General features: G+C 47.3%; 1 protein-coding gene across 1 annotated transcript; it reads right to left on the bottom strand.

Annotated features, from left to right (window-relative positions):
* Positions 1-7,478: 7,478 nt before the first annotated feature.
* LOC142313107 (uncharacterized) lies at positions 7,479-35,169 on the bottom strand. The gene is made up of 3 exons (XM_075352091.1): positions 35,160-35,169; positions 32,279-33,686; positions 7,479-8,199 (listed from the first exon to the last, which is right to left on the bottom strand). Exons 1-3 carry the CDS (start codon positions 35,167-35,169, stop codon positions 7,479-7,481), a joined length of 2,139 nt encoding a protein of 712 aa, XP_075208206.1.
* Between the last annotated feature and the right edge of the window lie 36,920 nt (positions 35,170-72,089).

Raw genomic sequence — 72,089 nt, forward strand, 5'->3', positions numbered from 1 at the left:
CAAAACTATGAATTAAAACATGTGGAATGAAATACTTACAAAAGTGTAAAACAACTGAAAATATGTCTTATATCTTAGGTTCTTCAAAGTAGCCACTTTTTCCTTTGATTACTACTTTGCACACTCTTGGCATTCTCTTGATGAGCTTCAAGAGGTAATCACCGGAAATGGTCTTCCAACAGTCTTGAAGAAGTTCCCAGAGATGCTTAGCACTTGTTGGCCCTTTTCCCTTCACTCTGCGGTCCAGCTCACCCCAAACCATCTCGATTGGATTCAGGTCTGGTGACTGTGGAGACCAGGTCATCTGGAATAGCACCCCATCACTCTCCTTCTTAGTCAAATAGCCCTTACACAGCCTGGAGGTGTGTTTGAGGTCATTGTCCTGTTGAAAAATAAATTATGGTCCAACTAAACGCAAACCGGATGGAATAGCACGCCGCTGCAAGATGCTGTGGTAGGCATGCTGGTTCAGTATGCCTTCAATTTTGAATAAATCACCAACAGTGTCAGCAGCAAAGCGCCCCCACACCATCACACCTCCTCCTCCATGCTTCACGGTGGGAACCAGGCATGTAGAGTCCATCCATTCACCTTTTCTATAAACACATGGTGGTTGGATCCAAAGATCTCAAATTTGGACTCATCAGACCAAAGCACAGATTTCCACTGGTCTAATGTCCATTCCTTGTGTTCTTTAGCCCAAACAAGTCTCCTCTGCTTGTTGTCTGTCCTTAGCAGTGGTTTCCCAGCAGCTATTTTACCATGAAGGCCTGCTGCACAAAGTCTCCTCTTAACAGTTGTTCTAGAGATGAGAAGGTGTGTCCAAATTTTTGGTCTCTACTGTATGTGTTGCTCTAATAATCTATTAATTTATCTAGGAGGCCGCATGGCACAATGAAATGTAAAATATAGAGTAGGACCCCCCTATTGAGATTTGCCGTGATGTGGCAGGGGTGGCTCAAAAAATGGATCAACTATTTGCTAAAAATCTAATTTTGTATTATAGTGCAGTTGGAATAAATCTGTGAATTTACACTTTTATTTGATGCATACCACTCTCAGATCGTGCTGGCTCCCTTTTCTCATTATGGAGAGAGAACTGAAGGTGCTGCATATGTCTTCAGAATGTGAGTACACTCCTAGGAACGTAACTGATCTGCAATATGCTGCAACTGAGGAATTAAAGGGTAAGTCGGACACTACAATGAAAATGTCTGACAAGGGTGGAGTAGTGATAGTGATGGATTCTTCTGCATACAGGTCACAAATAATTGACCTTCTGAATGATACCAGTACATATGTAAAATTAAATAACAATCCCTCTTTGAAATTTTTTAAAGACACAAATAAAATCATTGAAGGGATATCTTGGGGAGCGCTCACTAAAGATCAGGGTGATTACTTGCATGTGGATCATCCTGTTCTTCCTATTACGCATGCCCTCCCAAAGATGCACAAATCCACCCCCCATGAGACCCATTATTTCTGGGATTGGCTCCATTACGGGGTGACTGGGAGAGCGGCTTCATTCATTACTTCAGCCTCTAGTCCAGCGCACACCAGGTTTTCTGAAGGATTCTACTGATGTTTTGGAGCAACTTTTACATTTTTCATGGTCTCTTGGTTGAGCTGTGACGTTACCTCACTATTTCTATCCCACACAATATTGCTCTAGATGCATTGACATTTCATTTAAAGAAATATTCTAGCTTTTCTGAATATGACTTTTTTTTCTCATGACTCACATTTTTTTTCCTTTTGATAATTATTTTTTTTTCTGCAATGTAAGGATGTGTCCATGGTGCCAAATACTCCCCTTCCCTTGAAAATCTTGAAAGAATGTTAAATTTCATTTTTTTCACAGAATAATCCCTTTATTGTCCTTTTGTTCTGGTATGCCTGATTCATAGACGACATGCTCATCATTTCTGCCATACCAGAGTTTATGTCTTAGATCAATTCAAATCAATTTAATCTCTTTTTTTCAGCATAATTCAACATCAATTTCTTTTTGGGATTTGCAGAGTGGAAAAAAATCCTAGAAAGGAAGAGAGAGGTGGCGCTTTTCCCATTGCAGTATTTAGTGATCATAAGGAGTGCTTGAATGGTAATGCACTCACCTTGGGGTAAAATGGATCGTGGATGTAATCCGGGGAACCCGTCTATCCAACGGTCGCATCTGGTCGGCCCATTGAATTGGAGTCCTTCACTGGGCTCCGAGCAGAAAACAAAAAGACAAAAGGAGAAGGGCGGTCCACACACAATCCGATGTATAGGTACGAAATGACCAGATCCACTTATACTGATCTTTTCTTTATTAAAATTTTTTTTAACAAAGACAAGATTAGTATAAGTGGATCTGGTCATTTTGTGTCTATACGTCTAAGCCACCGGATTGTGCGCGGATCACCCTTCTCCTCTTGTCTTTTTACTTTTTTTGGATTTACATTTGCATGATAAAATGTCCACCTCTACCTTTTGTAAACCCCTTTCTGGTAACAGTGTATTGCGTGCGGCTAGCAGTCAGCAAGGTGGTGACATTAGACTTAAATTATTAACACGAGAGGCGTACTGGAAATTTTATTTAGATACTGCCTCACCGCATGGTCTGAATACCGTTCATATATGTTCCCTTATTGGTTTTTGATTATATGCATTCATATATTTAGATGTTCTGTGTTTCAGCTTGTATTTGAATATTTGGTTATTGATTTTTTGATGTGCTCAGTCATTTAAAACTCTTTTTTCCCTTTATTTTTTTTCTCCTTTCTGCTCCCTCTTTTTCTTCATTTTTCAAGTGTATTGTTTTTAGCTTGAACAAAGTCGTATTGTAGCGTTTGAAACACGTTTCTTTCATCATGATTTTAATATCCAATTCTGAATAAACTTGAAATTTTATAATTACGTTTATAATTGGAATTACATTTGGTTCAATGGACAGTCCTTGCTTCAATTGAGTCAGTGGGTGAGCAGATAATCCCTTCCCTTTTCCTATTCATGTGCTAAATATTTTAAGGCTAGTGAACAACCCTCTACGCTAACTTAGGTTGGTGACAAAGCGGTGACCACATGGGCAACATCTATAACAATTTCAGGGTATAAAGGAATGGCCTCATGCACAGTCAGTCTAGATGAACAGTTGAACTCTTCTACTTTGAGAGCAAGTGAAAAAGTGAAAAATTTTGCTGATGTATGGTCAGTTTGCTGTGGGAGTCAAATCTTTTTCCCTGAGGCAACGCTTTGCTGCTCCATGTCATCCAAATACTTTTCAAAATTAAACTCCTCATCTGATGAGGCTGAAGATACCGCAGAGGTAGCACTGGCAGGATCCAAGTCCTCTTGCTTTAATGCACACACACTGATTACAAGCAAACAGCTCACAGGTGAGGATGTTACCTTTATTAGCCATTCAATCCCATTTGTGTCAACATCTGTGCATGTTATCAGGCCAAAATCACCAGGGTGTGTGAACTTTTCATTAGGGTGATTTGCATGTTTTTGATTGTCATTATGATTTAAAAAGAGAAAACACAGTAGATGACAATAAATGGCTTCATACAACCACTATCCATGAGTGGAAAAAAAGTTTTTGTGTTATCATTCATATTCTCTGAAAAAAGGCCAAGAAAGCAAAAAAATCTGCAGAGGTATGTAAACTTTTGAGCACAACTGTATACAGACATTATGAGACATTAGAGAGTAACACAACACATACCAAGAGAAGTGAGGTTCCTGCTCGCAAGCTTTACAGTCTATGAGGAAGGAGGGAAGGCACAAAAGGTAAAAGGTAAAAAGTGCTTGTATTGTACGTTCCAGCCATCAATATAATAAATAGGGGATTCACATTTTGCTACATGAACTAGTCACCAGCCAGTATGGGAACAATTGCATGTACAGAGGGCTATTAAGTGCATATAGGGTGTGAACAGATGATAAAACAAACAGAGAAAAGGTATGAGACGGGGGCTTTGTCCCTGGAGCTTTTCTACTTGGTGTAATGAGACTCACTGATCTTATTCATATAAAAAGCGTCTGAGTAACATAGAAACTGCCTAAATATGAGGAGCTTGTCTGATCGATAAGTCATTGTATAAAGAGCTATAGAGACAGCGCTATTCTTCTGTTTAACATATGTGATGTTGCTGTAGCCCTAATATTTCTGTACATGGTCTATGTGTCTGAAATTTGTAGCCGCTTGCTTTTTTATATTTTTCTAGCCCCTTGGGGCCATGTAATGTCATTTTACCTTTTGCAATATGCCGCTTTTTGAATATTATGAGCAAGTTTGTAATAAAGCCTGGAAAGATTTTACTCCGAGTGCATTGGAGCTGGATTTTGTTTTTCCTTTTTCTGACACCATACCAATAGCAGCCGCTGGCCAATCAGTGCCCCCCCCCCTCCCGACGTTGGCATATGGCAACTGCCATTGGTTTAGCTGTAGAGAGATTCTCTGCCTTGCGCGGGCCATTCATGCAACTGAAGAAAAGCTCAGATGGGGGGCCCTGCACATCCACCATTGTCAAGATGTCTAGGAAGCAAGAAAGAGGACACTGAGGGAATGACATACAGGTGAGAAGGATTTTTTTTTGTGTATGTGAAGGACAGCATAATAAGGGACATTAGTAGAGGATGAGACATTGCTACAAGGGGTGAGCATATTCTACAAGGGGACAAGGATGGATACATTACTACAAGGGGACAAGGATGGGCACACTACTACAAGTGAACAAAGATGGGCATATTACCACAAAAGGACAAGGGTGGGCACATTACTTCAAGGGAAGAAAGATAGAAACGATACTACAAGAAGAGTACCAGGATGGGCACATTACTACAGGAGGACAAGAATGGGCACGTTACTACAAGAAGATGACAAGGATGGGTGCATTAATAGAATCATAGAATCATAGAATATTAGAGTTGGAATGGACCTCCTGGGTCATCTAGTCTAACCCCCTGCTCAAAGCAGGATTCACTAAATCATCCCAGACAGATGTCCGTCCAACCTCTTTTTAAAGACATCCATTGAAGGAGAACTCACAACCTCTTGTGGCAGACTGTTCCACTCGTTGATCACCCTCACTGTCAAAACGTTTTTTCTAATATCTAATCTGTGTCTCCTCCCCATCAGTTTCATCTCATTGCTTCTTGTCTTTCCTTGAAAATGAGAATAAAACTGATCCCTCTAAAGTGTGACAGCCTTTAAGATATTTGAAGACAGCTATTAAGTCTCCTCTCAGTCTTCTCTTTTGCAAGCTAAACAATCCTAAATCCTGTAACCGTTCCTCATAGGACATGGTTTGCAGACCAGTCACCATTCTGGTCACTCTTCTCTGAACTTGCTCCAGTTTGTTGATGTCTTTTTTAAAATGTGGTGCCCAGAACTGGACACAATATTCCAGATGAGGTCTGACCAAAGAGGAGTAAAGGGGGATAATTACTTCACGTGATCTAGACTGTATGCTTCTGTTAATACATCCTAGAATGGTGTTTGCCTTTTTTGCTGCTACGTTACACTGTTGACTCATGTTCAGTCTGTGATCTATTAGTATACCTAAGTCTTTTTTCACACATGCTTTTGGATAGCTCTATTCCTCCCATGCTGAATATGCTCTTTTCATTATTCTTGCCAAGATGTATGACTTTGCATTTCTCCCTGTTAAAAACCATTCTATTAGTTGCTGCCCATTGTTCCAGCTTGTTTAGATCTTGTTGAATCCTCTCTCTCTTCTCTAGTATTAGCTATTCCTCCTAGCTTTGTGTCATCAGCAAATTTAATCAGTTTACCCTTAATACCTTTATCTAAATCATTGATAAAGATGTTGAACAACACGGGGCCCAGGACAGATCCCTGTGGTACCCCACTTGAGACAGTCTTCCAACTGGATGTGCAGCCATTTATGACCACACTTTGACTCCGATCGCTAAGCCAGTTACGAATCCAACTAACATTTGCATTACTACAAGGTGACGTGGATGGGCACAATAATACAAGGAGACAAGGATGTGCACATTACTACAAGGGGATGAGAATAGACACATTGCTACATGGGACAGGGATTGGCACATTGCTACAGGGGACAAGTATGGACACATTACTCACGATGAAGACAAGGATGGTAACATTACTACAGGAGACATGGATGGTCACAGGAGGGGGTGTGGGAGGACCTAGCGTCACCTGTTACAGGTGCTCAGGGGGAAAAAAACAGAGAAAAAGGAGATATCCCCGGCACACTGTTATGTTTCCCAAATGAAGTCCAAGAAAGAGTCTTGATATATATTCCAATTTTTATTTTTCAGAAGAAGGGAATAATAGTACAATTTGCAGAGAGTCCGCCTAAAAACGTTTCGGCCTAACCTCGGCCTTCATCTGATCGGACAGACTGACTAAATACGTGGTAGATCCCTGGGGAAGAATGCTGGTATAAGCGAGGATATCTAGTTATAAGGATAGATGAGGATAGTCAGTAATATAAATTTATCATAGTTATCATGATTCTGTATATGAGAAAGGGCTACCGCCTCTGCTTATGTGCACGTTTTCGTGTCCGTCAAGGTAAGGCAGGATAACAATATGGATTGCAAAAAAGAGCAATATGGAACCAGGTCTGTATGTAGTATAGCTGAATCAAACTAGTGCATTTGGCACATTAGTCAGCACTTAGCATGTAACTAAATACCGTTGCAGGAAAATGCAGAAAAATGAATCTAAAGTAGACCAGGTGTGTTGTGCAATGGGCGTTTCCTTTGCTAACTCTCTGCTTATTTAAATCCTGGTCTGATAAGCAGGCTTTGCCGGATGTCAGTTCTTTGTATCACCAGCCTGCTTCATTCTGCTCCACACCACATCTACCCCAGATAAGTGCTTGCTATTTATTTATTGTTTGGTTCTTTTGCTCTTATCTGGGTTTGTCTTTTGCTGTTGTTGTTTTCAGTTTATTTGCATGGAGGGATTTTCCCCCTCAGTTGCTTGGCTGGGGAACTCCTTGCAGTTCTGTTTGGAGTATAGCTCCTTTAAGTCCATGTGTTTGTGGCTTGTTGAATTTGTTATGATTCTTGTTTTCTGTTCATTGGTATGACAAGAGCACCTGGTATAGGACGGAGTTCAGATCATGCGATCTGAGGGCCTTTTTGTACTATCAGGAATTTGGAATTTTGTAGGGTTTTTCTCTGGTCACCATCAGCCCCTTTCCTGTCCTTTCCTATGTTAGTCAGTGGGGGCCTCACCTTTTGCTAATCCTGTCATCTATCTGTGTATTGTGTTTTTCCTATATCACCGCAGTCTTTGAATGTGGGGGGGGCTTGCTATTCTTGTCTATTTTCTGAGGCAGGGAGTTATTCATCTTTCCTACCTTTAGGATAGCTAGTTCTCCGGCTGGGTTCGCGGTGCACAGGATGTTAGTTCACCCCTCGGCTACTTCTAGTTGTGATGGTTAGTAAGAGGATGGCGGCCAGATTAGTTGCCAATGCTCTTGTCACCTTTTACCAATGATTTGTGGTGATCTTCCATAGTTCCGGATCATAACAACAAGGTATGATTTTTGGTTAAAATGTTTACCACATTCTGAACATGAAAACGGTTTCTCCCCTGTGTGAATTATTTGGTGTCTAACAAGACTTGATTTATCTGCAAAACATCTCACACATTCTGAACATGAAAAAGGTTTCATCCCTGAGTGAATTCTCTGGTGTATAACAAGATCTGATTTTTGATTAAAATGTTTCCCACATTCTGAACATGCATATGTCTTCTCCCCCGTGTGAATTCTCTGGTGTATAACAAGATTTGATTTTTGGTTAAAATGTTTCCCACATTCTGAACATGAATATGGCTTTTCACCCGTGTGAGTTCTTTGATGTGAAATAAAATGCGATTTCTGTGCAAAACATTTCCCACATTCTGAACATGAAAAAGGCTTTTCTCCCGTGTGAGTTCTTTGGTGTGTAACAAATTCCGATTTATGTGCGAAACATTTCCCACATTCTGAACACGAAAAAGGCTTCTCCCCTGTGTGAGTTCTCTTGTGTCTAACAAGATTTGATTTCTGGTTGAAATGTTTCCCACATTCTGAACATGAAAAAGGCTTCTCCCCTGTGTGTATTCTTTGATGTGTAACAAGAAATAATTTACGCGTAAAACATTTCCCACATTCTGAGCATGAAAATGGCTTCTCCCCTGTGTGAGTTCTCTGGTAACTAACACACTGAAGAAAATCTTTTCTCCCTTGTTTGAATATTTTGATGGATTTTTTCATATTCTGAAGTTGAAAATGGCTTCTTTTCTGTAAGAATACTTCTAATGACTTTTATTCTTCTTAATAGCCTGTGATGAATCAGAAGGTAGGACCTGTTTAATTGAATCAGATGATAGATCTTTGCTGTAAGGAGATGATAGTATATCTGAAATAGAGTCACTCACTTCAATTATATCTTGTGTGATAGATATCAAGGTCATCTGATGTAAAAATTGAAGATGTCAGTTGTCCATCTGATTTAATAGTACAGTCATCTGCCAAGAATAAAAATTATTTTAATATCAACACATTTAAGGATATAATTAATAAAATAGCTAAAGAAATGGCAAGTTATGCAGCAAATTTTAATCATTTACTAAAACAAAGACTGTACACAATCTAATAGTAGACGTCGGAACAGGAACTAGTAGAACATAGAGTTCAACCTCTTTGTTCACTTGGCCTCCTGTATATTGGAATAATAAGCCACCAAATAATATTTTAGAAGCCAAAATTATACAAAAAAAATCGATTACTTCAGTGAAAAAAATGGAGGGACGATGGTTGTACCTGACAACTCTTGATTATAAAGAGATATAGTTTCATAATCCAATTCAACAAAATCCCAAAGCCAAAAGTCCTCGATGCTTCTCAGCGTTGCAGTGGCCCACACATTATCAGTATCTACATGTTTAGCATTGCCACAGGGAAGAACCCACATAAATATTTACAGTGTGAGTCTCGTGGAGCACAAGCTGGGCACTATGTGTTGGACAGTAAAATGGCAGATTTACAATTTTCACTCTACAACATCCACTCCATGCTAATTTCCAGAGACTGCCAGTGGGGTCAAGGTAGTCATTTAGACTAAAGCAGAAAACGGTAAATGCTATTTACTGACTATATGTTGCGGTATCGTTTGTTTTAAGAGCCTCCAAATACAATATTTGATCACTTCTAATTGTTGTAAATTTTTAACAAATTTCTGAATTTTTTTTTTAAATAAACGGAAAACATTACAATGGTCATTTTTCTGGAGTGGAATTTAAACACTTTTTCTTTTTATCTAACTGTGTAGTAAGGATTTCTAAGGCTGCTTTCACACATCCGGCTTGAGCTCTGCGGCTCAATCCGGCTGTGCAAGCTATGCAACGGATGCGGTGAAAACACCGCATCCTTTGCATACGTTTTTCCTTTGCGGCCAGTCCGGTTTTTGCCGCTTGCGGCATGCTACTGAGCATGCGCAGTGGCAAAAACCGCATGCGGCGGCCGGATGCGGTTATTGCCGCATCGCGCCGCATCCGGCCGCCATAGGCATGCATTGAAAAATGCGCCGCATCGGCCGAATGCGGCGCGATGCGTTTTTTTTTTGCCGCACGAATAAACGTGCCAGGCAACGTTCCATCCGGCCACCGCATCGGCTAAATCTGCCGCATGCGGCAAAAACCGGACGGAACGCAAGGCCATGCGGCACAAATTAAAGTCTATGCAGGAAAATCGCAACCGGCAGCAAAAAAAAACGGTTGCGATTTTCCTGCAAAGTGCCAGATTGTGCCGCATAGCAAAAACCGGAGGTGTGAAAGCAGCCTAAATCAGAGATGATTAATATAAATATACCGGGGGCCGAAGCCTTGCACCTTAGTTCTACATTTCCCTTTAAATGGCGGAATGACCACATCAAATATTTAGAGATCACTAAATACTGTAAATTTTTTATCTCTTCTTTGTGATATTGAGAACGATTTATTGAACTGGTCCGAGCTCTTGGTTTCATCGTTCAGTAGGGTTAATGTGCTGAAGATAGACATTTTACCAAGGATCCATTACCTCTTCCAGACAATCCCCTTCAACCTACCCAGATGTTCCTAAAACTTAAATCTTTTTCTTCCAAGTTCATTTGGGAACCTTGAGGTCCAGGCTATCACACTGTCATGGATATGACACAGTAACCAGAAGAAGGGTCACCTCAACTAGCTATCATAGTAGGGGCTGTAAACTAATAATGGAGAAGCTCCGCTAGAACCAATAGGGTTGGTGTTCAGAAAAAAACACTAATATAGTAGAAAAAAAATTTCTGGGACACATAAAAATTCACACAGGATATTATGATATACTAGAAATAGGCCCAATGCTATCGTATCGGGAGTGCGGTGAAATGAACTTCTGTCTATGCTTAGTGGTGCTGACAGGAGCACTGGACGTGTGTCACTGTTTGCGCTTTCCAACATATCTGTTGTATGTCATTTTTCTGCATTTGTGTATTGTATGTGTTGCGTCATTTGACCTCTTTCACCCCTGTGCACTGTCTCTTCATTGTTGTGTGCTGTATATTGGTATCTGGTGTTGTGTTTCTTGAGCTGTGTTCACTATGTGGTGTCTCCCCGTGTGCTGTGTGTGTGTTTACACTATATGGTCTCTTCAAAGCTGTCGTGACTATAATTGGAGTCTCTCTCTCTCTCTCTCAGTGCCGCCCGCCATGTCTCTCTCAGTGCCGCCCTCCATGTCTCTCTCAGTGCCGCCCTCCATGTCTCTCTCAGTGCCACCCTCCATGTGTCTCTCAGTGCCGCCCTCCATGTGTCTCCTAGTGCCATCCGCCATGTGTCTCTCAGTGCCGCCCGCCATGTCTCTCAGTGCCGCCCGCCATGTCTCTCTCAGTGCCACCCTCCATGTCTCTCTCAGTGCCACCCGCCATGTCTCTCTCAGTGCTGCCAGTGTTACTAATCGGCGCCGCCATAGCCGCAAGCAGCCTGCTGTGGTTCCTGCGACGCTCAGGCGCCGGTCGTCGTTTTTGGCCGTGCCTCGGGTCATTCAGCTGGCTGCTTTCTCCTCCACGTGTAAGTGTGGTGAGACAGCTAGTGCGCATGCGTGTGACGATTTACCCCAGTCAGAGCCTAAAGCGGGCTTTACACGCTACGACATCGCTAATGCGGAGTCGTTGGGGTCACGGAATTCGTGACGCACATCCGGCCGCATTAGCGATGCCGTTGCGTGTGACATCGATAAGCGATTTTGCATCGTTGCAAAAACATGCAAAAACGCTAATCGGCGACACGGGGGTCCATTCTCAAATCTCGTTACTGCAGCAGTAACGAGGTTGTTCCTCGTTCCTGCGGCAGCACACATCGCTGCGTGTGACGCCGCAGGAACGAGGAAGCTCCCCTTACCTGCCTCCCGGCCGCTATGCGGAAGGAAGGAGGTGGGCGGGATGTTACGTCCCGCTCATCTCCGCCCCTCCGCTGCCATTGGGCGGCGGTTCAGTGACGTTTCAGTGACGTCGCTGTGACGCCGCACGGACCGCCCCCTTAGAAAGGAGGCGGTTCGCCAGTCACAGCGACGTCGCCGGACAGGTAAGTATGTGTGACGGCTGTGGGCGATGTTGTGCGGCACGGCCAGCGATATGCCCGTGTCGCGCAACAGATGGGGGCGGGTACCCACACTAGCGATATCGGGACCGATATCGCAGTGTGTAAAGTAGCCTTAAGTCCAGTGTTTCGCCTAGTGAGCATGCTCAGCCTGATTGTGTCATTTCTGAGACTAAGTCCTCAGTGCAGGCTACTGAGCATGTTCCAACAATTAATGCGAAAAGCCTCTTTGCACAGGTACTTGGACTTCGTGCCGTGTATAAGTCCTGTGTTGTGCCTACTGAGCATGCGCAGGCACATAGTGCATCAGAGGCTAGGTCCGGTAAGGACCTCACTGGGCATGTCCGTGAGGTGGGAGGCCCTGATAGGGCAGAGGGCATCAGGTGTCCTGATGATGTGGCCACTCCGGACTGGACTGTGGAGGCCTGCCCCTATGACCTGGCACCTCACCGTTGGTCGTCAGACGATGACTGGTGAGGTGTTTGGGGCGTGGCTGCTATGAGGTCATCAATGACGCGGCAGTTCTGGTGACATCGCTGATGACATAGCACTCTGCTATTGGACCTTGGAGGTGTCATTGTGGTCCACCCTGGGTTTGAGGCGTACCCAGGTTATAAAAGGGGCTGGAGACAACATGGAGGGGCGCAGTCTTCTCATATGCTTGTTCTGAGTGCACCGTCATGTATAGAATTCATGGCGGCATAAGCCTTTGTTGGGAAGAGGTAGGTAGGGTTAGGCGAACGGTACCTGTCATGCCAAGATTCGTAGCTCAGCACATCAGGGTCAGGCGCCGTATGTCCCTCCTGCTGTTCCAGTTTTGCTGTAGCAGCCAAGTGGCGTTAACTGGGCTGCGGCTGCTGCATCACCTGTCCGGTTGTGGCCCATACGAACACGGACAGCGTACATGCTGCGCCATCTGTTTGGTTGTGCCCCCTACGTGCACGGACAGATTACCCCTGTGGAGTTAACAGGGAGTTCCTGGGTTGGGTGTGTGAACCCTGTTATCCTCCTTGGCTTCCCAGTCAACGCTACTGGTGTGACCACCTGGCCTGATGTGTCCTTCACACACGTGGCCAGTGGAGTTGTGACCAGAAACGCTAATCGGAGGATCGCTCGGCCTGACGTCTTACACACGTGGCCGACAGGGCGCTGTCGCAGCGGTCTTCTCGGTCAACGCTACCTGGGTATATTCTTCAGAAACATATTAAATAAGGAGAAAAATAAGAACAAAACAAAAAAATGGAGGGTGAAATGTTAAATATTTTTTTAAGTTATTAGATATAAATAGTATCAAACAATTGGATGCTAAAACCAGATATAAGGACAATGGGAGCAAAAAATTGCGTAATAGACTGCACAAGGGAGACAGAGCTAGAGGGTAAGGGCCCCCCTCCCAGAACAGCACGACCTCCTGTAGATATAAATGGTAGAAAAAGGGGGGGGAAGCTGGTACAGGTGTTCCTGGCTAACTATATAAGCAATTCAATATAGTGTAAAGTCAAATAGCATCTTTTAGGCTAATGTGAGACACCATATATAAAACATGACAATAAGAGGGGAACCTGGTGAATGGTACATTATAAACCAACAGAAGTTCCAATAGTTACCTATGATGGTCTCACTGTGAGACACTGCCCCTGGAAAAAGCGCCTTTTTGCGAAACGATCGTTGGGGGACCCCCCTTCCACTCACTGCGACCATATACCATCATAGGTAACTATTGGAACTTCTGCTGGTTTATAATGTACCATCCCTAAGACCTTTCTTTATTCTCCTGGCTTTATACTTTCACCACATGATTAATATTTAGTGGCTTTTTGACCTGGCTGGTATACTTTTTTATGGGAATTGGACATTTAATTATATTACAGATATACACTCATCTTTGTGTTTGTCTATCCCATCTATATACTCTTAACCTCAATCCACCAGGTTCCCCTCTTATTGTCATGTTTTATATATGGTGTCTCACATTAGCCTAAAAGATGCTATTTGACTTTACACTATATTGAATTGCTTATATAGTTAGCCAGGAACACCTGTACCAGCTTTTCCCTCCCCTTTTTCTACCATTTATATCTACAGGAGGTCGTGCTGTTCTGGGAGGGGGGCCCTTACCCTCTAGCCCTGTCTCCCTTGTGCAGTCTATTACGGAATTTTTTGCTCCCATTGTCCTTATATCTGGTTTTAGCATCCAATTGTTTGTTACTATTTATATCTAATAAATTAATAAAATATTTAACATTTCACCCTCCATTTTTTGGTTTTGTTTTTCTTTTTCAACTGGTCACCATCCGGCCTGATGTGTTCCCTGCACACGTGGTCGGTATAGCGCCAGCTCCACGAAAACGCTAACTGGGTTGTCATCCGGTCTGACGTGTCTTTACACAAGTGACCGGTTTCCTGGGTTATCTGAAAGCCATCCAGCTCTATATTCTCCGCCTAACCTTCGGGTTGCCAGCAGCTCCTTTGTCATCTGGAGCACGGTGGGCCCCGACTGGCGATTGGGATATTTACCCCCTTGTCCTGATCTGCCGGTCCCCCCGTAACAGCCAGACATGTCTCTCTCAGTGCCGCCCGCCATGTCTCTCTCAGTGCCGCCCACCATGTCTCTCTCAGTGCCGCCCACCATGTCTCTCTCAGTGCCGCCCGCTATGTCTCTCTCAGTGCCGCCCGCGATGTCTTGACAGGTGAGTATCAAGCAGTGTGTACGTGTGTGTGTCTGTGTGAAGACATATGTGTGTGTCTGTGTTCAGTGTATACATTCATGTGCGTCATGTGTGTGTATGTGCTCAGTTCAGCAGCACGGTGGCTGAGTGGTTAGCACTACAGCCTTGCAGCGCTGGGGTCCTGGGTTCAAATCTCACCAAGGACACCATCTGCAAGGAGTTTGTATGTTCTCCCTGTGTGCGTGGGTTTCCTCCGGGTACTCCAGTTTCCTCCCACACTACAAAGACATACAGATAGGGACTCTAGATTGTGAGCCCCAATGGGGACAGTGTTGCCAATGTTTGTAAAGTGCTATTGAATTAATAGCGCTATATAAATGAATAAAATTATTAATTATTATTATTATCCATGTGTGTCTGTGTGTATACATATGTGTGTAGTGAGGACGTGGAGCATCGTGGGGACAGCATCAGGGAGATCGTCAGGGCCACCATGTCTCATTGCTCGCCCCAACATCTCTGAAGCCATAGCGTTGTCAGGCAAGCGCAGACACCTCCTTTCTCCTCCATCAGATCACAAATGTGTGATCGAGGCGCGGCTGGTACTACACATGCATGGGAAGAGCGGTGACGTCAGTGCCACGGTGCATGCTGGAATAGGGTTACAGAAACTGGCGATTATGTCTGTAGATAATATATGTTTATTCTGCAAAAAAAGTCAAACTCCCTTTTGCCACCATTTCGGCTCAGTGGTGAGCCTTTGTCAAGGTAAATTAATCCTTAGGTAGACAAATGAATTAATATTTTGCAGAGATAGGGCATAAAAAATAAATTATGTACCCAGGGAATAAGAAGAAGCAAGGAGAGCCAGTGAGACCAGTAAAGGTAAGTGCAAGGATCAGTGTCCGGTGTATAGCCTGTCAAATAGCAAACTGTCCCTTATTTCAGATGTATGCATGCCAGCTGGTGGAAAGGTCTGGACTGCCAGCGTGGCCCTAACTCCTGAGTAGCCCTGGTCCAACACCTCCAGGGGGGGCCAAAACAGGAGTAAACAATCCAACAAATACCAACAGAACAGACAGGGAATAACCAAGACTTAAACTCACTGCAAGCACACACAGGGAAAACGATAATACGTGCTCAGAGAGCAATAAAGTACAGGGAGAAAAAAAACAAAACAAGGATATTTCCACAGCACACCAAATAGCATATGACAGTTCATATTACCATGAAAAACCTCTTAAAAAACAATTTTATTAAATATTCATTAAAATACTCCCAATCTAAAAACTTTGGGGTCATACCCAGTAGTTCAACACTAGACAAAAAGTCGTGATTGTGAATAGTGTATAAGGTCGTAAAAATAGGGCAGTAGGCCAAGGGCGTGCGCCCCCCGTTCGTGATTTTTAGGGGGTATCGCAATATGGGATGGAGGGACCTAGTATTCCCTAATGTTTATCCCAACCTGGCAACGGAGGTGAATACACCTTAAAGTTTTTGGGTGCCCCCGTTGCTCGGTGGCTAGCCCTAAATGCCCCTGTCACTATTCCTGGCCTATAACCACCACCAGTGCATTGTGTTGGGGTGATTAAGTGGTCATGCGTCAAAAGTCCTAAGTCAAGACCTTATATAAATCAAACACAGATATTGTACATCACAAGTATTCCAGTTATATAGTTTCAAACACTATCCGCCCTCAATCATTAATTCAGCTAGTACATCATATTGTTGAGGGAGATATCAAAGGAATTTCTGGGGAGATGAAAAAAGGTCTTGACAGAAGGTATGATAAGCCCAACTGTCCTAGTACTTATCTTGCCAGGACTGTTATTACTCCCATTGCTCCCGACGCGTTTCTCCCCAATATAGCGGGGTTCATCAGGGGAGATGTGAATTGCAAGTTGTCACTATCCAAATTAGGCCATCAATCTCATGCTTCCATATGTCCTTCCTATAATTAGGTCGTTTTCAGTTACCCTCTGGGGGTCCGGCTGCTGTCCTGGATTACCCCGTCACGTGCTGATTGTAATGGTGAAGATCTCCTCCCAGATCAACAATACATCATAAGGGAGGGTCTGAAAACAGTGAGTGCTTGGAATAGCAGCGTTTCACGATGGCACTGACTACTTAATACTCAACAATATGATGTACTAGCTGAATTAATGATTGAGGGCGGATCGTGTTTGAAACTATATAACTGGAATACTGGTGATGTACAATATCTGTGTTTGATTTATATAAGGTCTTGACATAGGACTTTTGACGCATGACCACTTAATCACCCCAACACAATGCACTGGTGGTGGTTATAGGCCAGGAATAGTGACAGGGGTATTTAGGGCTAGCCACTGAGGAATGGGGGCACCCAAAAACTTTAAGGTGTATTCACCTCCGTTGCCAGGTAGGGATAAACATTAGGGAATACTAGGTCCCTCCATCCCATATTGCGATACCCCCTAAAAATCACGAACGGGGGGCGCACGCCCTTGGCCTACTGCCCTATTTTTAGGACCTTATACACTATTCACAATCATGACTTTTTGTCTAGTGTTGAACTACTGGGTATGACCCCAAAGTTTTTAGATTGGGAGTATTTTAATGAATATTTAATAAAATTGTTTTTTTAGAGGTTTTTCATGGTTATATGGTAGTATATCCTCTATTCTAGATACAAATTATATGGTTTTGACATACGACAGTTCACCAAGAGCAGGACCACCACGCACAAGACCGATAACGCTGGAGCAAAGCTAGAGCTATCTTCGGCATGTGAGGCTATGTTCCACCACTTATTATATGGCGGAGGAGGCTGTGATAGGACCTCAGAAACCTGTGACCCCAGCAGCAATTCATCAGTCAGCAGGAATTAACTCCTGCTAAACTGAAGACCAGAGTGCACTAAACAGACGACGCCTGACTCTGGCTGAGCAAATGTGAATAGGGTGTGGAGTCACCATGACACCTAGTGAGTGAGGGGCAGAACACCGCATAACACATACTCAGTATTGGCACGCTCTAGGGCACAAGGAGGGGAGGGGCAGGTGTGCCAGTTTTTGGTATACAATAAAGCTTCCATGCTTAATTGTATTTTAAATATATTCATAAATCCTTCCAACAAAATATAGACTGAGCTGAAAGAATCTATGAATCCTATCACATTGGGATGAGATCTTTACCCTTAGGGCAGAGTCACACTAGCATATGGCGTCCGATGCGAGAGCACTGAATGCGATATGCAAATGATCCTCGGCTCCTGCTCTGCTACGAACGAGAGCTGAGTGTCATGCAACTGTGATCTGATCCTGTGATCGGATCACAGCTGCAGGGGAGAGGGAGAGAGTGATCTCTCTATCTCCTCCATTGTCAGCCTGTGTGTATATTGCACTGCACTTGGATGTCAGCAGAGTGCAGTCCAATGTTTAATTTGTATCCATAGACTTGTATGGGTGCGAGCGATCCGAGACTCGGAGACAATCTTAGCATGCTGCGATTTTTTTCCTCAGTCCGATTAAGGCCCTGTCACACACAGAGATACATCTATGGTAGATCTGTGGTTTCAGTGAAATTGTGGACAATCAGTGCCAGGTTTGTGGCTGTGTAGAAATGGAACAATATGTCCATGATTTCACTGCAACCACAGATCTGCCAAAGATTTATCTCTGTGTGTGACATGGTCTTTAGTGCTGTGGAAAAACTCACAGATATGAGCTGCAGCATTGTCTTACATGGGCACACAAAGAAAAACAGAAGTCTTTAACCCCTTCACCCCCAGCCACTAAAACACCCTAATGACCGGGCCATTTTTTGCAATTCTGACCAGTGTCACTTTGACAGGTTATAACTCTGGAACGCTTCAACGGATCCTGGCGATTCTCAGAATGTTTTTTCGTGACATATTGTACTTCACGTCAGTGGTAAATTTAGGCCGATATTTTTTGCGTTTATTTGTGAAAATTTAGGAAAGTTTGCGAAAATTTCGCAATTGCCAAACTTTGAAAATTTATGCCCATAAATCTGAGGGATATGTCACACAAAATAGTTACTAAATAAAATTTCCCACTTGTCTGCTTTACATCAGCGCAATTTTCGAAACAATATTTTTTTCGTTAGGAAGTTAGAAGAGGTCAAAGTTCATCAGCAATTTCTCATTTTTCCAACAAAATTTACAAAATAATTTTTTTTAGGGACCACATCACATTTGAAGTGACTTTGAGAGGCCTAGGTACAGAAAATACCCAAAAGTGACACCATTCTAAAAACCGCACCCCTCGATCTGCTCAAAACCACATCCAAGAAGTTTATTAACCCTTTAGGTGCTTCACAGGAACCAAAGCAATGTGGAAGGAAAAAATGAAAATTCTACTTTTTAACACAAAAATGTTACTTTAGCCATAAAATTTTCATTTTCACAAGGGAGAAAAGAGAAAGTGCACCATTCAATTTATTGTGCAATTTCTCCTGAGTACGCAGATACCTCATATGTGGTGGAAATCAAATGTTTGGGCACACGGCAGGGCTTGGAAGGCAAGGAGCACCATTTGAATTTTTGAGTGCAAAATTAGCTGCACTCATTAGCGGACGCCATGTCTGGTTTGAAGACCCCCTGAGGTGCCTAAACAATGGAGCTCCCCCACAAGTTACCTCATTTTGGAAACCAGAGCCCTCAAATAATTTTTCTAGATGTTTGGTGAGCACTTTGAACACCTGGGGGCTTCACAGAAGTTTATAATGTTGAGCCGTGAAAAGAAAAAAACATTTTTTTTACCACAAAACTGTTGCTTCAACTAGGTAGCTTTTTTTTCACAAGGGTATCAGGAAAAAATACACCATGAAATTTATAGTGCATTTTTTCCTGAGTACGACGATACCTCATATGTGGTGGAAAGTAATTGTTTGGGCGCATGGCGGGGCTCAGAAGAGAAGGAGCACCATTTGACAGCAAAATTGGTTGGAATCATTAGCTGACGTAATGTTTTATTTGGAGACCCCCTGAGGTACCTAAGCAATGGAGCTCCCCCACAAGTGACCCCATTTTGGAAACTAGACCCCTCAAAGAGTTTATCTAGATGTTTAGCGAGCCCCAAGGGGCTACACAGAAGTTGATAATGTTGAGCCATAAATACAATTTTTTTTTTCACCACAAAACGGTTAGCCAGATACCTCATATGTGGTGGAAAGTAATTGTTTGGGCGCATGGCGGGGCTCAGAAGAGACGGAGCACCTTTTGACAGCAAAATTGGTTGGAATCATTAGCGAATAACGTGTCACGTTTGGAGACCCCCTAAACAGTGGAGCTCCCCCACAAATTGCCCCATTTTGGAACTAGACCCCTCAAGGAATTTATCTAGATGTTTGGTGAGCCCCTTGTACCCCCAGGGGCTCCACAGAAGTTGATAACGTTGAACCGTGAAAATTTATTTTTTTTTTACCACAAAATTTTTGCATCAATCAGGTAGTTTTTTTTTTTTACAACGGTATCAGGAAAAAATGCACTATAAAATGTATTGTGCAATTTCTCCTGAGTACGCAGATACCTCATATGTGGTGGAAAGTAATTGTTTGGGCGGGGCTCAGAAGAGAAGGAACGCCATTTGACTTTTCAAACGCACAGACGCGATGCACTGATCGGCCGCTGCAGGACGCATGGTCGGATGAGATACAAAAAGCGTCAGGGATACGGGAAAAAAGGTCACGCCAAAAATTGACCACGGATGCAGATCCGTTATCTGCATCCCTAATCAGCGCTCGGCATGACGCACAGACTGATGCGATACAAAAAGCGTAGGGGATACGGGAAAAAAAAGTCCCGCCGAAAACTGACCACGGATGCAGATACGCTATCTGCATCCCTGATCAGCACTCGGCGGGACGCACGGACGGATGCGATACAAAAAACATCAGGGATATGGAAAAAAAAAGTTACGCCAAAAATTGACCACGGATGCAGATCCGTTATCTGCATCCCTGATCAGCGCTCGGTAGAACGCTCGGACAGATGCGATACAAAAAGCGTCGGATATGGGGAAAAAAAAAGTCCCTCCGAAAACTGACCATGGATGCAGATACATCATCTGCATCCCTGATCAGCGCTTGGTGCTACGCACGGACGGATGAGGTGTAAAAATAGACAGGGGATACAGAAAAAAAAAATTATACTCACAGTACCCAGAGGATTAGCAGGAGGATCACTGACCAGAAGAACTGCAGGAGGAACAGAAGGCAAGCGAGATGGACAGCTTTACAGGAGCAGCAGGCAGGACGTTGGACAGATCAGCAGAAGACCCAGGAAGGACCCAGCGATGGAGGCAGATGTGATCGGGCCAATGAAGACCTCGGATGACCCGGTGAAGGCAGGTAAGAAGACGTTGGGGGGGAGAGCAGAGGGGGAGGGGGAGAGCAGATGGGGAGTGGGAGGGGGAGAGGGATGCCAGAGAACAGAGGCAGAAGGAAGAAAGCAGAATAGATATCACGGAGGAGGCAGGCAAATCGCAGGGGGAGCAGATCGGGATGTTGGGGGGCAGATCGGGGCGTGGGGGGGCAGATCGTGGGGGGGGACGGGCAGGGTCCATCGCGGGAGCGCACAGGGGCCATCACGGGAGCGCGCAGGGGCTGCAAGATGAGCATAATACTCACGTGGAGCAGGAGCGGTGGCATCAGCGGCGGCAGCAGCGGTGGCGTGGTACCACAAGTACCAGCCAGTGCACGCTGCAGACATGTTGGGGGAGGACTTGCAGACCAGCACAGGCCTGGGGAGGGCAGCCACCTGCAGATCAGACCGCCCCACTGCACACTGATTGGAGCGATTGCGCGTCATAGCTCGATCACTCCAATCAGTGCTGCAGGGGCTGGGAACGACATGTTAGAGCTCCAGCTATGATCTGCTGCAGCTGCTGCGGCACCTCATAGCCGGATCTCACAGTATCGCACTAATTCAGGCATTATTTTTGCCGAAATCAGTGTGAACGATGTGGTTGGCGGTTCAGATTTGAACAGCCAATCACATCGATCGTCGATGAGGGGTGGCGATGCCACCCCCCCTGGGGTAAAGCAAAGGTCCCCTGCTGTAAGAAACAGCAGGGGACATCATTTGAAAGCCGTTGCTATGGCCATGGCAATCAAATAAACTTTAGGCAGTAAAGTTACGTCCCTGGTTGTTAAGTCACGTTAAAATAGGACGTAACTTTACTGCCCGCGGTCGTGAAGGGGTTAAGGGGTAAACACTTAATGACCGAATCCCATTAAATTCACAAAACCCCAGCATAGGTATCATAAATGTTACTTGCTCTCCACCAAGAGATAGGCCCCTTTCAGTTCTGGTCTCTTCTACACCCATAATCTAAACTGTAATAAAGGTTTGTGGGCAGAGATGAGGGAACCTAAATAGTAAAGTTTGGTGTTTGTACCAAATACAGACTTTATACAAAAAATCAGTTAGCGTTCGGAGTTTTGGTGATTTATGTATCCTAACCACTCGATCTAGCATCGGTGTGCTCGGGTACACTCAGTGCTCGGCCCAGTGCGAGCCGCTTGCAGTGTGTGAATGGCTTTCACGAGGAGGTAAAAACATCATTATAGGATGTATTGTGTACAAGGAAAAACCCCACCCTTCCTCCCCTAGTAATAAAAGCTCTGTTTATGGCTGCATGTGGGCGGAGACCCGAACTGCCCAATCAGTGACTTCCAATCGGGTTCAGGACAAGTCCGGTTCCCGAACTGAACTTTATTTAAAGTCCGACTGAAAAACCCGAAATTCAACGGGTCCGTATATCTCTATGTGTGGGTAGCCCCACAAAAAAATAATCTCTTGGATATCAGACAGAGAAAATCCTTTAGTTTTTTTTATTACAACAATTATCCTTTGTAAAGGAATCAGTTTTTTAACATAAAAAGCCCAATTTATGAGGTAAATGCCTCCTCATGAATCTGGAGCGTTTGACGAGTGGCACGTGCCTCCTTGTTCCATGCTAGAAATATTACTCCCATCAGACACTGGAGTGAGATTTCTGGCATAGGGAACACCACAGCTCGTCATGAATTAAAGGAGCTGTGCTGTCACGCCCCCGTCCCACCTAAGCTCTGACAATTTTAGAGTGAAAATGCCAAATCTTGGCACAACTTTCCAAATTTTTGTGACAGTTTTTTTTGGCATAACAGCTTTGATAATTTGGGACCAGAATGTCTTAGGGTACTTTCACACTTGCGTTGTTTTCCTTCCGTTACAATCCTCCCTTTTGGAAAACAGCGGAATCCGTTAACGGATTCCGCTGTTTCCCATAGACTTGTATGGATGACGGATTGTACCAAAAGGACCTGCGTTGCTTCCGCTGGGCGACGCTCCGTTGCTTCCGCCCAGCGGGAGGAACGTAGCATGTAATAACATTGTTTTTGAGCAGCGGAATCCTCTGGATTTCACTGCGCATGCTCTTTTTGTTTTTTAATCACAAACTATTTTGGCTCGCGGTGGTCGAACGTTCAGCTGAGCGCCCGGCCGTCGGCAAGTGACAGCGCTCAGCTGAGCGACCGGCCACCGGCATGCCCGGCCACCGGCAAGTGACAGCGCTCAGCTGATCGGCCAGCTGCAGGGAGCGATCAGCTGATCACCCGGCGGCTGGCAAGTGACATCGCTCAGCAGATCACCCCGCGGCCGGCTGCAGGGAGCGATCAGCTAATCACCCGGCGGCCGGCTACTGGGAGCGATCAGCTGATCGTTCACAATAGTCTGCCGCCGGTAAAACTGTAAAAAAAAAAAAAAAAATCCGTTGTGCCACTATATGCAACACATCCGTTGCATCCGTCACACAACGCAATGCAACGGATGCCGTTCAACGTAAGTGTGAAACTAGCCTTAACAACTTCCACATATCTAGGATGCAGTGTGATTCAATTCTCCCCTCACTATTTTGGTGTGAAATGTCTACAGGTCTGTGCCAACTCCAGAGGTTCTGAGGCAAAATCATCACATCTAGACAATAGAGGAAGCTAGGCATGAAGAATATATATTTATAAGCATTTATTAACAAAACAACAAGATTTTAAATGCAATTATATACAATGTGATATACTTCAGAGTTCCTATCTCTAATCTGGGGCTGCGCTTTTTAGTAAATAAAGCAGTGAGCAACCTGAGATTAGTGAATTATCTAAATATAATCCAGTATCAAAAGCTTTCACAAATGTTCCTAAAGGCTCTCAAAAAGGCTAACTGTGTGCCAGCTAAAAATGAAAATGATTCACTGCTCCCCACGCCATAATCCCGCCCACCTCTAGGCAATGAAGCCAGCGCCAACCAAGCAGTAGGCGGTAGAGATGAGCGAACCGGTCGCGGTTCAGCTCGAGTTCGGTTCGCCGAACGGAGGTCTCGTTCGAGTTCGGTTCGGCGAACCGGTTCGGCGAACCACTCGAAGAGCATAGGAAACAATGGGAGGCAATCACAAACACATAAAAACACCTAGAAAACACCCTCAAAGGTGTCCAAAGGGTGACAAACAACTCACAACACAACACAAACACATGGGAAAGTGACAAGGACATATACTCATGCGAAAACAAAAAAGCTGGACAAGGAAAAAGAGGAGGAGACACAGATATAGGCATGGCATGCCCTTCTAAAATCATGTAAAACACCGCAAGGTTACTCCAAGCGGAGTCTCCCTTTTTTCCAAAAATTGGGCCACACAGACACCACTTCAGTGGTAGCACTTGTGCCCCAGTTGAACACTTCACAGGTAGATTTGCATCAAGCACATTCAAAAATACGCCATCCTTAACCGTCCCCAGGATGACACCGGGGTAGGTAGCTAAGTCTTTCCTGATCCCAGCTCTGTTCATCTTGGATCCTTTTAAAAAACACTGTAAGCAAGGGTTACTCCAAGCGGAGTCTCCCTTTTTTCCAAAAATTGGGCCACACACACACCCACCCCTTCAGTGGCAGCACTTGTGCCCCAGTTGTACACTTCACAGGTGGATTTGCATCAAGCACATTCAAAATCCTCAAGCATTTACTCTCCCCAGGATGACACAGGGGTAGTAAATTCCTTGTGGATCCATGACTTGTTCATTTTGATGAACGTTAGTCTGTCCACATTGTCACTGGACAGACGCGTGCACTTATCTGTCAGCACACACCCAGCAGCACGGAAGACACGTTCAGAGACAACGCTGGCAGCTGGACACGACAAAATCTCCAAGGCGTAAGTGGAAAGCTCTGGCCATTTTTCAAGATTTGAAGCCCAAAATGAGAAAGGCTCCATTTGCAAAGTAATGGCATCGATGTTCTTTTGGAGATACTCCTGTATCATCCTCTCCATCCGTTGACTATGTGTCAGACTTGTTGTCTCTGGTGGCCTTGTAAAGGACGGTCTAAAAAAATTATGAAAAGATTCAATAAAATTGCTGTTACCAGCACCATATACGGTGCTACTGGTACGGGTAGACTGTTGAAGATGACGAGACCGTCCCCTGTTTGTCAAGTTACAACTGGGAGATTCACTCCCTGCACCACGGTTGTTTGGTGGAAAAGCCGAGCTAAGATCGAGTAACAGCTTCTGCTGATACTCCTGCATACGTGCGTCCCTTTCTATGGCTGGAATTATGTCACAAAATTTGGACTTGTACCGGGGACCTAATAGTGTGGCAAGCCAGTAGTCATCATCACTTCTAATTTTGACAATACGAGGGTCATGTTGGAGGTAGTGTAGGAAGAAGGCGCTCATGTGTCTTGCACAGCCATGCGGACCAAGTCCACGCTGTGTTTGTGGCATAGAGGTGCTAACCGTTCTTTCTTCCTCTGACATCTCCCCCCAACCTCTTTCAACAGAAATTTGACCAAGGTCTCCCTCATCCGCTGAGTCTTCCATTTCCATGGACAGTTCATCCTCCATTTCTTCATGTTCTCCTGCACCTTCCTCAACATTTCGCCTGCTACTATGCGCCCTTGTTGATCCCTGTCCCCCATGGTCCCATGCCTGTCGCGTTGGTGATGAACGTCTGGACCTTGGTGATGTTGTTGTGTCTTGCGCATATGAATCCTCCTGTAGTTCCTCCCCTTCCTGTTGTCCCACCCCCTGGCTCCGAATACTGTTTAGCGTGTGCTCCAGCATGTAAATGACTGGAATTGTCATGCTGATAATTGCATTGTCAGCGCTAAACATATTCGTTGCCATGTCGAAACTGTGCAGAAGGGTGCATAGGTCCTTGATTTGAGACCACTCCATCAGGGTGATCTGCCCCACCTCTGCATCTCGTTGGCCCAGGCTATACGTCATGACGTATTGCACCAGGGCTCGACGGTGCTGCCACAGTTGCTGTAATATGTGGAGAGTCGAATTCCAGCGTGTCGGCACATCGCATTTCAGGCGATGAACCAGCAGGCCGAAAGACTTCTGGAGCGATGCAAGTCGCTCAGCAGCGGTGGTTGAACGGCCGAAGTGAGCAGACAGTTTTCGTTCCCTGTTCAGAAGGCCATCTAGGCTGGGATAGTGTGTTAAAAATTGCTGGACAACAAGGTTCAACACGTGAGCCATACAAGGCACGTGTGTCACCTTGCCCAGGCGAAGGGCCGCACCCAGGTTTGCAGCATTGTCGCACACGGCCTTACCAGGCTGCAGGTTGAGTGGAGACAACCATTTACCAAACTCAATCTCCAGAGCTGCCCACAACTCAGCCGCTGTGTGACTCTTATTTCCAAGACATTTCAAGCTAAAGACCGCCTGATGCCGTTGCGCTCTGCTGCCAGCATAGTAATGAGGGGTGCGTGATTCCTTCTGCGCAGTTAGAACGCTGGTGGCCTGACCAGGCAGGCTTGGGGCGGAGGTGGAGGACCCAGACGAGGTGGAGGAGGCAGAACCAGTGGCGGAACTTGGACAGACAGAGGATTGACACACAAGTGGTGGGGACGGCAAGACTTGTGCAGCAGACCCTTCACCATCTATCACCATAGTTACCCAGTGCCCAGTCAGCGACATGTAACGTCCCTGTCCATGCTTACTGGTCCAAGTATCGGTGATGAAATGCACCCATTCACACACAGAGTTTCTCAAGGAAGCGGTGATGTTGTGTGCAACATGCTGGTGTAGCGCAGGCATACCTTTCTTAGAGAAATAGTGGCGACTGGGCATCTGGTACTGAGGCACAGCGACAGACATAAGGTCTCTAAAATCCTGTGTGTCCACCAGGCGGAAAGGCAGCATTTCGGTAGCCAAGAGCTTACAGAGGGATAAAATCAACCTCTTAGCTTTGTCATGGGTCGCAGGAAATGGCCTTTTATTTGTCCACATATGAGGGACAGAGATCTGGCTGCTGTGTGTAGACGGTGGTGAGTAGGGTGTCCCTGAAAAATGCAGGTTTGTGAGGAAAGTGTAGGCATAGACATGATGTTGCCTTCATCAAACGTTGATGCTATCGATGTCTGAGAGAGCTGTACACACGCACTTGTTTCCCCTTCCAAACAAAATGACGACTTACCAAGCAAACTGCCTGTTGCGGTTACAGTGGTGGAAGTTGTGCGTGGAAAACCAGGTGTGACAGCTGTCGCCACAGTCCTAGAAGATGAAGAGCGCGCGGATGCACTGGAAGGGGCAGGCGGTGGATGGTTCGCTCCGCTAGACCGCATTACAGCACGGTGAGCTTCCCACTGGGACATATGATATTTATTCCTGTAACGATTCATGGAAGAAGTTGTCAAACTCCTGAGGTTTTGCCCTCTACTAACAGAATCACGACAAATTTTACATATCACATGATTTGGTTGATCTTTTTCTATGTCAAAAAAGGTCCAGGCTATGCAAGGCTTAGAGGGCATGCGACCTGCTGAGCCCCCCGACTAGTGCTCAGAGGCAGAGTGGTGGCTGAGGATGCAGTTGTAGACGTGCTACCAGTACTACTCCTCTGTCCAGGAAGGCGCAAGGTAACTTCGTCGTCAGTAGCATCCTCCTTCACCGCCTCTGTTGACCTCCTCGAGTGCCTGACTGTGGGTTGACAGTAGGTGGGATCTAGAACTTCCTCATCAAGCGTTGTGTTTGCACTCCCCTCACCCTCAGACAGAGCCTCTTCCTGACGTGAACCAATATTTAAGTTGTCATCCCAATCTGGTATCTGCGTCTCATCGTCATCAGTATGTTCCTCATTGTCTATTACAACAGGTGTTTCAGTTTGTGAATAAGGGTCAACATTATGCTCAGAAACTTGTTCATCACGGCCTGAATCTGAGTCATAAAGGTTCTGGGCATCACTGCAGACCATTTCCTGGTCTGTACTCACTGTAGCTTGGGAGCAGACCTCTGATTCCCAGGCTATAGTGTGACTGAACAGCTATGCAGACTCAGCCATCTCAGTTCCACCATACTGTGCAGGGCGGATGGAGACTTCAGAGCTGGGAGAAAGCAAGTGTGATTGAGATGACAACTCCGAGGACTGGTGTTTCTTGGATGCGGTAGTTGAGGTGGCAGAGAGGGCACTTGTTGGATCACTTGAGATCCATTCAAGCTTTTTTTTTTTTTTTTGCCATCATCTACCTTTGTTCCAGTTGTTCGTGTCCGTATAAAAGGGAGCACATCGGATTGTCCACGGTAAGTAGTAGACATCTTATTTTTGCTGGAAGATGGTCTATCTTCAGCAGATGTTAATGGAGCTTTGCCACCTTCCCCATAGACAAACCCTTTTATTCCTTTTCCAACACGCCTCTTCCCCTTTCCACCAGCATGTCATTTTGCCACTCATTTTGATTGCGACAAGATTGTGCACTTAAAATGTGGTAGTAAAAATTCAGAGGTGGTGTAGATTGCAGCGGTGGTCTATCTTTATTAACAGCAGAATAAACAACTATAACTATCCCTGACAATGCAACTACGGCCCTTAAACTGGCAGCATAGTTTGCTAGTATAATGGCTTAGTAACAATGAGTTTAAGTGTGCAATGCAGTGGTGCTGCAAATAGATTTGCACTAGTGGGACACTAATGGAAGTCCAACAGCCACCTTTAGGATGCCACTAAGTTTACTCAGTGTTTGCTAGTATAATGGCTTAGTAACAATGAGTTTGAGTGTGCAATGCAGTGGTGCTGCAAATAGCTTTGTAACAGTGGAACAATAATGGAAGTCCAACAGCCACTTTTAGGATGCCACTAAGTTTACTCAGTGTTTGCTAGTATAATGGCTTAGTAACAATGAGCTTGAGTGTGCAAAGGGCAGGAGGGTACAGTGGCAGGGTTGTGGGTCAGTGTACAGGAAAGGAAGCCTCCCTTTCTATCCCTCCTAATGGGGAAATGCAGCGAGGAAGTCCCTGACCCTAAATTAGCTACACAGACGCTCTTATCTTCTGTAGCTGTTAAAATCTGTTTCCACGGACCTGACTGTCACCTATGGCTCTGAGCCTGCTATTGTTAGCCCTTACAAGGGTTAATAGAAACTTCTATCCCTATTCTGTACAGCGCTGTGTGTAGAGCGTACACAGCAGTATCGGAGACAGGAGCTACGCCAGCGGTGACTGACACCCAGACGCAGAAGAGATAATGGCGTCCAGACGGGCAGATGCCCGTATTTATAATGCATGGACATGTGACATAGACATCCTATCACACATGCCGTTGCTTTTCTGGCTAAAAGTCCACTTAGCTGTGTGTGTGTCTGGGATTGGCTGACATGCTGGCCCGCCCCACTACACGCGCGCGCTTAGGGAAGGAAGACAAGGAAAAAAAAAATGGCGATCGCCATTATCCCAGCAGCAGTGATCTGAATGCACTGTTCCCGCACACTATACGCTGAAATTTCATAATAGTGTTAGTCAGAGTGACTTACACTATTACAGCGGAAAGCCAGCTAGGAATTAGCTTGGCTTTTTGCTGCTAGAACCGTTCTCGAACAAAACTAGAACTATCGAGCTTTAGCAAAAAGCTCGAGTTCTAGCTCGATTTAGAACAGCCCCCAAAATCACTCGAACCGCGAACTGGAGAACCACGAACCGCGCTCAACTCTAGTAGGCGGTATTATTAGCGTGGGGAGCAGCGAATATTTATTCTGTTTAATATCGGGTACACATGATTACTAAGCCACCTGCTTACTGCTGTGGCTGGGCGATCACGTGTGTCTACTATTAGACATTGAATATTCACTGCTCTCCAAACCCATAATCCCGGCTGTGGGGAGCAGTGAATATTCTGGCAGCTTACTGAAAGAAAATGTCCGTAGACCTTGAGAGCTAAGAAGACGTTGTAGACAATCCGTTCCAAGCAAAGACTGAAGTTTATTCCAAGATAGCAACAGGGCAGATAAGACAGGTTATGCGGCAGGATGACACACGCAGGTGTCTGGCAGAACAGCAGAATTAGCAACAGATGAAGAAGTGTCCCCCGAAAGGCATGTGGGGGCTCTTATACATATTAGACAAAGGAAAGCTCATACTGCAGAGAAAGGCGTATACGTTGGAGAACAAAGAATATAATGATACATCATGACATTATTTACGAGCATTGCGGTAAAAACTTATTGTATTCCTATGGGCCTCCATGATACTTTTCACTAGTTCAGCCATGTCGTCAATGCTGACATTTCTGATTCCTGAAAGCGCCTCTACTTCACATAACTCTTCACACACTGACAACTCTATTGACAACTTAATTTCTTTATCAATTCAATATACCTGCTATTCATGACGACACATCACCATCTATCAACTGACGCAATTGTATTCTTCTATTCGATTTAACCTTTTTTAGACCTTTCTTAAGCTGGTGTCACACTAAACGACAGCGACAACGACGTCGCTGTTACGTCACCATTTTCGGTGACGTAACAGCGACCTTGTAAGTCGCTGTTATGATCGCTGCTTAGCTGTCAAACACAGCAGAAGCAGCGATCATAAGGTCGCTGTGCTACATGTTCAGAGAGCAGGGAGCCGCGCTTAGCGCTGGCTCCTTGCTCTCCTGCAGCACACATCGGGTTAATTAACCCGATGTGTGCTGCAGCTACATGTCACAGTTCAGAGAGCAGGGAGCCGCGCTTAGCGCTGGCTCCTTGCTCTCCTGCAGCACACATCGGGTTAATTAACCCGATGTGTGCTGCAGCTACATGTCACAGTTCAGAGAGCAGGGAGCCGCGCTTAGCGCTGGCTCCTTGCTCTCCTGCAGCACACATCGGGTTAATTAACCCGATGTGTGCTACAGCTACATGTCACAGTTCAGAGAGCAGGGAGCCGCGCACACTGCTTAGCGCTGGCTCCTTGCTCTCCTTGCTACAGTATGCATCGGGTTAATTACCCGATGCGTACTGCAGCCACATGTCACAGAGCAGGAGCCGGCACTGGCAGCAAGAGCGGAGGCTGGTAACCAGCGTAAACATCGGGTAACCAGGGAAAGGTCTTCCCTTGGTTACCCGATGTTTACGCTGGTTACAGCTTACCGCAGCTGCCAGTGCCGGCTCCTGATCGCTTCATTTCGTCGCTCTCTCGCTGTCACACACAGCGATGTGTGTGTCACAGCGGGAGAGTGACGACCAAAAAATGAAGCTGGACATTCAGCAACGACCGGCGACCTCACAGCAGGGGCCAGGTCGTTGCTGGATGTCACACACAGCGACAGCGACGGGACGTCGCTGCAACGTCACAGAAAATGGTGACGTAGCAGCGACGTCGTTGTCGTCGTCGTTATGTGTGACACCAGCTTTATACTTGCTAATTACACTGATGTCATCTCTATCTCCTCTCTGGGGGGAGAATTCTAGCCAGTGCAGCTCATTAGCTGCAAAGTTAGTTTGCTCAAGTCTTCCCAAGATGGCTGTTAGATACAACATGGCTGCTCAGCACATTATGGCTGAGTATTCTCTAACACGTACGTCTGCGTGTAACTGGAGGCACATGGCAGTAGTGTCATGCGCTTCTCCGCTTACATGGTGAAGTCACTTGCCAGCATCAGAAAAGAACACTGTGCACCGGGAGAGCAGAGGGATGGGGAGTATAATCATTTCTTTTATAATATAATAATAAAGTTTTATTTCTATAGCGACAATATATTCCGCAGCGCATTACAATTCAGAGGGGACATGTATAGACAATTTGAGACAATACAAAGTAACAAAATTAAGATACCAGGAGGAGTGAGGGCCCTGCTCGTAAGCTTACAGTCTATGAGGAAATAGGGGAGAAACAAAAGGTGATTTTCTTATGTGTGCAGAGTGATGGGGAAATATATACATGAATGGGCCCGAGAGGAGGGCTAAATATACAAGAATGGGGACATATATACTAGGACAAGAATAATATATACCAGGATGGGGATAATATATACCAGGATGGGATAAAAATGGGCAACATATATACCAGGATGGATATTGGATATACAGTATACATGAGGATGGGAGACACATCAACAGTACCTGGAAGGGGCCCAGGTTGGGTGACATCAGTACAGAATTGGGGAATTTTTCCCAGTAACAGTGTCAGCAGCAGATCCACCCCCCCCCATAACAGTGAGTCATGACCACATTTTTTGTGTCAATCTTTTTCCCTATATTCCTTCTTCAAAACCTAGGTGTGTCTTATGGTCCAAAAAATACAATAAGTTTAAAAAGAAATAAAATGGTTCTTTTCCTCACAAATTCTTACTTGAGCAATTGTAGCCAATTTTTTTTATAAAACCCTTTGAATTATAGTACAACATGATGGCTTCTCCTGTGTGACTCATCGGACAGCAGGAACTGATTAGTCTTAAAAACATTTGGCAAATTCTGAAAGCAAGAATGGCTGCTCCGCTCTGTTGGTTTTCTGAATGTCGGCAAGACTTGATTTACCAATTAAACATTTCAATTATTCACAACATGAAAAAGGTTCCTTCCCTGTGCGGCTTCTTCACATGTTTAACAAGACCTGATTTACTAGTAAAACATTGCCCACATTCTGAACCTGAAAATACGTTCTCCCGTTTGTGAATTTTCTGATGTCTAACAAATTCTGATTTCTGACTAACACATTTCCCATACTCTGAACATTAAAATGGATTGTCCCCTGTGTGAGATCTTTGATGCCTAACAAGATGTGCTTTCCGAATAAAACATTTCCCACATTCTAAACATGAAAATGGCTTCTCCCCTGTGTGAGATCTTTGATGCACAACAAGATGTGATTTCTCAATAAAACATTTCCCACATTCTGAACATGAAAATGGCTTCTCCCCTGTGTGAGATCTTTGATGCACAACAAGATGTGATTTCTCAATAAAACATTTCCCACATTCTGAACATGAAAATGGCTTCTCCCCTGTGTGAATTTTATGATGTCTAACTTCATTTGATTTACTAGTAAAACATTGCCCACATTCTGAACATGAAAATGGCTTCTCACCTGTGTGAGATCTTTGATGCATAACAAGATCTGATTTCTGAATATAAAATTTCCCACATTCTGAACATGAAAATACGTTCTCCCCTGTGTGAATTTTCTGATGTCTAACAAATTCTGATTTCTGACTAAAACTTTTCCCACACTCTGAACATGAAAATGGATTGTCCCCTGTGTGATTTTTATGATGTCTAACAAGATGTGACATCTGAATAAAACATTTTCCACATTCTGAACATGAAAATGGCTTATCCTCTGTGTGAGATCTTTGATGCCTAAGAAGATCTGATTTCTGGATAAAACATTTTCCACATTCTGAACATGAAAATGGCTTCTCTCCTGTGTGAGATCTTTGATGCACAACAAGAGCTGATTTCTGAATAAAACATTTCCCACATTCTGAACATGAAAATGGCTTCTCCCCTGTGTGAGATCTTTGATGCATAACAAGAACTGATTTCGCAATAAAACATTTCCCACACTCTGAACATGAAAATACCTTCTCCCCTGTGTGAATTTTCTGATGTCTAACAAAATTTGATTTCTGACTAAAACATTTCCCACACTCTGAACATGAAAATGGTTTCTCCCCTGTGTGAATTTTCTGATGTCTAACAAATTCTGATTTATGACTAAAACATTTCCCACATTCTGAGCATGAAACTGGTTTCTCCCCTGTGTGAATTTTCTGATGTCTAACAAGGTGTGATTTCTGAATAAAACATTTCCCACATTCTTGACATGAAAATGGATTCTTCCCAGTGTGATATTTTTGATGGTCAAGAAGATGTGATTTCCTGGTAAAACATTTCCCACATTTTAAACATGAAAATGGCTTCTCCCTTGTAGGAACCGTTTCATCCGTTTCATATTCCACATCCCTTCTGAAACTTTTATTCTGCTTACAATTCTGTGATAAATGGGAATTTTGGGCTTGTTTGAAAAACTCAGATGATAGAGCTTTCTGAGGAAGGACTGGATTTATATCTGGGACAACAGCATGCTCTTCATATGTATCATGTGGGATACTTTCATCATCTGTTATAAATTCTGAAGATATTAGAGATCCATCTGAACTCCCAATACAGTCATCTGCTAAAAATAAACACAAAGTTATTAATATCATTAAAAATTATCTTGAAAATAAATTTTTGTTTAAACCATAACATCAGAAATTAATTTAGGGAAAAAATTATTCTGAATCTGTTGTCCAATATCGAGATCTAAAGGCCCCTTAACACGCTATGATTTATCTGACGGTATGTTGTCGGGGTCACGGTTTTCGTGACGCACTTCCATCGTCGTTAACGATGTCGTTGCGTGTGACACCTACGTGCGACTCCGAACGATCTTAAAAATAGCGAAAATCGTTGATCGTTGACACAACGTTCAGTTTCAAAATATTGTTCATCGTTTGGAACGCAGCAGACATATTGCTATATTTGACACCCTGCCAACGACGAACAACATCCACACGACCGCCTTGGTCAAACAATATATCGCTGAACGATGTAGCGTCGTTTGTGAGATGGGTACGTGTGACTGCTAAAAAACGACCTATGAGCGATCTCGGCAAATTGGAGTAACGATCTGGGCGTGTCACATCGCTAACGAGATCGCTAGTGATATCGTTTTGTGTAAAGCGGCCTTAAGAGTTACATCTTTGTTAATTCGGTTCTCCCATTCCTAGCACCAGTTCTCTGGAATGTGCTACAGTAAATAATCTAATTGATTGTCACAATGTGACTGCAGGATAATGAGGGATAGGGGGCTCCTATACTGTCCCTCACTATAGGGGACCCTAAGCTATTCCTAACCTCTGGATTACCCTTGAAGATGGAGATGCCGAAGTCTCGTGCATTACTAGTCTCCTGACTAGATCTAATCTGTGATCTCCAAGGGAAGGAAGGGGCAGGATTATGATGGAAATACAGATTAAGACAAACTGGACACATTGCAAACTCACAAAAATAAACAGTGAGAGGCTAAGGAGAAAAGCAAGAGCAGGAAGGCAGCAAAAAAAAAAAAATGACAAAAAGGGTTAACACCACAACAGCTCACAGTAATAATGCACAAAAAACACCCATAAGTCTGGATCACAACACCTCACCAAATCAGTATAGGTAAACTATAGCTGGCATTAATGAAATAGTCCAGCCAACATATACAGAACGGAAGCAAACAATACTTTCTCCTCTACAGCATGTGATCACAGACATTGACAAGCAGCCCAGCAGAGAATAACTCTTACTAGCCTGCCCAAGCCTGTGGTTTGACGCCTGCGTCTCCCTGCACTGCTCACAGACAGCAGAGAAGTTAACATGCAGAGTACCAGAATCTATAATTTCCACAGATACTGACGCTGCCATGACAGTTGGCAAAACCTGCAAACATCTCCTTGAAATATTGATCCACAACATAGACAATTTCAAAGAGGTTTTTTTCGAAGATGAAAATAAAATAAAGACAGATGCTAGAAATTCAACTGGGTTGTCTGGGACTGTAACGCTGATGGCCTATCCTTAGGCTTAGTAACCAAAGCAGGTAGCAGGGTCTTGCAGCCTGTACAGATAAACATCAGGGTTCAAATTCATCAAGACCGGTGATGTACACTGAAAAATGACATCAGGGACTGGAGTGAGATTTCTGGCATAGGGAACATCGCAGTTTGTTATGAATTAGAGAAGCGGTGGCATCACACCCTTGTTCTGGCCAAGCTCTACCTATTTTGGCAAAGCTGGTTAAAATTGTCGAGAACACACACACACACACACACACACACACACACACCAGCCTGTCTCCTCTTCAGCTTTAGACTCCTCCAAATGAGACCTTTGGTCACATGACGTGATGTCAAAATGGTCCTTAAGCAGTCCTATAATTGGTATATAAACACTGGGGACCCTGGGAGAAAGCGGGCCCTGTGCAATTGCCCAGTTTACTCTCCCTTTCCCCTAATACCAGTCCTGCATGCCAGCCTGTCCTCTGTTCAGTTCTTTTAGACTCCTCCAATTAAGAGACCTTTGGTTACATCATGTCACATGACTTTGAAGCCATCAAAGGTCCTTAAACAATCAACCTTAGAATACAACTGACGGGGTCTTTAAGAGAGTGGGGTTTTGAGAATTTGCGCAGTTTGACTCCTCCCAACGCTGGCCCTGACTGTAACTAGGGCTTATTTATGGAGTAGGGCTTATATTTCAAGCATCCTTCAAAAATCCCATAAAATTGTGCTAAGTGTTATTTTTGGACTATGTTTAATTTTCAGGGAAACGGTATTTATGAACCCTCTGCAGGTCTTTGAGTTGCCATCATAACAACATAGAGAAGGTACTACAAACAAACAGAAGCAAAGAAAATACAGTTGAAAATAAAAACAAAGCAGAAAGCCTAAAAATGTAAACACAAAATTAGTGCAGAGAGTACATGAGTAGATATCTCTTACTGGATAGAGCTGGAGGAAACACATCCTGAGGAACATCGGGGTCTTCTTGGTTACAGTCCTGTGGGAGAAGAGGACGGGGACATCTCTCTGGTGTTGTCCTCTTACTGGATAGACCTGGAGGAGACACATACTGGGGCTGAATTCATTCCTTACATACAGATAATTATAGGCCGTGTGTATTTAGTCCTGTCTATTACCTGGTGATGTGAGGGGCCGGGGAACCTCCATCATGACGTCCTTGTACAGATCTTTGTGTCCTTCTAAATACTCCCACTCCTCCATGGAGAAATAGACGGTGACGTCCTGACACCTTATAGGAACCTGACACATGTAATGATACCGTCACCCCCGATCCCTTCATAGCGTTACTGTATAATGTCCCAGCATTTCCAGCAGTGTCACCTCTCCAGTCAGCAGCTCAATCATCTTGTAGGTGAGTTCTAGGATCTTCTGGTCATTGATGTCCTCATGTATGGGGGGGTGAGGTGGAGGCCCCGTGATTGGGCTCAGGGGTCTTCCCCATCCCTCAGACACAGGGGCCTGACAGCGCTCACTAGAGGTCTTCTTCACTACTGTGTAATCCTGGTTATGGAGAGACACAGTAATAAATCTCACTCCGGACATTTCCAGAGTCCTCACCTCTCCAGTTCTGTCCATCTGTTATTCCCATAGATAAGAATGATGTAATGTGACGTCATCAGAATCTCTCACCTCTCCAGTAAGCCGGAAGAGGATCTCTAGGGTGAGGTGTAATATCCTCTGCACCATCTTGTCCCTGTCCATATCCATCGTGGACAGAAAATTTTCTGAAAACAGAATAAAACCACTGAAAGGATCCGATATTATAAAGGACCTGAATGGGAAGACTGCACAGACAAAAACAAAGAACCATTGCATCCAAATAAAGGCCCGTCCTAATGAAATAAAGACAGACACCATTTTGTTGGCAGATATCGGTCACAGCTTTACTGATATATTATTATTTTACAAACTTTTCCAAACTCATTAAAACTTGTAAAACATATTTTATAAACTTTTTCCAAACTCTTTAGAACTTGTAAAACATAACTTGACTCCAGGTGAGAAGGGACACTCTACCACAGGACCAAGGACTTCCGCTCTCTCACCAGAATGCTGTTGACACATGCCAAGGAGGAGACCAGTCTCAAACTGAACTCCGACCCCCACCATTTGGAAAAAAGGCTTGCTCCAGGCCGTCCTGGATCATAGATAAAAATATGTCCAGACTGATATCTGCCAAGAGCACACCATCTTGAAGCATTAACCTTCGGTTGTCACCTTCCAACTAAAATCATCGGAGCAGACAACTGCCTGCTGATGGCAACCACCTCCAACAAGACCTGAGCCATCTCAGGCCTCGAACCCAACCACTAAGCAGTTCGACAGAGTAAAATCCAAGATTGCGACTGTTACCAGCTTTCTGAACAGCCCAAAACACGTAGAAATTGCCAACAATCCAAAAACTTTTTTTTTTTTTTTTTTTTTATAGCAATGCCGAACCTTTAAAGAAATTAAAGTAAATGTGCTATAAAATTGGTTACTTCCTGCAATAAATCATGCGATGCATATCTGACAAAAAAGCAGAGCGCAATTTACCAATATGCACTGTATATCAGAGTCTGATAAAGCCCGCCCTGGCAGCCTCAGTGGCTGCCACAATGAAAAGGAATGAGTCCCAAAGTGATCAGGGGGTGAAAAAACCGCAAGCGGTGAGGCAGCACCGAAAAAAGGAGCGGTAAACTGGTACCTAGTAAGGGGGGAACCATCCTAATAAACTAACAGTGAGGTACCAGTAGACCGACAAAAAAAAATTCCATCAAACGCAAAGGGCAGGTAGGGTCGGGGAAGGAACAGTCTAATCCCAGAATCTCTGGCCACTTGGTCAGTTTGGGCTCCTGAATGCGGATACGCATGAAGGGTCAATAAGTAGTATGGCACACAATTGAAGGCAACAAAACTATTCTTGGACGGTGTGGCGAGTTCGCTGACTCTGAGGGCCCAGAAAGGCCAAGTTAAAGGTTGTGGACAACAGGGATATCTCCCGTGTGATTGAACAAACAGCCTGCATAGTCGATTAACTGAAGAAGCATCAGGTAAAAAAAATTGGGATGCCTCTTATCTATGGATTGGTGGGACTTAAACCAGCCATTAAAGGGGTATGCAAATAACAAGATTTAGTAACGTAGAACATCCCATCAGAAAATGAAACAATACAAATAAATGCTTCTGGGCTACAGAGGCGAAAGAACAAAGTTATAAAGGTGCATCAAATATTGGAGGGTAACCTCCGAACAGGTAAAGTTATCAGAACCGAGGGACCAGCTACCAGCATACCTATACCTAACCACTGTTTCACGCCTATCCATAAAGTTGCCACTTTGAAGGGGGATCTGAAGTCCTAATGTCTGTCAGGAGTTGGTCCCGACAAGATCTCGCAGCGGTGTGGCAATGGCAACCCACCGGGCTGGCATTGGGTACCAGCTGAAAAATCCTGCAAACAGAAACGAGACAATCAATATGGAGCATTACTCTGAGAACCCGTAGCCCACGCTCGGATCCAAATGTGTATTGTATGCAGCGTAACAGCAAACAAAATATTACAGTTGGCTAGTGACTTGTGGCAAAACTCCCCAGTAATGACAATAGGAATCAATTCTGAAAGGGAAAATTAGCAGTCAAACAAAAAGTTAACAAGGTGAGGGCCAGGTGCCCTGGCACCACTGATTGCCAAAAACAGCGCTAAAACCATCAGAAAAAAGACGCATTGGTGAGCAAAAATAAAACCTGGTTAGACACCACAGAACACATGTTGTACGCGCACTCATTAAAGGTGAAAAGGAATTGAGACCAAATCAGTAAGTCAGAAGTAATACGCAATCCTGTGGTCAGGGTGAAGCGCCCTTCTGGTGGACTTATGAATCCTGTGGTCAGGGTGAAGCGCCCCTAGTGGACAATGAGAGGCGGTGAACTGCATTTGGCACAATGTAACTTTCTTGTAAAGACACAAATACTTATAACTATACTATGCCTGTAATTCTAATTAGCTCGGGCTGTAATTCTGACCTCTCTAATGCTGCCGTTCAGTAATATAACATCACATAATCAACAAAATTGTCCAACAGAATTACCAATTAGACAAAGTGAATGTTTTTTCATGGTATGTAGAAAATCCCTTTAAGACTGCACCGTACAAAAACAAAACCCACACTCAATTGAAACAGGGTCTGAATCTTTCGTGCCCTACGTTTGTTTGGGGGCAAAGGGACAACAAACTCAATATCAACTGAAAAAATGGCAAAAATTGTTTGCATTCATCGAAGTCACTAGAGCAATTAAAGAAAATCATCAAGTAGTGAGTGACAAATTTTGAGAGCGTCTCACACCACCGCACCCATTGAAGAAATGAACTGAAGAGTTCAAAATAATGGAATGACATAAAGCATCCCATGGGAAGTAAAGAATCGTAATAAAATTTGCCATACATGCAACAACCCAAACTATGGAACAGTACGGATGAACAGGTAACTGACAAAACACAGATTCAATATCAGATTAAGCAAAAGTGCACTGCGTCCGAACTCCCGTATAAGAGAAATTACACTGTAAAAAGACACAGAAATCAAAGCTGACTCAGGAGGGATACCATGATTAACAGACCCACCGTGTGGGTGAAATACAGTAGGTGGTGTATCAATTGAAATCTACCCGGTTCCGTTCCTTTTAGCGACAATAAGGGAGCAATTAGGAAAATTAAATGGAATAAATAAAGTGAAAGAAAAATACAAAACTGATATGACCAGCCACATCCTTATTGGGATAGTTGTCAAGCCACAAGGGGCATCTCTGATACCTTTACCGGGGTCGTCTGAGACATTTGTACCATTTTACCGAGGACCTTGGAAGGAGGGTGAGGGAATCTAACAGCCAAATGGCTCCGCAGCAAGCAGAACACTCGTGCTAGTATTGCATAACCCAAAGAACCGGAAGTGTCAATCATTAAACAACCAACACGCTCCTGGGCGGCGCACGGCCACCTTGGCTGGACCTTGTGAAGCTCCCGGCACAGTGGCCGTGGATTGAAAAGTGGTATACTGGCTTCTGTACGGTCATTAACCTAAGCCAGAAATCCATGGCTTGGACACCCAAACCAATGCCAGGGTGTAGGGGCAAGCCGACGCTGAAAATCCTCATAATACCAACTACACCCATAACCACCGTGAGTTTATAGGAACTATAAATTAGGTATTGATAAATGAACATTTCAGGACCACGGTCGGGATATTTCTGACCCAGGACTGAAAAACCTGTAGCCAATTACTAATCGTTCTCGTGACCCTGGGTTTCTTATCATAAGTACTGGGACAAATATAAACGTGACTTAGTCGACATGATGCTATCACAGGGGAAGTATCCATCAAAACACCACCACTGACGTGACAGCACAAGACCGCCAGGCATCCTCGAAGCGCCCGATCTCTCAAACAATGAAGATGGAGAATGCCACCTTAAGGAGCTGTAATGCCTTAATCCCCCAAGCCTCCGTGAACACACCGGATGTTGATGTGGATGCCATCTCTGGGGAATTCGCCGTAGATACACCACCGCTGACGTGGGAAGGGGCATACCTCACATCCCCGGGCTGTTCAGTAGCAGACCAATTCCTCTGTGTCCTCGTAGGCTGCACCATAGATGTTCGTGCACACTCATCAGTCACCCTCGAGACGCTTGAGCCCTCAAAAGGAATTCGAAAGGCGACTTCTACCAGATGAGTGTGAACGCCGGCTTCTGTGTGTACGGGAGGAGTTCCGTGAAGAATGCCTCAAACGCCTCCTGCACCGATCCGGAGAGCGACGCTGATCGTGCAGATCCGACCGATGCAAGGCTATGTGCCCACGCTGCGTTCTATCCCTACAGAAATTTCCGCAGCGATCTGAACAGCACACGTGCGCCCCAAACCGCCGCAGAAACAGTCCGTACTGAAAAGCCGATTTCATGCGCTCCGCACGCAGCCCCCCCATAGACAGAGCAGGGGCTGCATGCAGAGCGCACCAAAGAAGCGACATATCACTTCTTAGAACGCAGCGCCCCGGCAGTAGCCGAAGCGCCGCGCTCCAATACACCATGTGGGCATGAATTATGCACAATCTTCATAGATTGTGCTGGGGCGCAGGATGCATGCAGCCACGCTGCGGTGCAGAACGCAGCGTAACTGCATGAAAACACGCCACGTGGGCACATAGCCCAACGCAGAGGGGAAGCGGGACCGATCACTGGTAGGACATAAGCAGGACCCCTGTGGTCTGCAAGGATTTAGACATTGTGAAAGTAGCTGTGGATGTGAAGAAGGGGACAGCTTGGGCATCAAAGGTTAATTGAGAACGTGGCAGACCATCACAGGTATGCAGCACAGGAGGGGGGTTAGGGGTGGGGGGGGGGGGGTGTTCACTATTTGGAGGCTCTGAGCCAGGGATGTAGGCTGGAGAGCAGACACACTGCCCAAAACCTGCAGAAGAGGAAGTGATGTCATTGTCCATGGCAGTATATGAGGGATTAAAGTAATACTGCTGTGATACGAATGCACTAGGAGTGCTGGGAGCTGCAGGGGAGATGAAGGGGGCGTGGAGCAAACTGTGCTGTGTGAAAACAACAGGGGGGGGCTGAGGGAGCAACAGTTGTGAGGTGTTTATTAAAGCCTGCCTGCCGTGCTAAAGGCAGGGGCAGGAAAAACAGGGATGCACGTGGAGCAGGGGCCCGAGGGAAGCACCTAGGAGAAGAAACACTTCCCCGGCAGGTGCTGCAACATAGCCCCTATCTGTGACTGAGGAGAGCTGAGCTCTGCAAATAAATGAGCCAGTCATTCCTAACCTTCATGCCACGCATAGGCCTGCAGCGTCTCAAGGATGTGAAGGTCCATCGGGTTTGTCCTGCTTCCACCAGGCAGAGCTGCTCCGGATCCTGGGATACCAGGGGAAGAGGCCGGACACCGGCCCAGACCCCAATATATAGGTAGAAATTACACCCTATAGGTGGGATTGGGAATTCGGGAGGGGCCAGGACGGAGTCCCCTCCCAAACACAGGAAGAGCAGGGCCTGGACGGGAGAGGGGGCTGGACAAAAACAGCATTGGGGTTAACCCCTTGCTGCACAGTCTGGGGCAGTTTCATTATGCACTACACTGCCCACCAGGAGATGAGCCGATATGTAAAATTAATGGAGATAATAATGGAGGGAAGATAACATTTGGGTAGGGAAAAAAAATTTCAACATGAAATGAAGTTGCAAAACCGACCCATAAAAGTATTGCACCTAAAATGGTATCAATGAAAATGTCGGCTCATCAAGCAAAAAACAAGTCCTCACTCAACTCCGATGTCAGAAAATGGAGACACAAACCGATTTTTTAATGTTTTTTTTTACAAAAGTCTCATTTTCATTCACTACTACAGATCAGCGAACCTGGAGTTCGGTGTTCGGTACAAACTCAGACTTTTCCAAGATAGTAAAGTTCAGGTTTGGAGTTCGGGGGCTTTTCGTATGCAAACCACTCTCATGTTATCAGATGTATTGTGCACCAAGAAATAAAACTGAAAAAACCCGCCCTCCCCTGGAAGTGATGTGTTTATGGCTGCATGTGGGCGGAGACCCGAACTGCCAATCAGTGACTTCAAATAAACTTCAGGTCAAGTCAAAGTCCAGAACCGATCTTTACAAATGTTCAGCTGGACCAGCAGAAGCCGAACGTCCACGGGTCCGCTCATCTCTAGTCACCACTGAGATAATAACAAATGTCTGATATTGCCGTAACCACACTGACCTGGAGAATCACGCTGACCGCTCACTTCCAGCACATCGTCAATGGCGTTTTTTTCACTATTTCACCGCACTTTGAATTTTTACTTAATTTCCAGTAGATTTTATGGTAAAATTAAAAACTAAGTCATTTAAAGAAAAAAAAAAACAACCAAAAAAAATCCTTCATAACAGTTTACAATGCGCCCATTGTATCGTTGGTAGGGATGAGCGAATGTATTCACCACTATTCGGTATCCGATAAATAACAGGCTATTCGCGACATTCGGTATCCGATAAATAAAACAACATCCGCTTTGATACTTTCATTTTCATTTCTGACTTCCTGGCTCCAGTTTTCCAGCCAATAAACACATCTGATGTCGTTTACCCTCACAGTAATGCTGCAGCCATCTTTGTTGTGGTGTTAATGTGATTGGCTCGGTCGCACAGCATCTTGGGGGCTATATACGCCAGCGGCCATTTTGTGAACATGCAGTCATAGGGAGCTGGCGGTGTAGATAGACTGTATTGTGTGCGGGAGAGCGTTCTTAGATCCAACTAATAAATAGTCCTTGTAAAGGCTGAAGACTGTGTCCAGTAGCTGCTAGCAGCTCCATAAATCGCCAAATCGCAAATCTGTGAATGCAGAACCAGATATAGGGCTCTCTCTGTCTGTCTGTCTCTCCCTCTCCGCTCCTGTCTCATACCCACCAGCACCTCTGATTGAGTGACAACTGTCTCACTGCATCCAATCACAGCCGCCGGTGGGCGGGTCTATGTAGTGCAGTAAAATAAATAATTAAAAAAAACGGCATGCAGCCCCCCAATTTTGATACCAGCCAAGGTAAAGCCACATGGTTGAAGGCTGGTATTCTCAGGATGGGGAGCCCCACGTTATGGGGAGCCCACCAGCCTAAAAATATCAGCCAGCAGCCGCCCGGAATTGCCGCATCCATTAGATGCGACAGTCCCGGGACTCAACCCGGCTCATCCCGAATTGCCCTGGTGCGGTAGCAATCGGGGTAATAAGGAGTTAATGGCAGCCCATAGCTACCACTAAGTCCTAGGTTAATCATGGCAGGCATCTGTGACACCCCCATGATTAACCTACAAGTTAAAGAAAATAAACACATACACCCAAAAATCCTTTATTTGGAATAAAAGCCGAAAAAAAAAAAAAACACCCTCTATCACCACTTTATTAAAATCCCCAAATACCCCTCCAGGTCCGATGTAATTCACACGAGGTCCCACGACGCATTCAGCTCTGCTACATGAAGATGACAGGAGTAGCCGTAGAACACCGCCACTCACCATGAGCTCCACAGAGCAACTGAAGTGAGCCGCGATGCTATTATCGATGACGTCACTCAGGTTACCCGCGGCCACCGGTCTCAGGAAGAGGACTCGAGCTGGCCGTGGGTAACCTGAATGATGGCACTGCTGATCGCGCGGCTCACTTCAGTCACTCAGGTGATTTGCAGTCACCGGTGATTCCTTCACCTGTGATCACAAATCAGACAGAGCCGCGCAATGACAATGAAGTCGGGAGACGTTCATCCGAGTTTATTCTGATCGATCGCGCAGCCAGCCATGCTTTATGGGGATGTAGCAGATCTGAGTGGGACCACACTGTCAAAAATGCATCTAAAATGCATTAAAAATGCATCCAAAACGCATCGTTTTGGATGCTTTTTGAAACGCACATGCAGTGTAAAGCATGACAAAAGGGAACGTGAATGAGCAGAGCTGCAGTGTAAAGCATGACAAAAGGGAACGTGAATGAGCAGAGCTGCAGTGTAAAGCATGACAAAAGGAAACATGAATGAGGAGAGAGAGAGGCAGACAGACAGAGACAGACAGAGATAGACAGAGACAGAGAGAGAGAGAGAGAGAGAGACCAGGCATGATTCCAGATTATTTCCAACCTTCTACAGGCTGTGCCCATACTGTTTCTGCCTTTTCCCATCCATTTCAGCCTTTTCCTCAGTCACCACAGGTCACCGTTAGGTCCAACATTAAATTATTCGGGTTTCCCATAGACTTACATTGGGTCTCGAATATTTGCGAATACTCAAATAGCGGCGACCTATTCATCGGATATTCGTCGAAGCGGATATTTTGGTATTCGATTATCCCTAATCGTTGGGCTTTACTCTCCTCTTCCTCCTCCATGTCATGCTGTAGCACTAAATTCAAATTTTCGGCCTGCTGGTGTCAAGAAACCTGAGTTTGGTGAGGGCCCTGAGGTGGCCCAGTAACGTACATTTTGGAGGGACTGCTCTTATACATTTGGGCGGTGTCTCCCTCAATGAGACTCAGATAGTGGAATACATATTCCATAACAGTTTACAATGCACCTGTCGCGGGCGGGGAGGAGGGTGTCAGCACACTACGCTCACCCCCTTCTGCTCGGGTCCGGCGGCCGCTGCTCAGTGGTGGCTCGAGCTGTAGGCTAGATCCCGGGGGTTTCTCGAGCGGCACTCCTCGCCCGTGAGTGAAAGGGATTGGTTGGGTGTGGGGATTGTTTATTGTCCGTGACGCCACCCACGGTTGTGGTGATTGCACCACCGCTGCTCTGGATGGGGATCCCGGGGATGGTGATGCGGAGCAGCCAGGTGTTGTGTTGCCCCTCCGTGGGTAGGGGTTGGTGATCCCGGGGCCCGGTGATGGCTTGGGGGGTGCAGGGCCTGGTGGGCGCAGGGACACGGGGGCAGTGCTGTGCCTTGCGGCACTGTGGTACTCACTCAGCCTGAGACGTTAACACAGTTTTTAAGGTAAACCAAACGGCTGGTAAGACGGTCCCACGGACGGCTGCACTTGCTCTCCCGGTAGGTGACGGTGATGTCCCTTTTCCTAGCACCTTGGTGTACTTGTTGGTTGCGATGGGTCCCCACCGGTAACCCGCTCCCTGGCTTCAAGCTGGACCGGAGGAGCTCTACTCTTTGCCCGCAGGCGCTGGCCCTAAGAAACTGGTGCCTTGGCGGTGTCTCTCTTACACTGGCTGGGCTGTTGCCTTCAATCGGGACTTGGTTGTTGGGGGATCTACGTCCCCTTCACTGACGGATTCGGCAAATTACGGCGACTCCAAGCCTTGCCGGGGTCCGAGAGGCCCCTGCCCTGGTGCTGACTGTCCTTCGGAACACTGCTCCAGACCACCGGGCACACAGCCTACGGGGTCCTTCCAGGAACTTCCGAACGGTCCCCCTTCAGACAGTCACCGCCGTTGCTGACCTTGCTGACCTGTCCTGCACTCAGCTGGACTCTTCAGGCTTCTGCACACTCCTTCTGTTCTGTCACCACTCTTGCTTTCCTCCTTTACTACTTTTCTTCCTTCACTTTCACTTAGCTTATCTGCTCTTTACTCAAGCCCTGCCTGGGCTAATCTCTGCTGTTTACTCTTTCATGTCCCTCACTGGACTGCCTGGTTTCTCCCGCCTCCAGAGCTGTGAACTCCTCGGTGGGCGGAGCCAACCGCCTGGCCCACCCCCTGGTGTGAATCATCAGTCTCTGGAGGAAGGCAACAAGGATTTTTGGTTAGCTTAGATGTTCCTACCTGGGATGTAGGGTGTGGTGGTGTGTGACCTGTGTCCCCTGGCTTGCCCAGGGCGACACATTCCCCCTTAGCAAAATGCAGACCGTCCGCGGGCTGCCGTCCAACACCGGTTTTATTTTTCTGTAAAAGATAACATGGTAAAATAACATATGTACATTTTTAATAATAACTCTTCCCAAAACGGGAGGCACATTTCTTTAACGTTGCAAACGGTTTACGGTTACGGTTTCCGCTCTCTCCCACCCAAGTAACCTGGCCCTGATGCTGCCCCTAAAGCCCAGGCAGCACCCCTTGACCCACAGTCCAGCACACGGTACCCGAGCGGGATCTGTCCTTCCCTCCAGAGGGTAGCCACTGGTTCCTTTGGTGGCTGGGCCCCAGCCTGCTCTGCTGAGGGCCCTCCCTCCAACCTGCCTCTCCGGAGGCGGCATTGCGGAAAACGGTAACGGCAAACAACATATTTACAAGCCACTTAACGTTTGTGGGTGCCCTGCAAGTTCACGGGCTTGTCCATGGATAGTTCCCATGCAAAACTTTTTAAACGGTCCCCACGGGGACAACGGTGCCGGCTCCAGCCGGTTGCAAATCACACTAAATCAGGTGAAGCTTCGGTAATAATTTTCATCATTGGCAGAACTTTCAAACTTTCAAACAAACAACACTCTTTACATTCCCTGCCCCCTTGTACTCACAGAACGGTCTCCCTGTACCTAAGTGGAGGTCTACCTAGGTTGGAACGGGTGGACCTTCGGGGACCGGTGTCAGTGGTGCTAGACAGTGGGGTAGAGGGAACAATCGGCTCCTCCTCCCGGCTATAGTGTGGGGCAGGCGGAGGCGTAGGGGAGCTGGGTACAGGTTCATCCCTGGGCTCTGGCACTGGTTCTGGCTTACGGTTAACCGCTTCCACTACTTCTTCATCCACGGGTTGTGGGAACAGTATCACTGGAAGAATCACCGCGCCGTTCTGTGTAGGCCAGTTTGCTGGGAAGTCACCCATTACCGTGTGGATTACCTCTGCTGCCTTCTCCGCTGGTGGAGGAACCGGTACTTCAGCCTCTGCCTTCAACGCTGGGGGGCACCTTTTTAGATGGTCCCGGGAAACTGTGGCCTGGGTGCCCCCTTGGTCACGACTGATCTGGTAGGCTTTCCCATCTTCCCATTCTGTGGGTTGTATGACGTAAGGGACTTGCTCCCACTGATCGTCCAGCTTGTGGGCCTTCCTCTTCCGTTTCAACACTACATCTCCTGGCTGGAAAGGACCCGCGGACGCCTTCTGATTGAACCGGTGCTCCTGCTGTTCTCGACTTCGACTGAGGTTTTTCTCCACATACTCCTGGATTTGCCGGTATTGTGCTCTCCTCCGACTTTCCCACTCCGCCGTCGAAGGGAGTGCTTCTGGGGCCTCCAACCCCATCTCCAGGTCCACCGGCAGGCGGCCAGGCCGAGCCCTCATCAGATACGCTGGGGTGCACTTCGTCGAGCTAGAGGGGATATTATTGTACATGTCGACCAAGTCGGGTAACTTTTCCGGCCACAGGTTCCGTTCTTCCAGCGGTAGCGTCTTGAGAAGCCCCAGGACCAAGTGGTTCATTTTCTCGCACATGCTGTTGGTTTGGGCGTGGTACGGAGTGGTCCGGATTTTCTTGCAGCCGTACAACTGGCAGAATTCGTGGAACACCTCTGCTTCAAAGGCCGGGCCTTGGTCAGTCAGCACCTTTTCGGGGTACCCATGAGGTCGGCAAAAATAAGCCTGGAACGCTCGAGCAGCAGTTCGACCAGTCAGGTCCTTAACGGGGACTACCACCATAAATCTTGAGTAGTGGTCTACAATGGTCAATGCGTAGGTGTACCCACTTCGGCTAGGGGTGAGCTTGACATGGTCTAGGGCGACCAACTCCAGCGGCTGATGGGTGACTATTGGATGTAAGGATGCCCTCTGGCTAGTCTCGTCCTTTCTCCTCAGCGTACAAGGACCGCACTCTCGGCACCAGGCTTCCACTGATTCACGCATCCCACTCCAATAGAACCGCTCCCTCAACAGCATCTCCAGCTTCTTCCACCCGAAGTGGCCAGCACCATCATGGTATGCCCGCAGAACAGTAGCGACGTCAGCTTGAGGAATGACCAACTGGCATATTTTCTCATGGGTCTTTGGGTTGATCAGCTCACGGTACAGCCTCCCTTGGTGTAGGTAAAGCCGTTTCCGTTCCTTCCACAAGCGTTGGGCTTCGGCTGGGGCGGCAGGGTCTATTCCCGTAGCACCTTGTTCCACCAGAGTCTTGACGAGGCGAACAGCCGGCGCTTGGTCCTGAGCTTCCTGCCACTCTTGACTGGGCCGTGGGTCCAGATCCACTCGTTGCTGATGTACTTGTACCCTCTCAGTAGGCGGCTGGTGAAACGCAGGCAACTCAATCTCCTCGAGGTCGTCGTCCTCGCACCCTTCTTCTGACAAATGGGGCATTCGGGAGAGTGCATCCGCATTTATGTTGACGCGACCGGCTCGGTACTTTATGGTGAAATCATAGTTGGCTAGCCGGGCTACCCACCGCTGCTCCAACGCGCCCAACTTGGCCGTGTTCAGGTGAGTCAGCGGATTGTTGTCCGTAAACGCGGTGAATGTTGCTGCCGCCAAGTAGTGGCGGAACCGCTCCGTGATAGCCCACACCAACGCCAATAGCTCGAGCTTGAAGGAGCTATAGTTCTCAGGGTTCCTTTCAGTCGGCCGGAGTTTTCGGCTAGCATAGGCAATCACCTTCTCCCTTCCATCCTGGACCTGGGATAGGACCGCTCCTAGCCCCACGTTACTAGCGTCCGTGTGGAGGATGAACGGGCGCCCATAATCAGGGTACGCCAGGACCTCTTCTCCGGTCAAGGCCGCCTTCAACTGACAAAAGGACTCTTCATGCTTGTCCTCCCACGACAGTGGGGCTCCAATGGGTCTACCACCTTTGGTCTGTCCCACGAGGAGGTCTTGCATGGGGGCAGCCATCTTCGTATACCCCTTTATGAAGCGCCGATAGTACCCCACCAGACCCAGAAACTGCCTTACTTCCCTTACTGTAGTTGGTCTCGGCCAGCTCTGGATGGCAGTAATCTTCTCAGGGTCGGGGGCGACACCATCCGCACTCACCACATGCCCTAGATACTGCACCCTGGGTTTCAGCAGGTGGCATTTAGAGGGCTTCAATTTCATCCCGTACTTGGCAAGGGACGCGAACACCTCGGCCAGGTGTTCCAGATGGGCCTCATACGTCTGGGAATAAACAATCACATCATCCAAGTACAGCAGGACGGTCTCGAAGTTTAAATGTCCCAGACAGCACTCCATCAGCCGTTAGAAGGTTCCAGGGGCATTGCACAGCCCAAACGGTATGCTATTGAATTCGCAAAGCCCCATCGGGGTGGTGAAGGCGGTCTTCTCCCGGTCCTCTGGGGCCACGGCCACTTACCAGTATCCGCTGGTGAGGTCAAGGGTCGAGAAGTAGTTTGCAGTTCTCAGTGCAGCCAAAGACTCTTCAATACGAGGTAATGGATAGGCGTCTTTATGGGTTATCTGGTTGATCTTCCGGTAGTCCACACACATCCGCATGGTACCATCCTTCTTCTTGACCAGTACCAACGGAGCGGCCCAGGGACTACAGCTGTCCCGAATAACCCCTGCCTCCTTCATATTCCTCAACATATCCTTGGCACACTGGTAATGTGCAGGGGTAATAGGTCTATACCTCTCTTTGATAGGGGGATGTTCACCGGTGGGGATGTGGTATTGGACCCCCTTGATCTGCCCAAAGTCTAGGGGGTGCTTACTAAAAACCTGTTCGTACTCCTGCACCACCCGGTATACCCCTGCCCTGTGATGTGTAGGGGTATCATCAGTGCCTACATGTAGCTGTTGATGCCACTCCTTTGTCTCCCCCTGGGGTGGGGAAGTGCCGGTGGTAGGTGGGAGTGTGGATGGACTGGCTTCATGGATAGTGTGAGGGTCCAGGGTGAGCAGCTTGGCAATGGTGGCATACCGGGGAAGCCTGACTTCTTCCTCTCCACAGTTCAGCACTCTCACAGGCACTCTCCCTTTCTTCACATCCACCACCCCTCGGGCGGCCATTACAGTGGGCCAGTGCTCGGAAGGCATGGGCTCCATCATCGCAGGGTAGTCACGCCCCTGAGGCCCTACTGCTGCCCTACACCAGATCATCATCTCACTCCTAGGGGGCACAGTCAATGGAGCAACATCCATCACTCTCACTCCACCAATCTCCCCTCCTGTTGAGCTTACATGCTGGCGGTACATCAGGGCTCGGATCTCACGCTGCACAGCCCTCTGCCGGCTCCCTGCCGCTGTGGCGGCTAGCTGTTGTAATAGGGTTAACACATCAGCCATGCAGTGCTCCATCACGTTGGTTCCCAGCACTATTTTCGGGTTATGATCACTGGGCTCATTCATGATCACAATCATACCCTGGTGTTGCAGTTCGGCTTGCCCCACTGTCATAGCCACTTGTTTATACCCCACCTGGGTCAATGGGAGTCCATTAGCGGCAATCAATGTTATACTATTGTCTGGGGGCGCCAGTTCGTCTACGGCCCAATACCGCTGGTACAACGTGTACGGTATGGTAGTTACCTGTGATCCAGTGTCCAAGAGAGCCATCACTGGTATGCCGTCCACAGCCACGGGGATGATAGGGCGGGCCCCGATATATCGGTCCCGCCAGTCCGGGGGGCCACGATGTTCTACTCCTGAGGATTGGCCCGGGGCCCCAGGGGTTGCTCGTTTAACGGGCACTGTCGGTAGTAATGACCCGGCTTACGGCACTTGTAGCAGACTGGGGGTCTGCTCCTCGGGTTGTTAGCACTTTTCCGCTGCATCCAGGGTACATCCTCGGGACTGTCAGCAAGCTGTATCTGCGCCGGAGGCTGAGGTCTGGTCAGAGGTTGTAGTGCAGCCAGGATTTTGGCAAGGTCTCCGTCCATGCGACGGACCTGGGCTGCCAGTTCTTCCACTGCGCTGCTCGGGGCTGCAGGTGTTGGAGAGGTTGATTTTGCTGAGGCCGCCACAACGGGAGCCGTCTCGACGGGCCACGGGGCGGGTTCCAGAACTTCGGTTGCTGGGGGCTGTAGTGCTTTAATGGCCCGCTCCTTTAACACAGCAAAGTCCACATCAGGGTGTTCCAGAGCCCACAGCCGGAGTTGTTTACGATCCTCAGGGGACCTCATCCCCTGCGCAAATTGCTCCACCAACATCTTGTTGCTATCCGCCTCATTAATAGGGTTCACCCGCTTCAGCGTGCGGAGGGCGGTCTGCAGACGTAGAGCATAGTCCCGAATGCTATCCCCAGCTCGTTGCCGGCACTGGTAAAACTGCATCCTCAGCTCAGCTTCAGTCCGGGTCTCGAAGGCAGTCTGTAGCTTCTCAAAGATGGTGGCTACAGAGAGCCGGTCCCCCTCGGCCCAGGTCTCCGCTTCCTGCTCCGCCGCACCGGTTAACTGGCCTAGCACTATCGCTGCACGCTGCTTATCAGTCAGGGGGTACAGCTCTAGCAACGGGTTAAGCTTTTTCCGGAAGGCCTGTAGGGCATCCGGTTTCCCGTCATACTGCGGTAGCCAGGCACCTCCGGGCGCATAGGGCAAGGAGAACGGCATGACCTGAGCGAGCGTGGGGGCCGCGGCACCTCCCGCCGGTACGGCCGGGACCTGGGCAGGTCCATTCCCATCCGCGGGTGCCGCTGCGGCTGCGACCACCGCTCCTCCAGCGGCTCCGTCGGGCGCAGACATCTTGTTTCCGTCCCCCTTAGCTCTTTCCGGCCCCTCCTCTCTCGGGGCGGGGTTTTGGCCTTCGCGCCTCTACTACTCGAGAAGACGCTCGAGCGGGAACTTTTCGCGCCAAAGATGGCGGCTTCTGAAATTTTTCTGCCGGATACCTCCGGCGGTAACAAGGCGCACCTCTACCTGACGGCAGAGCGGTAAGATCCTGTTCGTGACGCCAAGTTGTCGCGGCCGGGGAGGAGGGTGTCAGCACACTACGCTCACCCCCTTCTGCTCGGGTCCGGTGGCCGCTGCTCAGTGGTGGCTCGAGCTGTAGGCCGGATCCCGGGGGTTTCTCGAGCGGCACTCCTCGCCCGTGAGTGAAAGGGATTGGTTGGGTGTGGGGATTGTTTATTATCCGTGACGCCACCCACGGTTGTGGTGATTGCACCACCGCTGCTCTGGATGGGGATCCCGGGGATGGTGATGCGGAGCAGCCAGGTGTTGTGTTGCCCCTCCGTGGGTAGGGGTTGGTGATCCCGGGGCCCGGTGATGGCTTGGGGGGTGCAGGGCCTGGTGGGCGCAGGGACGCGGGGGCAGTGCTGTGCCTTGCGGCACTGTGGTACTCACTCAGCCTGAGACGTTGACACAGTTTTTACGGTAAACCAAACGGCTGGTAAGACGGTCCCACGGACGGCTGCACTTGATGTCCCTTTTCCTAGCACCTTGGAGTACTTGTTGGTTGCGATGGGTCCCCACCGGTATCCCGCTCCCCGGCTTCAAGCTGGACCGGAGGAGCTCTACTCTTTGCCCGCAGGCGCTGGCCCTAAGAAACTGGTGCCTTGGCGGTGGCGGTGTCTCTCTTACACTGGCTGGGCTGTTGCCTTCAATCGGGACTTGGTTGTTGGGGGATCTACGTCCCCTTCACTGACGGATTCGGCAAATTACGGCGACTCCAAGCCTTGCCGGGGTCCAAGAGGCCCCTGCCCTGGTGCTGACTGTCCTTCGGAACACTGCTCCAGACCACCGGGCACACAGCCTACGGGGTCCTTCCAGGAACTTCCAAACGGTCCCCCTTCAGACAGTCACCGCCGTTGCTGACCTTGCTGACCTGTCCTGCACTCAGCTGGACTCTTCAGGCTTCTGCACACTCCTTCTGTTCTGTCACCACTCTTGCTTTCCTCCTTTACTACTTTTCTTCCTTCACTTTCACTTAGCTTATCTGCTCTTTACTCAAGCCCTGCCTGGGCTAATCTCTGCTGTTTACTCTTTCATGTCCCTCACTGGACTGCCTGGTTTCTCCCGCCTCCAGAGCTGTGAACTCCTCGGTGGGCGGAGCCAACCGCCTGGCCCACCCCCTGGTGTGAATCATCAGTCTCTGGAGGAAGGCAACAAGGATTTTTGGTTAGCTTAGATGTTCCTACCTGGGATGTAGGGTGTGGTGGTGTGTGACCTGTGTCCCCTGGCTTGCCCAGGGCGACACACACCTATTGTAGCATTGGGCTTTACCCTCCTCCTCCTCAAATTTCCCAGTCTGGAAGCGAGAGCAGGTTCTATCTTGGATGGCAGACAATAAGGCCTCTTCACATTTCTCAAGCAGCAACAAATTTTCCACGACCACAAAGTCTACTGTCAATACACAGAAAGCTGGTCCATCCAATCCTCAACCTGGTCCTTCTTCCTCCCCCCATCATCAGTCACAGGAGACATATGACCCCAAGCTTGGCCACTCTAAAGATCTGTTTTGTATGTATCCTTTGGTTGGCTCTGGCCTCTCACCGTGCAGCATTGAAAAGGGATGAGAGGAGGTGGTGTGAGTTGAGTATTTGAGAACCTACGGCCAGAAGAAAGCCACTTTGAGGAACCTGATTTACTGTCTCCAGAGGTGGAGACTGATGATGATGAGACACAGTTGCCATCAGAGCAGCCTACAATCTCAACTAGGAAGGAGGATGAGATGGAAGACGAGGTGGTCCATGATGAGTCCACTGATCTAACCTGTAACGTTGACATTCATAGCCAGCACAGCAACACAGAGGAAGATGGATATGTAGCACCAACACAGGCACCAAGGGGTAGTGGTTTGCCCAGGGTGAGAACTGGGTCAACCCCCACTGTGGTCCAAGTCAGGGAAAGGGGGTGTTCAGCCGCTGTCTGGACGTTTTTTCTAAAAGTCCTTCAGAGAAAAAAATTGTGATCTGTAGCATCTGCCATACCAAGTTGAGCAGAGCGCAGGTCAAAAGCAACCTGAGCACCACCAGTATGTGGAACCACATAGCAGCCAAGCACCCCAGAAAATATGATAATTATAGCAAAAACAACCCTGCTCATGAGAGCTTACATCTACAATGAGGTGGTGGGGGGGGACAAGGTACAGGTGCTCATTTCCAATGACAATCCAGCTATCTCAAAAAGATATGGCCAGTCAGTCAAGCTTTGAGATGCTTTTAGGTGTGGTGAAGTTTGATGGAGAGTTATGTTGTGAGAAGTTGTGGATGGACTGAATTTAATTTGATTAGGGAGTGTGATAGGCCACCCTAAAAAGCTGTGTTTTAGGGAACGTCTGAAGCTGAGTAAGTTGTGGTTCGTCCTGGTTTCTTGGGTCAGAGCATTCCAGAAGATTGGTGCAGCTCGGGAGAAGTCTTGGATCCGGGAGTGGGAGGTTTGGCTTAGTGTGGATGTTAGTCGAACGTCGTTTGCAGAGTGTAGAGAATGGATAGGGTGATAGACAGAGATGAAGGGGGAGATGTAGAGTGGGTGCCACACTGTGGAGAACTTTGTGGGTGTGAAAAATCCAGCATCACGGAGAATCTAATAGTATAAAACTCGAATTTATTGAAGCATGAGTAAAATCTTACAGACTATACAGGGAGCATGACATAAGACTTTCTGGTCGAAACGTGTAGGATAATCCACAATAATATTTTTTTCACCTGTGAACCTGTGCTCCCTGCATAGTCCAAGATTTTACTCATGCTTCAATAAATTCGAGTTTGATACTATTAGATTCTCCGTGATGCTGGATTTTTCCCTTCTTTGACACTACTACCGCCCAGGCACAAAACCTAAACTTGCACATTGCCAAATTGCTAGCCATGGAGATGTTGCCGTTTAGGTTTGTGGGAACACAGTGTTTCCATGATCTCTAGGCTGTGGCTGCCCCATGATACAGTGTTCCCATCCGCCACTATTTTGCCTGGTGTGCCGTCCCCGCGTTACACAAGCATGTGCTAAACAATCTCAACTGTGCTCTGACCAACACCATAACTGAGAAGGTACACCTAACAACAGGCACGTGGACAAGTTGTTGTGGACTGGGACGATACATATCTGTCACAGCACAGTGGGTGCACCTGGTGGAGGCTGAGACAAAGCCGCAAATCATTAACATCACGCATCCTACCCATGCCAAGAATAGCGGGCTCAACTTCTATCTGGATTTCCGCCTCATCATATGCCACTTTCTGTCTCCCCTCCTCCTCCTCCTAACCCTCTACTGAATTACCCTTCCCATCACTGCCAAGCAGGGAGCTGTGCAGTAACGCATCGGCAAAGTGGCAACACACTCTGCTGAAGCTGATCTGTTTATGTCAGAAACCACACATTGGAGCAGAGCTGTAGCAAGGTGTAAAAGAACAAACCGATCAGTAGCTCTCCCTGCTGCACCTCCAACCTGGTCTGGTTATCTGTGATATTGGACGTAATCTAGTGGCGGCTTTAAAGGTCGGCAAGCTGGTACACGTGCCATGCATGACTTACGTGCTGAACCTAGTTGTTCAGAAATTTTTCAAAACATACCCTGACTTGCTGTACTTACTTGAGAACGTAAAAAACAAAAAACAAAAAGTTAGCCGGAGTATGAGTTATGAGTATGAGAATTACATGCAACTTGTAAACTCATATTCACTTGGGAAGCTGTGCTGTATTAGTGCCCATTTCCACCATTCCTCTACAACTGCTGCTGGTTTTACAGTGAAGCACAAGCGCTTGAATTTGCCATGTCACCGACTTATGTGCGACCTGCCCACATGGTGGAACTCTACATATCATATGTTGGCGATGATTAGTGAGAAGCAGAGGGCATTAGCTTAATACCAGCTTCAACATGCCCATCAGACTGACAGTCAGCCACCACACATAACTGTTGAATGTGTGTGGATCGCTGACATTTGTGAGGTTCTTGAGAACTTTGAGTACAGCACCAAGTTCATGAACGGTGATCAGGCTATTATCAGCTTAACCATCCCACTGCTGTGTCTGTTGAAACAATCACTGCATAATCTCAGATAGGAAGCTTTGAGTGCCCAGCATGTGGCTATGGAGCCAGATTTCCCAATGGGTGATACTAGCCAGCCCTACCAATTTTCTGAGGCAACATTGGGTGATGATGAAGAGGATGAGGAGGGAGGGGACTTGTTTTTCTGTGCTACCGAGGTGACTCCCAATGCTACTCAGGGAACTCTCAACCCCAGCTTCATGTCTGTCTAGCATGGATGCGCTGGAGAGGAGGAGGTGGGTCAACGTGAAGAGAGGATGGGTATTGTTCCTCCTGGTTGGGACACAGAACCTTTGCCTGTTTGCAACTTGGCCCACATGGCACAGTTTATGTGTAAGCGTTTGTCGCAAGACCCACGCATGATACACATTTAATCCTACAACCTATTGTCCACCATTCTGGACCCAAGGTACAAGGAAAAATTTCCTTCTCTCCTTTTGAAGTCACCAAAGAGTTGCACAATGGAAGCCTTCAAGAGAGTCATTGTAGGTCAGTTGCTGAAAACATCACCCTCAGACAACGCTGGCAGTAGAGTTACCGGCTCTTTCAAACACCAAAGATTAATGGGGAGAGACACCAACACCAGGTCCAACAGAAGTGGGGGAAAAATGTGCACAAACTGGGTCATTTTCAATAAACCAGGACATCAGCAAGGGTTATCTGTGCCTGTAACAATGCCAAGGAGGAGAAGCACAACATGGTCAAGGGGTACTTAAGTGACCATACCTGCATCCTTTCTGATGCTTCAGTTCCCTTTAATTATTGGGTGTTCAAGCTGAACACTTGGCCTGACCTCTCCTTATACACCTTGGAGGTGCTGGTCTGCCTGACTGCAACTGTGACGTCAGAGCGTGTTTTCAGTTCTGCTGGGGCAATCATCACTGATAGGCGCTCACGCCTCTCCACAGAAAATGCAGACAGACTTACTATGATTAATTCAACAAGGACTGGATTTCTCCACAGTTTGTAAACTCTCCAGATAAGAGCAACCCAAACTAAATTCCCCAAAATATTGATTTTGACTACTGCTGTTAAGGTCCACCACTTCTCATATAAGGCTATGTGCGCACTTACCGGATTTTGACGCGGATTTTCCGCGGATTTGCTGCATGTTTCGCTGCAGAAAATGTTCATAACATCTCTGCAGTGAATCACCAGCAAATCCTATGGAGAAAAAAAATCCTGTGCGCACTGGGCGGAATTTGACAGCTGCATGTTTTGCTGCGGGAATCCCGCAGCAAAAACAAGTGCGAGTCACTTCTTTTCCGCACATCGCTGCGGGATTTCACTCCATTGACTCAATGTTAATCATGAAATCCCGCAGGGAATAACGCAGGCAGCAAATTCTGTGCGGTTCACTGCGTTTTCCTGCGTTATTCCCTGCGGTATTTCGCGGTTTACCTCCGGTAATGTGCATCGCTTGTCTGCGGTTTTGCAGGGAAGTGATGTCATTACAGGAAGAGGAAGCCGTGCAGAGTAAACACAAACACATCACAGACATAGAACACATCACAGACACAGAACACACAGACACAGACACATAGAACACACATAGAAAGAAAACGGAAATATAGAAAACAAAGAACGTGGGCTCCGCTGCATATTTACCGTCCAGCCGAGGTAAGCACACAGCGGCGGCCCGGTATTCTCAGGCTGGGGAGGGAGAGGGGCAGGGGTAATGTCCCCCGCCTCACTCCCCCTCCGGCAGCCGAGAATATCAGCCGCAGCTGCCCCGGGAATGTCGCATGCATTATGCGGCACTACCGGAGTGTCCCCGGCTCTTCTTGCCACCGTGTAGCAGTGGTGGCAAGGTAATACAAGGGGTTAATGGTGATGGGGGACCACCGCCATTAACCCCAGGCTTGATCATGGCAGCGTCTATGTGACAGCTGACATGATCAACCCGTAAGTAAAGTGAAAAAAACACAGACACCGAAAAATCCTTTATTTTAAATAAAACCAACAAGCCTGGTTCACCATTTTATTAACCCCCCCCCCCCCCCAAACAAAGCTCCGGCGTAATCCACCGCTCCGACGTCCTGCGCTGCTTCCATCCAGACGCGACTGTCACAGACACAGCGCTGAATGAAAGCAGCAGACAGCAGAGGTAATTACCGGTCATTTCCCACGGCCGGTAATGTGAACTCACTGCCGACCGTGGGAAATGCAGCGATCTGTCCTCTATCTATCCCTCTATCTATCTGTCTGTCTATCTATCTATCCCTCTATCTATTCTTCTGTCTATCTACTATCAGAATTAAATGTATTTTTTTTTTTTTTTTTTTCTTCAATGTGCTTTATTGCATTGAATGCAATAAAGCACATCCCAACCCGCACGCGGCAAAACCGCGGCAATACCGCGAACAATACCGCGGTAAAACCGCAGCAAACCGCGGCAAACCGCATGCGGTTTTCGGGTGCGGTTTCCCGCGGTTTTTACCGCGGGTGCGGTAATCTTTGAGAGCATGCGGAATTTACGCAAGGAAATTTCATTTCCCAGTGCGCACAGAGCCTAAAGCAGTTTCCTTCCTGCATCAACCATGACTCAGCCCATAGGGCTAATTTTTGTAAACACTATGTACATTGTGCTGTGGTGGACACACCAGGACAGTACTCCTGCTCCAGCTTAACAACTATTTGTCATTGGAGACCCTTGTGATGGTGACTCCCTACGTCAACCATGACTCAGGCCATAAGGCTAATTTTTTTAAACAATGCATATTGTGCAATGGACAAACCAGAACAGTAGTCCTACCAAACTAATATTTGTCATTGGAGACCCTTGTCATGGCTTGTCCCACATTGTAAATGAGATAGGGGAAACATATTAAATAGCAATTTACAATTACTATTGATGAACAACTGATGGACCTTTGAAAACCTGAATTGAGGGCTGCAAAATGACATGGAGGAGGAGGGTAAAGCCCAACACTACAATGGGCGGATTGTAAACTGCTATGGAAAATGTATTCTACTAACTGAATATCAATGAGGAAGGGACCACCCAAATTTGTAAGAGCAGCCCCTCCCAAAGATATGTTACAGCGCCACTTCTGGCCCAGCTAGAAACACGCTCTGACATCACACTAGCAGCTGGGCAGGCCAGCACCTCCAATGCATATAATGAGACGTGCATTTAGTGTATCAGGCAGCACAAAATTCTAGTACTGCTTTGTATTTGACAAGCCCTCTAGCAACGCATTAATGTGGCTGATGTGGACACCACAAGCCAGGCTGTGAACCCCTAAATATTGTGGAAACAGGACTGGTGTGTTTAGTGTGTCAGGCAGCACTAAATGGTAGAGTCCTGCTATGTATTTGCAAGGGCCACTAGCAATGTATTAATGTGGCTGATGTGGACGCCACAAGTCAGGCTGTGAACCCCTAAATATTGTGGAAATAGGTCTTGATTCCCTACCTGATCTACAATCTCTCTCTCCCTGTTGTGACCTTATTCAGTGGTTTCAGCTCTTAAAAGAGCTATTGTATTCTGGACGGTACTATGGAGTGACACACTCCTTTAAACTCTGTCCCTGCGTGAAAATCTGTCCCACCATTCGCTACACTGACACTTGTATAGACAAGGCAGGTAGCCCTGAAAAGGGCTTTGTGTGTTATTAATAGGCCTACACTCTCCCTAGTCACTGCTTACTCTATCCCTATACTCATACAACGCTGGCTCTGGATGCAATGTGCGCAAAATGGCGACATAAGGGCTTTCATAGACCCTATGACGCTGCGCAGCCAGACAATCACAGTTATGCCACAACCAAGATGGCTGCAGCATTACTGTGATTGGTTAAGAAGCCCAGCATTTTTAGTAACTGCAAATCAGGTGCCAAACTGGCTGGGCGGGACATACGAACATAGCGAGGCGAATACATAAAAACGCACATGACAAGTATCCCAAATACCATACTATTCATGCGAGTAGCAACAATTACACTCGCACATCGCTAGACGTAAGATGAAAAAAAACACAAACTCTTAAATACTGAACTGACACCCCCCCCCTTTCCGAATGTGTGAAAAATAGGAAAATACCACTGTCAATCCAAATCTCTGTTAATTGGTAAAAAACAGCTATATGTACAAAATAACAATTGTTACAAAATAGCTAAGAAATATTTACAGGTGATTATAAACATATACAGGTGCATCTCAATAAATTAGAACATCATCAAAAAGTTAAGTTCAGTAATTCATTACAAAAAGGGAAACGCATATATTATATAGAGTCATTACACACAGAGGGATCTATTCCTATATATTATATAGAGTCTTTACACACAGAGAGTATCTATTCATATCTATATATATAATTGCCTTATTCTGTCTGTCTGTCTGTCTGTCTGTCTGTCTGTCTGTCTGTCTGTCTGTCTGTCTGTCTGTCTGTCTGTCTGTCTGTCTGTCTGTCTGTCATGCTCCGAAATTGTGTCCTTACGGTGACACAAAGCTGATTGGCCGCTGGGCTCGCCATGGCCCCGCCCCCCCACACGGATTGGCCTCTCGCCCCGGCTCTCTGCAGGCCCCGCCCCCTCACGCAATGCACGCTCGCTGTGGCCCAACTGACACGGGGCTCCGATTCCCAGGTGAGTACACACACATCAGATCACACTCACTCTCACACTCACTCTCACACATCACATCCACACACTCACAACATGCTGGGATATCGCTTGCTTCTACACCGGCTCCGTCAGGATCCCGGCAGCGCCAGACATAACCTTGCGATGCTGGGATCTTAACGGAGGCCGTGAAAGCTGGTAACCATTATACACATCGGGTAACTAAGGTCCCTTAGTTACCCGATGTGTATCATAGTTACCAGTGTACACCGGCTCACACTCACACACACATCACATCGCATCCACACATCAAGGTCCTGCAGCTGCAGAACATACATAACATAACAGCACACACACACACACACACACAAATCAGATCACACTCACTCACATACACACATCACATCGCATCCACATACTCACAACATCCTGGGATATCGCTTGCTTCTCGGCGGCGATATTGTGCTGTGAGCTTCCAGGACCTGACGGAGGATCACATGGCCAGAAGCATGTGATATCCCCGGATGTTGTGAGTATCAGCGCGTATGTGCAATATCGTCAGTGTCTGTGTGTGTGAGTGTATGCGATCGGGTGTGTGTGAGTGTATGCGATCGGGTGTGTGTGTGAGTGTATGCGATCGGGTGTGTGTGTGAGTGTATGCGATCGGGTGTGTGTGTGAGTGTATGCGATCGGGTGTGTGTGTGAGTGGATGCGATCGGTTGTGTGTGTGAGTGGATGCGATCGGTTGTGTGGATGAGTGGATGCGATCGGTTGTGTGGGTGAGTGGATGCGATCGGGTGTGGGTGAGTGTCGGCAGAGGAGCACGGCGTGCTGGAGGAGGCTGGGAGCAGAGAGGCTGATCTTGGGGAAGGCTGGGAGGGGGGGGCTGATGCTGAGGGAGGCTGGAAGGAGAGAGGCTGAGCAAACGTGCTCCATCCGCCATACTGCGCACTCCCCATCGTGCTGCATCCCCCATGCTGCGCACTCCCAAACGTGGTCCATCCGCCATGCTGCGCACTCCCAAACGTGGTCCATCCGCCATGCTGCGCACTCCCAAACGTGGTCCATCCGCCATACTGCGCACTCCCAAACGTGCTCCATCCGCCATGCTGCGCACTCCCAAACGTGCTCCATCCGCCATACTGCGCACTCCCCATCGTGCACCATCCGGCATGCTGCGCACTCCTAAGCGGATGGAGCATGATGGGGGGTGCGCAGCATGGCGGATGGAGCACGTTTGAGAGTGCGCAGCATGGCGGATGGAGCACGTTTGGGAGTGCGCAGCATGACGGATGGAGCATGTTTGGGAGTGCGCAGCATGCCGGATGGTGCACGATGGGGAGTGCGCAGCATGACGGATGGAGCATGTTTGGGAGTGCGCAGCATGCCGGATGGTGCACGATGGGGAGTGCGCAGTATGGCGGATGGAGCACGTTTGGGAGTGCGCAGTATGGCGGTTGGAGCACGTTTCGGAGTGCGCAGCATGGCGGATGGAGCACGTTTGGGAGTGCGCAGCATGGCGGATGGACCACGTTTGGGAGCGCGCAGCATGGCGGATGGAGCACGTTTGGGAGTGCGCAGCATGGCGGATGGAGCACGTTTGGAAGTGCGCAGCATGGCGGATGGAGCACGTTTGGGAGTGCGCAGCATGGCGGATGGAGCACGTTTGGGAGTGCGCAGCATGGCGGATGGAGCACGTTTGGGAGTGCGCAGCATGGCGGGTGGAGCACGTTTGGGAGTGCGCAGCATGGCGGATGGAGCATGATAGGGGGTGCGCAGCATGGCGGATGGAGCACGTTTGGGAGTGCGCAGCATGGCGGATGGAGCACGTTTGGGAGTGCGCAGCATGGCGGATGGAGCACGTTTGGGAGTGTGCAGCATGGCGGATAGAGCACGATGGGGAGTGCGCAGCATAGCGGATGGAGCACGTTTGGGAGTGCGCAGCATGGGGGATGCAGCACGATGGGGAGTGCGCAGTATGGCGGATGGAGCACGTTTGGGAGTGCGCAGCATGGCGGATGGACCACGTTTGGGAGTGCGCAGCATGGCGGATGGAGCACGTTTGGGAGTGCGCAGCATGGGGGATGGAGCACGATGGGAGGTGCACACCTCCCCCCAACACACACACACGCGCACTGCACAACACACACACACTAGGAATCACAAACAACGCCCTACACAGACACCCACACACACAGACAACGCTGCACACACAAATATACGCACATACTGCACAACACACACATTGCTCAAAACATACCTCCCCCCAAAACACACCACACCCACACAAACCGCACAACACACACACACACACACAACGCTACAGACACACAGCGCTCCACAAACAACGCAACACACGCAACACACATACAACACCGCTCTCACCCCCCGCGACACTCAGAACATGTACAGCGCCCTACACAAACACTTGGTAACTACACACAACAACATCTATATATATATAACAAAAATCATACATGAACTACACAATACGTAAATTCTAGAATACCCGATGCGTAGAATCGGGCCACCTTCTAGTATATTATATAGAGTCATTACACACAGAGGGATCTATTCCTATATATTATATAGTCATTACACACAGAGGGATCTATTCCTATATATTATATAGAATCATTACACACAGAGGGATCTATTCCTATATATTATATAGAGTCATTTCACACAGAGGGATCTATTTGTATATATTATATAGAGTCATTACACACAGAGGGATCTATTCCTATATATTATATAGAGTCATTACACACAGAGTGATCTATTCCTATATATTATATAGAGTCATTACATACATAGTGATCTATTCCTATATATTATATAGAGTCATTACACACAGAGGGATCTAGTTCACGTGTTTATTTCTGTTAATGTTGATGATTATGGCTTACAGCCAATGAAAACCCAAAAGTCATTATCTCACAAAATTAGAAAAATTGTCACAAAACACCTACAAAGGCTTCCTAAGTGTTTAAAATGTTCCCTTAGTCTGATTCAGTAGGCTACACAATCATGGGGAAGACTGCTGACTTGACAGATGTTCAGAAGGTAGTCATTGACATACTCCACAAGGAGGGTAAGCCACAAAAGATCAATGCTAAAGACACTGGCTGTTCACAGAGAGCTGTATCCAAGCATATTAATGGAAAGTTGAGTGGAAGGAAAAAGTATGGTAGAAAAAGGGCACAAGCAACCGGGATAACCGCAGCCTTGATATGATTGTTAAGAAAAGCGCATTCAAAAATTTGGGGGAGATTCACAAGGAGTGGACGCTGCTGGAGTCAGTGCTTCAAGAGCCACCACACACAGACATATCCAGGACATGGGCTACAAGTGTCACATTCCTTGTGTCAGCCACTCATGACCAATAGACAACGCCACTTGTATTATAACAATGTCCAGGTTTCAGTCATAGGGGTGGCACCGATGCGGTTTTAGTTACCGCGCTCTCGGCACTGAATTCTATTGCTGAGCCGCAGTCAGTCAGTGGCGGGATATATATGTGGTAAAAACAGACATTTATTTCCCTTTTTTCCCCGTCGGTATCGCTCTACATCAGCAATAACAACACACTGCTGAAGTTGGTTTCTTTTTTCGGTTATTGTTCTGGTTTTTTGTTTTGTTTTTTTTTTTTACAGGTTAAACAACAAAAGAAACAAACAGAAAAAATAAATAAATAAATCACAATAATAAAAGTACAATAGAGTGAGGAGCCCGGCTGTAAAAACACTTAAAAGCAGTAAAAAAAAAACAAAACAACAACAACAATCTATATAAAATCAGCACAAAATGAGCATCAAAATGGCATCTTTGAAAGGGTTAAATGACTTTGGCGACTGATCTCACACCACCATTACATAGTGATGTCTCACATCTAATTCAGGTCACTCCAGCCCGGCCCAAATGGGTCCTGGGCATCAGAACTGGCAGCAAGGTGAGCAAATATTTAAATCTGGGAAATTTGGCTAAGTAACTGTTGTTTTTAAGGGGTTAATTGACTTTGGGCCAATGATTTCACACATAGTGATGCCCCGCATCAAAGTCCGGTCACTCCAGCCCGGCCAAAATGGGTTTTGAGCATGAGAACTGGCACCAAAGTGAGCAAATAGCCAATTCACCCAGATGTGAATAATTAACTGGTGTTCTGTAAAGTTCTCTTCCGGCTGATGTAAATGGGTTTCTGGCATTAACTTGTAATCATAAAGGGAAAGCCGCCATTGTTCTCTGATTTCAGTCTATTCTCAAATTATTATGGCTTTACCTACAGTGTTGGCCAAAAGTATTGGCACCCCTGCAATTCTGTCAGATAATACTCAGTTTCTTCTTGAAAATGATTGCAATCACAAATTCTTTGGTATTATTATCTTCATTTATTTTGCTTGCAATGAAAAAACACAAAAGAGAATGAAACAAAAATCAAATCATTGATCATTTCACACAAAACTCCAAAAATGGTCCAGACAAAAATATTGGCACCCTTAGCCTAATACTTGGTTGCGCAACCTTTAGCCAAAATAACTGCGAGCAACCGCTTCCGGTAACCATTAATGAGTTTCTTACAATGCTCTCCTGGAATTCTAGACCATTCTTCTTTAGCAAACTGCTTCAGGTCCCTGAGATTTGAAGGGTGCCTTCTCCAAACTGCCATTTGAGATCTCTCCACAGGTGTTCTATGGGATTCAGGTCTGGACTCATTGCTGGCCACTTTAGTAGTCTCCAGTGCTTTCTATCAAACCATTTTCTAGTGCTTTTTTTTTTTAAACTTTGAATTTTTATTGAGATTTTCAATTTACGTTTTTCATACATAAAATAAAACATAAAATTCACAATTCTTATCGAACCTAGACAAACAATGACAGGACAGGTGAGGAGGGTTAGGAGGGGAGAGGAGAAATAGGAGGGAAGAGGGAAGGGTTTCAAGAGTCCATGCTCCTTCCATAGGACCCATATGCCTCAGTCTCACAGATCCTCCTGTCCCGCAAAGTAGTCCCATGGTGCCCACACGGCCTGGAAGCGGTCAACTGTGTCATGCAATAGTGCCGTGAGATGTTCCATGCGTCTAACGTCCAGTAATCTATACTTGAGGCTCTGGAGTGAGGGTGTCCCTGGCTGCCTCCAATTCTTTGCAATTAAGCATCTGGCCGCCGTAAGGATGTGGGACAAAAGCTTAGAGGCCGGTTTTCCCAATCCCCCATTCCCAAGACCCAGAACATAGATCAGGGGATCAAGATCAACCTCTATATATAGTACTTTATGGATCAACCCTCTAACCCGCTCCCAGAAGGGGACTATCCCTGGACAGGACCAGAATATGTGCAGAATGGTGCCCCTGCCTCCCCCGCATCTCCAGCAACAAGCCGGTATGGAGGGGTCTATGCCATGAAGGAAATCTGGAGTGTGGTACCAAAATAGCAAAATTTTATAGATATTTTCCTTATATAGTGTGCATATTGACGTCTTGGCGGCGTTTCCCCAGATTGCTGCCCATTCCTGAGGAAGTATCCGCCTTCCCAATAGAGACTCCCATTTCCGCATGTATGGAAAAGACCCCTCGGGCCCCTCCCGTGAATCAGAAAGCAAAATGTAAATTTCCGAAATCAGCCCCTTAGTATCAGTGCCCCTTCTGCAAATTTTCTCAAAATCTGTGGGAATCGAGGCCCCTGCCCTGCCAAACAAGGAGCCAGCCAAGTCTCTGATCTGCAGATATTGGAAAAACTCTCGATTAGAGAGAGAGAATTTATCTCTAAGGTACTCAAAGGAATGGATCTGCATTGTACTTCCATCTATAATGTCTGCAAATCTGAATAGACCTGCCTTGAGCCAGGGGTGCACCATGTCCGACTCCAGACTGCTTGGGAGCAAGGGTTGGTATATGAAGGACACCAGAGGGGAGCAGGGGGATGCCAAAGGAAATCTTCTAATGCAAAATGCCCAGAGGTCCCTAGTGAACTGCATCGGTCCAAGAAGAGGGGGGGGCGAATCACACTGGGCCGGGGGCCACAGGAGCGCGTTTGGATGTATAGGCGCCAGCCAAAGTTTTTCAATCTCAGTCCACCTGTTGTATGCCCAAAGGGACACCCAACAGGGGATCCTCCTAAGATGGGCCGCCCAATAGTATTTTAGGATGTCCGGGACAGAAAGCCCCCCCCTGTTTCTCCGAGCCATCAACACCTCCCTGGCCACCCTATGACGTTTGTTACACCAAATAAATCTAAGGATAGCCGCCTGAAGGGACTTCAGCTCCTTTATTGGTACCTTAACTGGGAGGGTTTCAAAGAAATATAATAATTTTGGGAGCAAGCTCATTTTAACCGCCGCAATGCGCCCCATCCACGAAAGAGGGAGGGGCAACCACTTGCTCAAAAGAGTTCTCAGCTCTCGGAAAAGGGGGGGGAAGTTAAGGTTATAGAGGGAATCATAAGTAGATGTGAGGTTAACCCCCAGGTACTTGACCGCATCTGTCTTCCAACGAAACTTAAAATTCAAACGCAGGTAATCCAGGGCCACCGGGTCGAGATTCAAGGGCATTGCCTCCGTTTTGCTAGAGTTGATCTTATACCCCGAAAGGCTCCCGTACCTACCCAAGGTGCACATTAAAATTGGAAGGGACACATGGATGTTAGTAAGTGTAATGAGCACATCGTCGGCAAAAAGTGAGATTTTAAACGGTTTATTCCTGACCAGGACCCCCGAGATGTCTGGGTTGCTCCTGACCGAGGCCGCGAGGGGCTCTATGCATAGTGCAAAAAGGAGGGGGGACAGGGGGCACCCCTGCCTGGTGCCATTTGAGATGAGAAAAGGCTTAGAGATGTGGAGGGGGAGTTTGATAGAGGCCGTAGGAGCGCTATACAGGGACTTCAAGGCCCGCATAAAGCCACCCGAGATCCCAAAGACCTCCATTGTCTTGAAGAGAAAAGGCCACGCAAGGCGGTCAAAAGCCTTCTCTGCATCTAGACTCAACACCAACGCCTGTTGCTTCGTCCGATTTGCCACATCCACCAGGTCTATGACCTTTCTGGTGTTGTCCCCCCCCTGACGGCAAGGGACAAAACCCACCTGGTCTTTATACACGAGTTGGGGCAACCATCGATTAAGCCTGGCCGCCAAGAGCTTGGTGAACATCTTCAAATCGGAGTTCAAAAGGGCTATTGGTCTATAATTAGCACAGTCCAATGGGTCCCTGGGTGGCTTGGGCAGGAGGATTAAATGGGAGTGTAGCATGGATGGAGGGATAGGGTCACCCTGAAGGAAAGAGTTAAACAAGGCGGCCATGTGTGGGAGGAGCTCCACCGCAAACACCTTGTAATAAAAATAAGTAAAGCCGTCCGGGCCCGGTGACTTCCCGCCAGGCAGGGCTTCCAGAACTTGCTCCAGTTCCTCTGTAGTAATCTCTTCATTCAAAGCCGCGGCTGCTCCGCAAGGCAGTGAAGGGAGCTCAAGGGCCGAAAAATAGTCCCCAAGTGCCCCAGCCCCGCGCGAAGCCATGCCCGGGGGAACCGGAAGGTTATAAAGCTTGTTGTAGTAATTGAAAAAAATGTCAGCTATTGAAGCGGGGTGATAGTGGATAGTGCCCTTTTCGTCGCGCAGAGCCTGAGGGCATGAGGATGTAGCGCGCTCCTTAAGCTGCCTGGCGAGTAAGGTATGAGCCTTATTACTCCTTTCATAGTATCTTTGTTTGGAAAAGGTTAGCAATTTTTCTGCTCTGCCAATTGCCAAGTCTCTCAACTTTTCCCTAAGGCTGATGACTCTCCTAAGAATAGTCAGTGATGGGGCAGCCGCCAGTCTCCCCTCCTGTAGCTTAAGATGGGCCGTTATAGAGTCCCGCTGGCTTGTGGCATTCTTTTTAGCCCTGGCGCCCTCTCTAATGCATAGTCCCCTCATCACTGCCTTGTGAGCTTCCCAGAGTGTTGCCGGCGACGTGACCGTGCCCGTGTTCAACTGAAAGAATTCGACCAGTTGCTTATTTAAAAAGGCCCTAGTGTCGGGATTTTTGATCAGAGATTCATTAAGGCGCCAATGCTGAGGCCTAGGTCGAGGACCATCTTTCTTGAAGTCCATTATGAGTGGGGAATGGTCTGACCACGTAATGGATCCCATTTCCACCCTCTCAAGACGCCCCAGCAGCTGTGAGTCAATGAAAAAATAGTCTATTCTGGTGTGCGTCTGATGCGGATGCGAGTAGAAGGAAAAGGCCTTCTCTCCCGGGTGGTCCACCCTCCAAGCGTCGTATAAAGCCCCTGATCTAATGAGCCTACGAAAGTCCCGGGACAAATTTTTCAAAGCACCCGATGGAGGGTGTCCACCCACAGAGAGTCTGTCGGCCACCTCCGAAAAAGGGATGTTAAAGTCTCCCCCCAACACCGTAGAGGCCGGTGCCAGTCCGCCTATCAGATCGAGTATTTTCTTAAGAAAGCGTATCTGCCCTTCATTAGGTGCATAAATGTTGGCCATTATGTGCGGGGATCCCCCCAGTTGGCCCTCCAGAATCACATATCTACCCTCTGGATCGCAGTGAGAACCCGTAATTTGTAGAGGACAACTGGAGGATATTAAAATAGCAACTCCCCCCCTCTTGGAGCCCGAGTAAGCCGAGTAATGGATGGGAAAGCGGTGTGACGCAAATTTGAAAGTGTTTGATTCCACAAAATGTGTTTCTTGGATAAAGGCTATGTCTGCACCTGATGTTTTCAGTTCCTGTAGCAGCAATTTCCTCTTACGGGGTGAATTCAGACCTTTTACGTTAAGAGAGATAATGCGGGTCATATCTAAAACTTAGAAGTAAGAAAAAGCTAATGGCACACCTATACCGTCCGGCCAGAGGAGATGGTCCATACGACAAAGGGCCGCAGCTCCCAGGGACTCTAGAAGGGGTGGTACCTGAAAGGACACATAAGGAAAAAACATCGGGGAGGGGGGAAGACAAGGACAAACATAGAAATGAACATGAATTAAGAACATTAACCAAAATGCATAAACCTTAGGCATAGATTCCCGGGGGGTCAACCCGGAAGGGAGAGACCTAGAGAGAGGTTCCCCAACCCGTCTGAGCTAAGAGAGCCACCCACCTCACTCCCCAGTAGCCCTCCCACGGGGGTCAGTCCAGTGGGCACGGGCCCGTGCCAAAAGGAAACAAGGGAAAAAAAAACAAAACAAAAAACCTCAACCACTAACTCCAAGTAAGGGGACCGGGCTCCCGCCAACCCCCCTACCACCCACGGCATCATTGTGGCTACAGCCCCCCCCCCCCCTTATGCAGCTCAACAGACCCAGAGGGCCGCAGATGACACAATGGACAGTCAGAGGCTTGCTGTAGAGAGAGTCACAGTATCACAAAGCATGCTCAGCCACTGGAACTCAGAGGGTATAAGAAATAGGCACCAACCAGGTTAAGGAGTGTCCTCAACGGCGAGCCGGGGAGGGGAGCGACCCGCGGCCCCTACCTCCTCTCCCCCCCAAAGCCCCACGCCCTCCACCCCTCACCTTGGACCACACGGGAGGGGGCGGCCCTTCCAACCTTTGCAAGTCCCAATCTGGGATACAGACCGCTGGAATGTCCAGTGCTTCACAGAACAGAGTGGTATCTGCTGGAGTGCGAAGGGTCGCCGATTTACCCCCTCTGCGCGCTGTTAGTGCAAACGGGTAACCCCAGCGGTATGGAACCTGGTGCTCCTTCAGGCTCGTGAGAAGGGGTTTGAGGTGCCGCCTTTTCTGGAGTGTGATGCGAGAAAGATCCGGGAAAAGCTGGATTTCCTTGCCATTGAACACAGGTGCCGTGCGCCTCATTCTAGCCTTAGCCATGATCAGTTCTTTGGTGGAGAAGTCGTGAATGCAACAAATGATGTCCCGGGGTTGGGTGGATAAATTCTTCGGCTGTAAAGCCCTGTGTGCCCTGTCCAGCTTGATGATGTTAGAAGGGGGAGCGTCCAACACTTCATTAAAGATGGATTGTAGTATGGAGTTTGTGTCCTCGGGCCCATCTGACTCTGGGACCCCCCTCACACGGACATTGCAACGGCGTCCTCTGTTGTCGAGATCCTCTATGTGAGACTGCATATCCTCCATTATTTTTTGTTGCGATGTTGCCAGTTTGTGTAATTCTGATACATGGGATCTGGTGATGTCATGCTCTTCCTCCAGGGATTCAATTCTGTCAGACAATTGCTGCAAATCTCTCCTCACTTCAGCTATTTCTGACCTGCAAGTTGCTTTAACCTCACGTATGAGGCATTGAAAGTCCTCTTTAGAAGGAAGTTTACTTATGAAATCATGCATGTCCTTATAGAAGGTGTCTGGCCCTTTAAGGTGAGCACCTGCAGTAATAGACACTGGAGTTTTAGTCTGGTGCTGGGGAGGTTGATCTCCACACCGAGGCCCAGAGGGGGGAAGCAGGCTGCTCTGTTCCCTGATATTACCAGCTGTGGCTGCAGTCCCTTCTCCCGGCAGTGGGGAGGGCTGCCCCCCGACCACCACCTTATCTCCCACAGCCACTATGTGCTCCTGGGCCTGCTGCTGCTGTGCCTGAGGATCCGATGCAGTGCAGGGCTGCTGAGCCAAGGCATTCCCTGTTGGAACTGCTGCAGAGATTCCTCCACTTTCCCCTGTGTCCCCGCTCACCCACTCCTCCTTCTCTTGCTGCTTAGCAGGCCGGGCCAGTGCCTCCATTTCCCCTCCATGCTCCTGGAAAGATGGCGTCCGGGCCTCCCCTGGACCCTGTTCCAGGCCCAAGAAAGTATCCAGCGCCGTGGTGTGCAGCGGGGGGGCCACCGATGCCTGCTGCGATGGTTTAATCCTCCGTGGTCCCATCCTGAGAGCCGGTGAGTAGGTTTGTGCTTATGATAAGTGCTGATTTAGCTGAGGGTCAACAGGAGCTCCTCTTCCCCACGTCCACTCAGCTCAGCATCCTGGACACGCCCCCCTTTCTAGTGCTTTTTGAAGTGTGTTTTGGGTCATTGTCCTGCTGGAAGACCCATGACCTCTGAGGGAGACCTTTCTCACACCGGGCCCTACATTATGCTGCAAAATTTATTGGTAGTCTTCACACTTCAAAATGCCATGCATACGGTCAAGCAGTTCAGTG

The sequence above is a fragment of the Anomaloglossus baeobatrachus genome, chromosome 5 (assembly GCF_048569485.1).
Source record: "Anomaloglossus baeobatrachus isolate aAnoBae1 chromosome 5, aAnoBae1.hap1, whole genome shotgun sequence".
Classification (NCBI taxonomy): Eukaryota; Metazoa; Chordata; class Amphibia; order Anura; family Aromobatidae; genus Anomaloglossus; species Anomaloglossus baeobatrachus.

Bases quoted from the DNA above. Each gene is read 5' to 3' on its own strand.
- LOC142313107 (XM_075352091.1), bottom strand. The intron at 8,200-32,278 runs GCATCAAAGATC...TCAGTGTGTTAG, and splicing joins CGGAAAGCACATCTTGTTAG to TTACCAGAGAACTCACACAG.